General features: G+C 43.8%; 1 protein-coding gene across 2 annotated transcripts; it reads left to right on the forward strand.

The window, feature by feature from the left end:
• The first annotated feature begins 12,925 nt into the window (after positions 1 to 12,925).
• Positions 12,926 to 52,094, forward strand: LOC147637727 (arginyl-tRNA--protein transferase 2-like). Of its 2 annotated transcripts, none has more exons than XM_086799561.1 (7): positions 12,926 to 13,365; positions 14,718 to 14,857; positions 49,268 to 49,306; positions 49,425 to 49,575; positions 49,745 to 50,944; positions 51,103 to 51,397; positions 51,518 to 52,094. In XM_086799561.1, exons 2-7 carry the CDS (start codon positions 14,746 to 14,748, stop codon positions 51,530 to 51,532), a joined length of 1,812 nt encoding a protein of 603 aa, XP_086655687.1. In that variant the 5' UTR covers positions 12,926 to 13,365; positions 14,718 to 14,745; the 3' UTR covers positions 51,533 to 52,094. The 2 variants fall into 2 exon arrangements, with proteins under 2 accessions (XP_086655687.1, XP_086655686.1); XM_086799560.1 differs by having other exon boundaries at positions 51,535 to 52,094.
• The last annotated feature ends 19,995 nt before the right edge of the window (positions 52,095 to 72,089 follow it).

Genomic DNA, 72,089 nt, shown 5'->3' on the forward strand with positions numbered 1-72,089 from the left:
GGGAGCGTACACTACCATCTCTACAATTGGATGTGGCCACAAGGGTCATAAAAAGCTATTTGCCCACATCACAACCTATGACCCGCTGGACAAATTGGTTCCAAGAGGCTGCAACATCATTGCAAATAATATGATCTACCCAAGGAAAGGGGGAGCATGTACTCACGCTCGACATTCTAATGCTTCCTCCTTAACCTTCTCCCCTGACCATGTAATTGCCAAATTCAAGGGGATGTATATATATAGCTTCATACATAAACAAAACAAAGAAAACAAAATAAAAAAATAGTAAAAAGAGCAAGAGCACGTTAAGAGCAGAGATATCCGTATACAATCAAGAACTAGATTGTCCTGTCATAAACCTACTGATGCTATATCTGTGTTTGCAGATATGGCAGATGCCCGATCATCATACACTTCATCCACTCCTACCTTTGGTGAGAGGTATCATCTGTACCTTTCTCAGATATTCCACATGTGCTATCCTGTAATTGAAACTGAATGGGATCATATAGATGTACTAGCCAGAGAGGAAAATATTGAGGAATTAGAATGGCTAATTCGCCTATTGACCATGACCGACCCCTACTCCGTAGAGGACATATCCCCGATAGCCCAATGCTTTCCTTTTCCACAAGATGACTATCCTCGCATGGTTACATTTTTGATGAGTTTATGTGGATGGGAAAATGAAAAGGAAATATCTGACAATGATGAATGGACGGATGAAACTCATGGCACTACTGAGGTTGATTTTATTTATTTGGATGATGCGGATAGAGGCTTAGCCTTAGGGCTAGAGCCAGGACTCTACAACATCCTCTTACCGTATCCTCAGTAGTAGTGTGGTGACTGGTAGGTAGGTTAGCGTTTCCAAGTTTTTTCTAGTTTAGATTCCTTAAACAAGTCTTGAAATTTTCACACTGATGTGCCTCTCGAGGTATAGTGCTTGTTAGTTGATTGTACAGGTTAAAAAGTTTGAGGTGGGTTCGCTTCCAAGTCCAGAGACTGCCGCAACGTTCATCAAAATATATCTACATCAAATTGCAAGCTGTCTCGTCAAATCAAGGAGATCTCCAATTACAGGTGTAATTCTTCCATACCCACTCTCTTTCGTTTTTACTGTTCAATCAATTGCATAAACTATAATGCATGACCACATGGAAATTATCAATGTACTACTTAGTTTTTGAAGTTGCTTGCATGCTAGTGTAAATCATTAATGAGCTTAACTTTATTGGAAATATTCCTAGGCAGCATGACGTCTTTAGTTAACCTTGGAATACGATTGTCTTAGGTCTAGGGTCAAACCATCTTAATGTTTGAACACCTGGCTGTGTGTGTGTTGACCTCTAGGACATAGATTTTACCCCTTGTCGAAAAGATGTAAGAACACATTTTAGTTCAGGAGCGAAGATCAAAACAAACTTTTAAAAAAAAAAAAGCCTACAATAAATGGCAATACAAGTCTATGATGTGCTTTAATGTTGGCCTATCGCCTTATTGATACTTGGTAGGCGAGGAGTATTCTACTCTAGACCGATGCCTTGGTTGGTAGGGGGTAGCCTTGCCTAAAGTGAGCTAATAGATTCCTGGATAATGCCTTGTGTTAAACATGGTACCAGGATCAATGTTAGTTTTGCCTTAGGAAGGTCGCCATTGTGTATAAAAATTATCATGTGCAAAAAAAAAAAAAAAAAAAAAAAGGCAAAAGGCTCCTGTAACTCTGATGTTTCTTGTGTCCCTAGGCTCGTGGTAACTACTTGTTCTTAGAGTAGACATAGTATTGTCATCTGTTTATTTATTAAGCTTGGTTATTTTCCTTGACTTAGGCCAGTTATAAACCTTGATTAACCTTTGACACCTTGCTAACTCTTGAATTCCTTTCAATAATTTTAAACTCCTATTAATTTGCTACACTAGCTCACTCATGTACCCTTAAACTAAGTTCTAATAGCATCATCCATTGTGGTCTCACACGCTTGAATTTATACACTTTATATCTTTTGAATTCCAGCATACCTTCACTCTACTTCCCTGTTTTGCAGACGGTCTACCACAACAACCCTCTCGAGCTTACCATACCATAGCTTCCGAGGACGGAATCTACATCAGGAAGGGGGGCATGTTAACCCATGGCGGACATTGCGACATACTATATTTTACGTCATTAATTTAAATATTCTGAGTCATGGGCCGGGCTTGTCGGCACCATATGTTAAGGATGAAGGGATTGGGTGATCGCCGGTGAGAGGCGCACCTTGGATATCAGTAGGATAAGGGTTAGGGTCGGCCGGCCATGTATGGGCGCCCGAGTGTGAACGGCCAAGTCACCTATATGAGTCAAATGTAACCCTAAAATCCTCATTCTCATGTGTTGTGAATACAAGAGTGCTCTTGCCTTATCTCTTTGGTTTCCTTCTCCTGCGTTTGTGAGAGAGAGAGAGAGAGTGAGTGAGAGAGCGATCGAGCACTGTGTAGCGGCACGGCGGCGGCGGAGAGGCGGTAGAGCGGCGACGGCGGCTCCTCCTTCACGGCTGCGACGCGGGAATCCTTCAAGGCGGCAGTTAAGCGGTGAGTGACACACCTTTTGCATTCTGTTTTGAGCTTGCCTTCCTGGTTGTATGCTTGCAGCCATTCGTGGCTCGCATACGGTGTCCGGCAAGTCCCCAGCTACGACCTGTGCGGCAAAAGCGCACACATGCTGATCAAATTGATCCAAAGTGGTGGAATATTATACAAGTTTCCCCTCGTTCAAAACATATCTTTCAAGATCAAGATGTGGAGGGCGAATCTCTGGATGAGATGCAAGTACTACCTTAAATCGGCTCATTAAGAAAACATTTTGGATGGGGCCGACGAAGAGCATGAGGAACATTAATCAAAAGAAGATGATGAGTCACCTATCAATCATGACAATGCTTCATTGGATCATGATAGTGATATTGATATTGATATAGAACCCCATCCTTCCATTGAGCTTCCATTAGATCTAAACATTGATGAAGCAAAACATATGGATTTATTACAAGATGGGATAGATTCATGATCTTAACATTGTTTTGCTTCTCAAAAGTTTTCAACTATCCTTTTCTTTTCTCAAAACATGGCTCCAAGGGCTTTAATGGATGATTTTTTAAAACTATATCTCATTTTCAGTGTGCATGTGATGTATTTTCAGAATTTAGCATCCAATAACTCTATGGAATTTTATGCAGTGAAAATAGCAACGTAATTTCGCTGCTATAAATGTTGTGGAGCAGCGAAATTTTCCTGTGGAGTAGCCAACGGAATCCCCGACATCTCGACAAACAAAGCGTTGCTGAAACGCTGCTAGAAAACACTATTGTGCCCCCCGACGTGCTGTAGTGGTAATGTATAAACTTTGAAAGCTATAACATTCCAAATGAATATCTAGCTATGAGTTTCACACATATATAAGGCATCTAATAGCTTAAACATGATTAGTTATGTCGAATGGTTCTCCGGGATCCTACAAGATAAGCTTTACACTAGGTTCCACTGGTGTAGATATTGGTTTGTAACTTTCCATACTAAATCTTTTGAAGCAGTGCCTTGATGTACTTGGACTGCTTAATAACTATATCATCATCTTGTTGATAAACTTCATACCCAAGTAGTAGTATAAAAGACCAGGATCTTACATCTTAAAATTTAAATCGAGGTTAGCCTTGAAAGCTGTAATCAAATCCTTATTGGTTCCTTTCAATAGCCTCATGGTGTGCACTACTAAAGAAACCCTATGTATCACGTGCATTCAAGGGGTATTTAAAAAATCCCTTACCTATGAATTTTTCATGAAAATGATCCCTTTTTCTTTATGGACTTACGGGTGTTTTAAAAAATCGATTAAAAAAACCCCTTCTGTAAATGTATTCATGTAAATTTGAGGCTGTAACGGGCTATGGGAAAGTATAGAAAGAAAAAAAAATCATGAGATTGCTCATTAGCCATGTATATAAGTGAATTTCTCTCATAATACAACATACTCTCCCATTGTGCAATTGAGACTTGCTCTTGCTAATCTCCAGGGGAGACGAGGTAGAATTGCTTCTCAAGGAGTTGTAAAGCTTGGAGACCTCAAGGGTTATGAGCTTAGCCATTAGAAAGATCCTCACACGACAGTTGCGGTTCACCAGGTAATCTCTTTTTAGATGTGTTTCAAGGAGGGTTAGGGTGAGCCAAAACATTTTTGGTGCCATTTGCTAGGGAGCCATCCTTTGGCTTTTTCCATCGTTTTGCCTCTAATCTATGCTTAACCCATTACCCATTATCTAGATTAATGGTTTCCCATGAAAAAGATGTGGATTTGATGGTGGTGATTTGTGTGAGATTTGGTGTAGAATAGCTCTCTTTTTTGTTTTTGAAAAGAATGTTTTTGCTTAATTTTTAGATAATTTATTGTTTTTGTTGTTGTTTTTGTGGTTTTTCGTGTTCTTAAGGCTTGCACATAGTTTGTATTAGGCTTAGTTTGCATCCATTGCATTAAAAAATGCAATAGAATGCAATTCTTAGTGAATGTTAGCTCTCTTTAGTTTAAACATAGAACTAAGATCATTAATTTTAGTTTAATTGTATGTTTTTTGTTGAAATTGTTTGGATGAAAGTATTAGCAAGCACTAGAAGTAGCTTAATCCTCCAAAAAATTTCTTAAAACCATCAAAAACCCTTGAATTTAACTAATTTCTCTTAATGGATTTTTTGTCATTAAGGGTGATTAATCTTGTTCTTCAAGAGGCCAAAAATTTAGAAAATGTGTTAATTGGGGTCTAAATGGATCATATGAGTAGTCGAAATTGGGGTTTTTGAGTGTTTTGAGAGCACATAGATGCATCAAAACATCTAATCACATCAATTGGTGAAATTTAACTCTTTGCTTAATTTTGCCTTAAAAGAGGAGACTATAATTAAGAGTCTAATTAATCTCCTATTTTAGATTATTTTACACCATTGTTGATGCACAACGATTAGCATTCCCTTGCTCTATCCAATGATGTGCTCAACTGTGTGAATTAATTAGGGATTAATGGTTAATTAGAGTGCTTGATTAGTATAAAAGAGAGAAAGACTAATGAAAGGATTAATCTTATATTAATCCTTAATCACTTTTTTACATAACTCATTAAGGCTAATGAGCATTCAATTAGTAGATGCTTATGAGTTATGAAAATTGTCCATTTTGGGGGTCATTTATGAAGGGTGTTAGGGGTGTCATTAAAAGGTTGACTTTTTTATTCTCACTTTTTTTTGGGAAAATGCCCATACCCCTTTCATTTTAAATTTAAAAATATTCTCCAAAAAAATATATATATTTTCCACTAGACTCCAAAAAAAATCCGGCATGAAAAACCAGGCCATGAAAAACCAAGCCATGAACAGCCAGGGTGTGAAAGTTTGGGCCATGAAACTAGGCCCGTGAAACCAGGCCGTGAAAAAGTCCGCCGCCGCCATGAAGGTTTTACGCGGGGGTTTTCATGGCGTGAAAACCTAAGGTTTTACGCGGAAAAAAAAACTTGAATTTAATATTCTGTGGAGTCCGGTTCACAGCATGAAAAGGTAACGTTTTCACGGCGTGACAGCCTAAGGTTTCACGCAAGAAAAAAAACCGAATTTAATATTCCGTGGAGTCCGGTTCACGACGTGAAAAGGTAACATTTTCACGTTGTGAAAACCTAAGGTTTCACGCGAAAAAAAACCAAATTTAATATTCCATGGAGTACGGCTCACGGCTTGAAAAGGTAACGTTTTCACGACATGAAAACCTAAGGTTTCACGTGAAAAAAAAAATTTGAGTTTAATATTCCGTAGAGTCCGATTCACGACATGAAAAGGTAATGTTTTCACGACGTGAAAACCTAAGGTTTCACGTGAAAAAAAAATCAAAATAAATAAAATTCGTGAAGTCCCTTGATGTGAAAACGAGTCTGTCGACACCAAAAAAAAGACTCTAGAAAAAACACCCCTTTTTGGAGGGCTGTATCTCCTAAACCATATATCCAATGAAGGCGATGTAGGGCTCATCACCACAAAGCTGACATCGAGATCTTCGACTATGGACTTGTCGTATAAGGTCAAAATCAACCATTTTTTGCCTTCGACGAACAGCCTCAAAATTCGACCCGAAAATCGAGGCAGCATCCCCAAACCACAAAAAATCGCAAAAAACAGCGCAAAAATGACGAGATAAATCATATTTGGGCTACTTTTTTAAAATCTAAATGACAAAATCACGGACGACTCAGGAAAACAAAGTTGTAGTACTCCAAAAATACTAAAACTCCCTCATACATAGATTTTAAATATTCCTTTTCTAATACCCTAAAAAACGTGCTGTGAAACGAGGAAACAATTCTCAGCAAAATTTACGTCTAGAGACAATGATGGAAAATAGGGTTTAGGAGCTCCTCTTCCTTCTGGAAAGTTCCTAGCATATGTTTTTTTTGGAAAAATATCTCTAAGAGGTCGTTCACGTGCGTATAGCACCTAAGCTAATTAGGGAGAACAAACACCCGTTTGATCCTATGAAGAGTACGCGAAGCCTCTTGAGGCTGTAATAACGGGTTGTACGAAAGTATAGAAAAAAAAACAAATCGGGATTTCTCATTAAGAAGCATTTAGGCACTTTGACATTGCCACACAATAGAGGAAACGCCAGGGATCACACAAGGGCTGAACCCAATAGTGGCTGACATCTTCGAGGCATTAAGATCTATGCCACAAATTCACCTCCCAATGCCATTGGCCATGCCTATAACAAGCATGTCATTAGGTTTTACACCGCCTATGACTTCAATCCCACTGGGCTTCGGCCCCTTGCCTAACATTCCCGCAAGTCCTATAAGTACCAACCCTTTCCTAGATACCCACACCTTGGACATACTAACTAGTCTAAGAAGGGGGGTGGCCCAAGGACTCACTCAGTCTCTTCCAACAAGAGCACTCACATACGGCCTCAGTGACATACAAAAATACGACCGTTCAAATTTCTAAAATGATGGGCAAATACGACAAAACAATAGACCCTGTTCAATTCATTCAAATGTTTGAACAAAGATGTGAAGCCTTTGAAAATCCCAACTGCCCCACTAAGGTACATGCGTTGAACTTATGCTTAGAGGAAAAAGCTAGTCAATGGTTCATCGCATTGATGCCAGCGATCAAGGCCAACTGCAAAACCTTGAAATTAGCCTTTATACATGGCTTGTCCAGACAAGGTGATCGGTGGAGTGCAGTAACAAAACTCTATTCAATTGAGCGTCAACCAAATGAATCCATTAGAGATTTTATCCTTAGGATAAAACTCTTGTGAGTCATGGGAAAAATTAAATGATGCTCAATTGAAGAGATGTTTCATGATGGGTTTGAAGAACAACAGCTTACACAACTTGATCATTGTATCCAATCCGAAAACATTCCATCAATGTTGTAAAGAAGCAATATGTTTAGATGACAACATGCTAGAAGATGATCATGGTACGAGGTGTTCCTCATCTAAACCTAGTGAACCAATGGAAAAAGACAGATCAATCTCGGAATTGACATTCCTAAAATTTTATGCAGCCTTGCTTAAAACCTTACAGTAAACATCTCTAACAGAGGATGAAAACCTTCAAAACCATACATCCTTAATGTCTCTAAAAGTGAGGAACGAAATGCTGTTGAGTGCAATCACTATGACCATCCCAATCCTCATTGTGCATACAAGGCACATGTTCTTCTATATTGTATATATTGTAAAACCTTTGACCATGAAACCAAAAAATATCCTAATTCATTCATAATGTACTCAAAACCTCCATCTCCCATGCACCAAACTGAAACAGTCCAAAGGGTAGAAACTGCTTAGGAAGCACTTAATCGAACACTTCAGTGTTTCTATTGTCGTGGACCTCACAAGGTGGTAGACTACACAGTTTGGAATACTTCCATGCCCATAGTCCCTGACACCTTGTAACCAATATGTAAACGATGTGGCATTGATCACATGTTTCAAGATTGCCCAAGACAAGTTGCATTGAGTTGTCTCACAAAATACAACTCTTAACATCGTAAGTGTACAAAACGAGCAACTGGTCGCAGTGCCATTGAATGTGCTTACAACTTTGATGCAAAACATCGAGTTGTATGGAAAAGTTGATATTTTGCATCAACTAGATGCAAAACATCACTTTTTTCATAAAACTCGATGTTTTTCATCAAGTTGATGCAAAATATCAAGTTTTATGAAAAAGTTAATGTTTTACATCAAGTTGATATGCAAAACATCAACTTTTCCACAAAACTCGATGTTTTGCATCAAAGTTTTGTGGAATAGGTCATCTGAGCATGCCAACATAAACGGAATCAATAAAACAGGTCGTTTGAGAAAATCGACCTCCAATCCTCTAACTTTTTTCTCCGGAGCATCCAAAACTTTATGCAAAATATTAAGTTTTATGGTAGAGTTGATATTTTGCATCAACTTTGATACAAAACATCGAGTTGTGTGGAAAAGTTGATGTTTTACATCCTTATGCCGGACTACACATCATATGGATGCACTACAGGACTTTTGTACACAACAGCAAGGGCTCTCAATTAACCTTGGGAAAACCAAGGTGATGGTCTTTCACACTTCCTGCAAAGTGAGAAAGATACAGTGATGGCAGTAGAGTGGAGGTGACTAGTTCTTATGTCTACCTTGGGGTTACCTTCACCGGTACAGGGGGACGTTTCTCCATGCAGCAGGCCTCCCAGGATAGATTAACCAGAGGATATGCAGCACTACAGGGATTATCCTCGACACACTGGCGGCCTTTGATCCTCATGCTATCATGGATGATTCGCAGCAGCAAACCATCTGTCCCACATCATATCATTCGAGCGGAGTTTGCTGCATCCACCATGGTTATAGAGGCACTCTTTCAGATAGTTACCTATATAAGGAGCGTGAGAGATGGTCCGCACACGACTCCCTCGCCTAGCCCTGGAGTCTTCACAAGCGATTGCTACAAGAGGCACACACTCACCTTGGTATGGTTCTGTTATCCCATGGTTTACGGCACATGGGCTTCAGATTGACCAGCTCCCTCCTTACCAGTATGACCCAGACCCACCATACCTCAGGCTTTTCCATGTGGACCGTAACTGGGTGCTCTGATATGATTTTCTTCAGGCACACATTAGGGACACTTGGATTGCCCCGGTGCGGCCCTTGCCCATCAAGATGCAGTATCATCGGGATCATTTCCTTAGGCTCACTAAGGATGGGTTCATACAGAGACCAAGCTACATGGACATCTTTATGTCTCACACCCATAGTCACAAGGGACGGGGGACGGTAACGGGGGACAGGGACGGGACGGGGGACGGCCATAAGTAGGGAACGGGGACGGGGGAGGGAATGGCACTCAAAAAATACTTGTAGCCTTAATCTTATATAGATATTAGATAGGCAAGAGAGAGAGAGACAAGGGCCAAGCCTCAAAGCCTAAAGGCCAAGGCAAGAGAGAGGTAAGGGCCAAGGCCTCAAGCCTCAAAGGCCAAGGCGTCCGCAAAAGGGCCACCTAAACAGCCATAATCGGCTAGAAACAGGCAAAAAAACAGCCGTTTTGCAGGGCACAACGGCTCCCTGCCATCCCCCCACAATTTCGTTCCCCACAGCATTCCCTATCCTACAGCAGCAGCCATCCCCGTCCCCCGTCCCTTGTGAGGGACGCCTCCAGGGGGACGTCCGACCGTCCCCTACCATCCCCGTTTCTGACGTGTCCTGAGACGGTGTCCCAAGCTTCTATCCCTTCCGTCCCCTGTGACTATGCTCACACCATGAGGATTGCCATTGGCCAGCTTCGAGTTTCACCCCATACCCTAGAGATCAAGGCCAGAAGAGCAACCAGGATACAAAGGGAGGATTCGTAGATTACGCAGCAAAGAGGTGGAGTCCAAGGAGCATTATGTATGCCGATGCTCAATCTACTATGAGATCAGAGGGAGGCACCATTGCCTTTTTAGAGAGGGGTTCAATCCTATTAGCCATATCATGGATTATCCATACTAGAGATGCCTGGGCTTGTTCTTGCTGGAGCTACGACACACAGAGAGCCTCCTTAGAGCACAGACCTCACACGATCTAGTTCAACCCAGCTCAGGTTCACCAACTTCTTCCAGTCCCAGCATGTTGTACCTACTCCACCAGCAAATCCAGCACTTCATCAAACCAGGACAATATCCAGGAGCATAGGGGTCACTCTACCACGAGCCACAATGCTCCGAGTTGCAAGATGACCTCAGCCCCCTAGACCACAACCACCACCAGTCCATCAGGCCCAGATCGATGTGATCCTTACACATCACCGACACATGATGGAGGCCTCTTCTTCTCAGCCTCTCTTTGCTATTTCAGATCTTGCGGCCACCCTCTGATGATGGCTCTTCTCCATGGGCCCCTCCCCTCCATAGATTTGGGATAGAGTGCATTATGATCTTTCTTGTATACTTTATAGCATGCTCCCCCATTTGTTCTGTGCATTTAGCTTCAGTTACTAGGTTTCCAGTTTCAGTTACTAGGTTTCCAGTTTCAGTTTCAGTTTTCCACGACAATGATATTCCATGGATACTTGTAATCATCTTTTGTCTCATAGGCCCATCGGGCCTTTTGTAAGACATAAATATAATTCTCTCTCTCTCTCACACACACACACCCACCATGGCTATCCTCCATCTACCATAGTCATGGCTTGGTTTTTCTCATGCTATGCTGTGTTTTTTTCTCCATATGAAGCTTTGCATTTTTCTGAGTCTATGCTACATTTGAAGCTATGTGTTGCTCCATGTACCTCTTCATGAGACGCCTACTGTCCAAATAGCCCACAGCCATCTCTCGGCATTTAGGCAACATTCAGCCATTAATGCAAGGAGAGGTCCATCTGCTACACCTACAGCGTGTAGAGCAAAAAACGCAGCACCTCCAGCGGTCATGTAACAAGCAGACAGTTACAGATATGATTATACTTAAGATAACGAATATTCAGCCAATGAGGTGGTAGCTCAAGTGGTGAGATGTTTGTCTTGGGACCGGGAGGTCCTCGGTTGCGGTAGCTAGGAGCCACAAACAAGTAAGACTGAAAGAAAAGATTGTGGTAGCTAGGAGCCACCAACAAGTGTCAAGAAATACATGCTAAGAGTGAAAGAAAAAATTTGTTGGAAAAATTTCTTGCTATAATATGAGAAGTGTGTTTGACAAGCTTTTTAGGTTGAGACATCATCCACACTAATCACAAGATGTGGTAAACATGAGCATTATGAGGAAGCACTAAATGTTTGGGCATGTGCAACTCAAGGGTGTGTCCACCTGAATGTTGTGACATTTGTTAGTAACTTGAAAGCTTGTGGTAGCATGGAGGCGAGGAAAAAGGCCAAGAAATACACATGGAGATTAACTGAAAGGGGTGTTAAAAGTGATATTAGTAATACCATGTTCAACAAATATGCTACATGTGTCTTGCTTGCAAAAGCACAAAAATTTATAGACAACTTTTCTACTTTGAGATAGTGCCTCATTGATTAAAGGATACGAAAAACACTTGTGTGGTGAGGAAGCATTGAAGTGTTTTGAACAATTGTAACTTGAGATGTCTCCATGAATATTGCCATGTTTCTTGTTAGCTTGACAACTTGTGGCAGCATAGGAGCCACAAACATGGCTGTCCAATTAGAGAAGGCGGTAGCAATGGTCCAAAAAATGATGTTCAATCCTTTGAACAAATCATACAATAATTAGATTAAAAGGATGATGTAGCTTATCTCAACATTTATAGAAATTTATCATTTCAATATCAATGTCAATATATCAAAACCAGAATCAAATTAATTCATTTCATAAATATATTATCAAATATCAATACTAATATCATTTCAAAGTCAATTAGTTTAAGGATCAGTTACTTTTTGGCTTGAACGATTATTTCAAAGAGCAAAAAACAGGCCTCTATTAAAACACCCCAAAAAAAAGCCAATATCAAAATTAGTGTTTAAGCACCAACCTTCTAAATACACCAATATTCGCAAAAAAAAACTTGAAAACCTTAGTGAGACCTTAAGTTTCGCTGGCGATTCAAGTATGAATTTTTCATTTCCCTTCGCCCAATTTCTTGCTAAGGTAATGTCTCCCTTCGCTTTCATGTCCCTTTCTGTTGGTTTTAGGTTTCTACCTTTTTGTTGGCAGGATTCACGTTTTCAGCACAGTGGCCTAGGGTTAGATGCCCTCCGTTGCCATCGCAAATCAAAGTTCCAATCACAGCAAGCAAGTAAGCTTTTTTAGGATTTGGGTTTTCTTTAAAATAAATTGGCTCTCAGGTTTTACGGTTTCCTTCCCTCAATAAACCACAGTTTTATTTTTGTAAGCTTAAGTTAAAAAGGTGGAGGCTTTCAGATCAAGGTAGCATGCGAATGAAAGTACGCGTTCTTTTCCTATTGGCGGGTGCGGATGAAGATGCACTTGCACTTTCTTTTAATGTAGTGGCTTTTCACTACACATGGCTTCCTTTTTGGGCTGGTGTGCTCCTTACTTTCTCTTGTAGATCTTTTGGAATTTGAAGCAGTAGAAGGTTTTGGTCATCCAACAAGTTGTCTTTCACAGAGTGAAAATATAAGTGGAGGCTTTTAAATGAAGGTAGAATACGAATGAAGGTGCGCTTTCTTTTTCTGCTGGCGGTTGTATATGTAGTGGGCTTTCACTGCACGTGGCTTTCCTATGGGTTGGTGCACTTTTTCCTTTTTCTTGCAATAAGAGCACTATAGAAACAATGCTATTTGAGGTTATTGAGCCAAAAAAAGTTATGTAAGGTGATTGTGAAAGAGAGGTCGTGGCCATATTTACCAAGTGCATTTATTACATGTAAAAGTTCTGCAAGGTGGTTGTGATAGAGAGGTCATGGCCATATTCACATAATCATCCCATGAGGTCGTGGACATATTCACATAATCATTACATGAGGTCATGGCCAATTTGTCTACTAAAGCAAATAGCTCCTATTAAATGCAAGCTGCCCTTAATATTTGATATCATTATCATTATTATTGATAATTCCTATTAAAGATCTTAGAACTAATATATATTACTAATATTACCATTATATTAATATATTAGTAATATAGTACTATTAGTAATATTAATATTACTAATATTAATATTACTAATGGTACTATATTAATATATACCCTAATATTTTCTTTTTTATCCTTTACTTTCTCTTGATCCTCTAGGACACTCGCATCTCCATCGTTGCCGAGCCAAGTACACTCGCATCACTTTCACTGCTCTGGTGTGTTGGCTCTACGTTTGCGCAGATCAACAGCGAATACAAGGTACAGAGCTTCTACTCTCTGCGTTTTTTCTATGGCTGTACAGACTTACACAGTGGGATCTAGGCGAGTGCAAGTGGTAGGACCTCTTCAGCCTAGAGAGCCCTACCACCCCCTTTTTTCGTTACCTGGCGAGGATGGGTCACATGATCCAGATTCATGAGATAGATGGCACCCTGGCAGCGGTATACCACGGGGCCTTCCTAGGGCACCTCCTCTTGCTTCCTTGAAGATGTTTGGAAGCATTTGTGGGACAGCTATCAGCCGAGGAAGGTCACACTCTTCCTCTGGCAGCTAGCCCACCGCAGTCTCACTGTTGGCACTCGGTTGGCCATCGAAGGACGACCGGCACAGTGTGTGCGATGCAACCACCCTAGTTGCAGTGGCATTGCCTTTGGGACTGTCCCAAAGCACAAGAAGTCTGGCAGAGGATCCTTTGTCTATACATGACGGTGCGGTCCACCCACGTACTATCATCTAGGGGGCAATAGCCGGGGTTTTTGAGGCCGGCCCCGCTCTCCTATATGAGGAGGTAAGAGATGGGCAGGCCCTCTGACTCCCTCATTGTAGGATTGATACAGTTCATACCCCTGACAGGTCGGCAGAGGCTTGGTCTCCAGTCACTAGTCCGAGATGGGAGATCATCAGCAGCATAGGTGCTTGGCATATATGGCGGACCCGTTGCAATGAGGCCATCGAGGGTACTCACACTTCCAGCTGAGTCCATCCACTCCATTTGGACTGACGTCATTCATGCACTCCATGGTCAGTGGGGGAAGCTTTAGGGCGGGTCGGATCACAAGCGTAGATGGCGAGAGGCCTTCCTGCGGACATGGTGCATGGGTCCCTTTCTCACTGATCAGGCCGGCATGATTACTTGGCATTACAGGCTGCCGGTTTGGCGCCCCCCTTCTCCCCCACCCTTCCCCCTTGTATGAGGTAGTTACCCTGCGAGAGCGGCCAGCCATGGAGGGAACCTCCCCTCCCTACTTTTGTTTTTGCCTCTTATGATGGTTATGAGCATATATGTTTAGCCCTCAAGCTGCTTATTTTTAACTAATAGAAGGATCTCTTTCTTGGGAAAAAAAAACTTGCGATGTGTGGGTTTCAACACAAACAGGCTAACCACAATACCCAGGCCTGCTTTTGAAAAATATTTTCTTCATGTGGGGGCACAAAAATTGAGCTAGAGGCTGGCACCCCCTCAGGTGGTGGGGACCTGCCTGCAGCAGCATGTATTCCACTTGCCACTCGCTAGATGGGATTGTTTCAGAAGGTTCTTTGATCAGGCTTTATTTTTCAGACGGTTTTTTCTTTCAACTGCTAAGCATTTTTTCCTTATGCTGCCTTTTCAGGTAGTAGAACTCACGCACCAAGCAGGACATGGCAAAGAGAGACAAGGAGAGGGGAGAGCCTAGCGTAGTTGAGGACCAGGGTTTGTATGCAAGCTCCTGTGGCTACTGTAAATCAAATGCAAAGAGCAGTGTTTCATACGGTAATTGTCTCACAATAAAGCCATCAAACTCTTATTTTATTTGGCTTTTATTGCAGTAAACCAACTGCCCTGGGTGTCTGTTTCAAAATGCATGTCATGTGATGCGGATATGCTTTTGTGGCCTTATGATGGCAGGCTGTCAGACATGGTTATATTTTTCTGGCCTTTTAATGGTGGGCCATCAGAGGTTGTTGTCCAGGCATTGTTGTAATCTAGCCTTAGTTGCATTCGGTCCCGATTCTGTGATCCATCACCTACTTCTTAGACAGTTACAATTGCTTTCCTTCCATACCACTATTTTAGGGCAGACGTTGCAAGTCTATGTGTCCCATCAGGAGTGCGGCCCTGGCATCAGTCTGTGTGACCACTCCAGTAGGAGAAGGCCTAGACTTCTCTACTTAAGACCTGCTTGAGAACTGCATTTGATTATGAAATGCTCGTCTTTGTCTCTGTGTATTGGGGAGGGGGAGTTTCAATTTCGAAAGCCACCATCATCTACAAGGACCTCATACCAATGCAAATCGCACATAGAAGGGAATCTTGCAAACAAGTTTAGACAGCTAGGTTTAAACCAAATGGAGTGTCCTCTTCTTAGAGAAAAGAAGCATACATGCCACTGTTATTTCAGTGGTACAAAATGGCAGAAATCTTTTATCGGTTATGCCCTTTCCTTTTCTGCAAAGACTAAGGTGGCTCATCCAAAGCGACTCAAGGGCCACTTGGAGATGCTCTCTTGCTCATAGAAATTGCCTTATCAAAGGTCTCCCCAGCTTCCTCCCTTGTGGCCTCTAATTCCTTCTGGAGCCTTGCCTGCTTGTTTTGAATCTCTGATTTCGCCTCATCAAGATCTGGGCACAATGTAGCATTCTCCTTCTTGAACTGCTCAGGTTCCATTTTCAAGCCCTCTTTGATGGATTCCTCATCATTCTTCCCGTCTACATTCTGGCCATCATGTGGTTCAGCTTCCCGTTCAGCCCATTCCACGGAGCGGAGCGTGTCATGCGGGGAGAGAGAGACAGAAAGAAAGAAAGACATGTTAAGCGTCTACTAAAGACCCGATGGGCCTATGAGGCCAAAGTGATAATGATATATTATTGGGAGTATTTAAAAGATACAATGCTCCATGGGTTCAAAGAACCAGATGATGTCCATGTACAACTGAGATGAATACAGTACCAAACAAGAGACTCGAAGTAGACGTTTGAAGGAGAGCAATCCACTTGTGTAGTTTAGTCTCTACGGTCCTGTGCCTTCACTGGAATCTGCGGAGAGCGCCCCACTGGTGTTCCAGGACCACGCATAAACAGGCGCTCCCTTACTAACGCCTGGCTCTCCCGATCCCGGCACCCATGGACCGTGGTTCTCCAGAAGCTTGGACTACCCGGCATCGAACGGGTGTTAGCAGTAGAGAGTAACCTTTATCAGATTTACATCAAAGTCCTTTACTTAAATCTCAATCCACTTACCTGTAGCCCGCTAGTGGAAGACAATTACCTGATGCATCTAGGTGCAGCTACTAGAGATGGACACCAGGGCGTAGTAGCCTACTGGAAAGAGGGAAGAGTACGCAGTCGCCTGGAGGGTTGAGTGCAGCCGCTTGTGGAAGAGGGCATCTGCTTGTGTAGAGAGAGAACAGCCGCAAAAACAAAGGTTAAAAAGAATGCTATAAAGTAAACAAGTGCAATACACTTACCACCTGTTCACACGCAACAAAACTCGTCAGAAGACAGCAAACTTCACGACTCAGTGGCAGGCGTCTCCGCTCAGTAAGTGGCACGTCAAACAGGCAAACACAAGAATACAAGTCATGCGAAAACAGTTCTAAACATGCAAAACATGAATGCATGCGCAAATAGTATCATGGACATATCTCCCGTTCATGGAACAAGTACAAAACATCTGTCGGGCACAATGATGGCATGACAGAGAAACATAAATCCTGGTCTTCCTATGGAGTGACAGTCCCATAGGTAAGACACAGATCCAGGCACGAGACTCCCTATGGAGTGACAGTCCCATAGGCAAGACACGACACAAATACTGGCTCTTCCATGGTGTGACAATCCCATGGATAGAACACAGTCCAGGTCATACACGGGTGGCACCAGTCTGGCTCCCGTCCATACGACACTGCCCTGCTAACACACGGGTGGCACTAGTCTGGCTCCCGTCCATGTTATGCAAAAATATTGGCCCCTTCACATGAGACTCTGGCCTTGCCTCAAGTGAACGAGACACAAATCTGGAGATGGACCAAATGGTCGGCCAATTGGTGACACCGCCCCGGGCTTCTAAAGTGTTGTCCTCAACTGAAAAGCCTCAAGATATGCCTGCAACAACTGTGGATAGTCAACAAAATAATCCTCATTTACCCACTTTGCATCAATGGGCAAATAATTCTTGAACTTCATAAGGTATCTCATGGAAAGCTTTTCTGCAGGTAGCTTTCGGTCCTTGTGAAAGAAAATCTGTTCAGGCTGGAGGATCTCCTCAAGCTCATCAATCTCTGGCGGATCTTCTGTGACAGGCTCGTCAGGATGTGGCCCGACATATTTCCGGAAAAGACTCACATGAAATGCATTGTGAATCTTCCAATGACTAGGTAAAGCAAGCCTGTATGACACTTCATTGATCTTTTGAATCACCTTGAAGGGTCCATGATAGCGAGGAGAAAGGTTAGGATATGATCCTTCTCGTCCTGGCCTCTTCCGAAGCCTAGTCTTCTCAAATTTCAGCAAAACCCAATCACCTTCTTTGACTTGCATGTCCCTTCTATGCTTGTTAGCAGCCATTTTATGCTTATCTTGTGATCTTGTAATGGCTGTCCGTACCTGAGCAAAAGCTACATCCAAGTCACGAACATATTCATGAGCTGCAAAAATCTCATCCTTTGTACGAAGGATGGGTGGCAATACCACTCTGCCATAAATAATCTCAAACGGGGCTTTTCCCGTGGAGGCATGATCGTATTGTTGTAGGAAACTCAACAAGTGGAAGATACTTCTCCCATGCAGTCTTTTGATCTGCCACATAACATTTCAACAAATCCAACACGGTTGAATTTCCAGCTTCACTTTGGCCATCCGTTTGGGGATGATAAGCTGATGAAAACTCAAGTTTAGTGCCCATGTTATCAAATAAAGCCCTCCAAAAGAGGCTCGTAGTCCTGGGATCTCTATCCCCAACAATGGATTTAGGCATACCATGGTGTTTGAAAATATTAGCAAGAAAAAGCTTTACCATATGATCAACTTTAATGGTTTTCTTGACGGGAAAGAAATGAGCTTGCTTGCTAAGACTGTCCACAATGGTCCAAATAGCATCATTCCCATGCTGGGCCTGGGATCTAGGTTTGGCAAGTAATACATGCACGTACATATGCCTCAATGTCTTTACGCATGCTTGGCCAAAAGAAATCTCTCTCAATCATGCGTGTAGTGGGCATGATACCTCTATGACTAGCATAAGGTGGAGCGTGATATTCCTCCATAACCTTTGGACGCAAATCCTTCACCACACATAGGCAGTTATCCTTCATAAGATAACCCTCGTTGATAATATAAGAGGCATGTGCCATCAAATCAATCCATATATGGCAAGAATCAGCATCCAAATGATACAAATGTCGCATAGCAGATAAGTCCCCATGAGAGGCCACTGAAACTGCAGCCACATAAGGTCTCCTGGATAATGCATCTGCCACCACATTTCTTTTCCGGAGTATGCACAATCTGAAAATGAAACATGGAAAGAAAGTTTGCCATTCTCATCTGCTTCTCTGAAAGCTCTGTTTGAGATAGAAAGTATCTCAAGCTTTGACGATCTGTCTTGACTACAAATTCAGTCCCAAGAAGATAATGTTTCCATATCTTTAAGGCATGAATTACAGCCAAGAGCTCTTTCTCATAGATATCCATATGAAGCTTAGCATCATGCAAACGATGGCTCTCATATGCAACTGCATGCCTTTCTTGATTTAGGACAACCCCTAGAGAATCGCCACAAGCATCAGATTCTACTACGAATGACCTTTGCAAGTCAGGAATAATTAATACGGGTCCACATATGATAGCATGCTTGAGCTGCAAGAAGGCATCTTGTTCTTTTGGAGTCCATTTGAAAGTGGTTTTCTTCTTTGTGAGATCATGTAGAGGGGTGGCTATCATAGCAAAATGCCTTATGAAACGCCTCTAATATGAACATATTCTCAGAAAACTACGTACTTGATGTACGTTTTGCAATTCTGGCCAATTCCGAATGGTTTCTATCTTTGCAGGATCCATTGTAACTCCATCCTTGGATACAATGTGACCCAAATAATGTATCTCGGAAAGGAAAAACTCACTTTTCTTGGCATTAATGAAAAGTTTATGCTTCCGCAACTCTTCGAGCACTGTGACCAAATGAGTTCTATGTTCTTGCTCATTCTTGGAGAAAACCAAGATGCCATCAAAGAATACACTTGTGAATTTGCGATGGGGTCGGAATATCCTATCCATCATACGATTAAACGTGGTAGGAGCATTGGTGAGACCAAAAGGCATCCTGAATGCGGTTTTATGGACATCTTGTGGCACCACTCGTATTTGGTGATAACCACTCTTCAAATCAAGACGGCTGAAACAAGCCGAACCATCAAGCTTATCCAAAATGTCATCAATATGCGGAATTGGGAATCTATTCTTGATGGTAAGCTTATTTAAAGCTCTATAGTCCACACACATGCGGAATGACCCGTCTTTCTTTTGAACAAGAAGCACAGGAGAGCAATAAGGTGAGGAACTAGGCTGAACCAAACCTCTCTCTAAAAGCTCATTTACCTGCTTCATGATCTCTTCTTGTGCGGCACTCACACGGTATGCGGGTTTGTTAGGTGGAGAACTACCTGGCACAAGATCTATGCGATGATCCTCGGGCCTTTGGGGAGGTAATTCACCTGGCAATGCATCAGCAAAACAATCGTTGAATGCATGAAGAAAATTCAGCCTATCGTAGATACTGTATCGGGTTCTTGCTGGAGATTTGTGTTTGGAGTATTGTCCTTCAGCGGAGAATGCTGCAAATTTGTTCACCAAGCCGGTTTCTCAGGCTTCCTTGGCTCCTCATCTTTGGCTTCTCGAAGTTTGTTCAGCATCTGGTGCTAAGAGGGGGTGTTAGCACATTCATCCCCTGTTTCTGCCCATTTCTGGTGTCCTTTTGGTCCCTTTTGCATGGCCCTTGATTGTGGGCTGGCCACCCCTATTTTACATATTTTTCTGGGATTTTTCCCAGTCGGCCAGCTACTGATGTCGAGTTGGCCAGCATTCCCCACCTATTTAAATAGGTGGGCTGGTCTCTCATTCTTGTATCTTGCCTAGTATATCTTTTGCTCCCTCACTTATGAGACTGCTTGTGTCTCTTGCTTGGGACAATTGTCTTTGTTTTTTTTCGCTCTCTTGCACTATTATCTTCTCTACATTGTGCAATCATCAAGAACCAAGGTGCCAAATATTCATTATCAAACTCCTCTGTCCTCACCTCTGCCCGCGCTGTTGCCCCTACTGCCTCCTCTGCCTTCGCCTTTGGCCCCCCGCCTCGTTTCTGCCCCGTCTTCTCCTTTGTCCTCGCCTCTGCCCCCACCGCCTCCTCTGCCCTCGCCTCTGCCCCCACCGCCTCCTCTGTCCATGCTACTACCCGTGCCTCCTCCTCTGCCTTCTCTTCAGTCCCCCGCCGCCTCCTGCTCCTTGCCCGCGCTGCCCTCTGCTGTGAGGATTATGTTGTTAATCCTTCATATTGTGTACTAATTACTACTTAAGTAATTAACTTAGAACAAGAACCTTCAAGAGAACACTTGAGATAAGATTGAATTGACTTGTTGTCATTAAACTGAGTACAATAGGTCTCTTATATAAGAGATGAAGAGACACATTTGAAGAGGCATGTCCTTTGACGAAAGGACATGACCTTAGACGAAAGGGTACATCTTTAGGCTAAGGGATGTGTCTATTCGATGTAGAGGCACAACCATTCATCAAGGGATACAACCATTCGTTGAAGGGATGTGGCTATTCGATGAAGAGGTACATCCTTTGGCGAAGAGTCGCAACCAGTCGAGGGTACGGGTTCCCTTTGGCTGGTTACTCTTTGCATCTGCAACAGGAATCAGCAATGAAGAGAGAATCTGATACATAAATACGTCACAATCGTGACATTCCCTCCCATTTAAAATAAAACCCATGTGTCAAATGATAGACATCCGTTTGTCAAAGAACTCCTGAAGAAGGTTAGGGTACTTTTGCATTTCTTCATTTGTTTGCCAAGTGGAATCAGACTCATCCAAGTCCATCCACTTCACAAGAAATTCTGTAGTCAACTTTCTTCTTGTTTCCTTTTGTCGTACGTCAAGTATTACTTCTGGAACAAGAATATGGTCATCTTCAATTTCTGGTACATATGAAGATAAGTCTGGAATAGGTGAATCTCCTTGAACATACTGTTTGAGCCAAGAAATGTGAAAAGTCGGATGAATCTTTCCCCATGAAGGTGGAAGTTCCAACTTGTAACTGACAACTGAATTTTTCTTAAGAATCTTGAAAGGCCCATAGAAGCGAGGTCGCAACTTTGGAAAAACTGACTTCACTGTTTTGTAGCGATGAGGTGCCACATATAACAAAACCAAATGTCCTCCTTGAAATTCTGCATGTCGACGATGCTTGTTGGCCTGTTTTTGATATTTTTGTTGCACATGGACCAATTTATCTCGAACTTGTACAAGCACATCTTGCATCTCCTGAACCAACTGATCTGCCAACGCCACTTTGTGTTGTAAAACAAAGTTTGTAGGCACAATAGGAGTATGCCCATATGCTGCTTGAAATGGAGTTAATCCAATTGCTGAATGATGGGAATTATTATAAGCAAATTTCACGAGTGGTAAATAATCTTCCCATGATGCCAGATGGAATTGAATGTAATGTCGAATCATTTCTTCCAAAATCTGATTGACTCTTTCAGTCTGTCCATCTGTTTGAGGATGATAGGCTGAACTGAATAACAAATTTGTGCCAAGAGATTTGAACAAAGACGTTCAAAAATGTCGAGTGAACTTTGGATCTCTATCAGAGATGATGGTCTTTGGCAAACCATGCAATTTGAAGACATGTTGCACGAACAATGACGTCACATCTGGGGCTGAAGCAGCTTTCTTGCAAGGAATGAAATGCGCCATTTTGAAAAATCGATCAACCACCACAAGAATTTGAGCATTGCCTTTGGATGAACGAGGCAAGGTGGTGATAAAATCCATACTGATACTTTCCCATCTCTCATTGGGAAGTGGCAACGGTTGAAGTAACCCTTGAGGAAGTTGTCGAGAGGCTTTCATTGTTTGACATGAATGACAAGCTTTGACAAATTTGATAACATCTTGTTGCATCTGAGGCCAGAAATATGTAGCAGACAAAAGCCGATATGTCTTGTTGATACCAGGGTGAGCAGCATAAGGGACTTCATGATGTTCTTGAATAAGAATCTTCCGCAATGAAGTATTGTGAGGCACACAAAGGCGGTCAGAAAAGAACAGCAACTCATCCATGATAATGTAGGCTGCAAACATGTTCATTTCTGCAGGACTGGGATTAGAAGATTTGAGAGCACGGAATGCATCTCCAAAATCTCTATCCGTCAAATATTCATTTTTGAAACAAGCAGGGATTTCCATTTGCACATTTGTGATGGCAAAATTAATGGCTCGAGGCATGCGGCTTAAAGCATCTGTAACCACATTCTGAAGACCAAGAACATACTGAATAATCATGTGGAAATTCGCCAAGAATTCAACCCATCTGCCTTGTCGAGAGTTCATAACAGGCTGAGTGAAAATGTACGTCAGAGATTGATGATCTGTGCGTACAACTGAATCTGCTCCAAGAAGATAATGTCTCCATGTTCGATAAGCATGCACGATTGCCAAAAACTCCTTATCATACACAGGATACCTGCTTTGAATGGCTGAAAACTTTCTGCTATCAAAAGCAATGACACGATCTTTCTGCACCAAAACTCCACCAGAACCACGATCTGAGGCATCTGTCATTACATTAAAGGGCTGGGTGGGATCTGCAATGGCCAAGACCGGGGTTGTCGTTAGGGCATGCTTGAGATCATTGAAGGATTGCTCAGCTTCCGAAGACCATTGAAGTTTGTCCAGCTTTGTCAATTCTGTCAAAGGGGCAGCAATTTCCGAAAATCTATGCACCTTGTTGTGATAAAAGTTAGCAAGTCCCAAGAAAGATCGAACATCTGAAATGGTGAGAGGCAAAGGCCAATCCACAATTGCCTGAATCTTCTTAGGATCTACTGCAATCCCATTAGCAGAAATGATGTGACCAAGATATTCCACATGGTTTTTGAAAAATTCGCTCTTCTTTTTGTTGATGTACAGCACATTGTTGCGTAGTACTTCAAAGACTATCTGTAAATGCTCTTTGTGATCGACCATAGATCGGCTAAAAACCAGAATATCATCAAGATAAACGATCACGAACTTGTCCAAGTACGGCCCAAAAATTTCATTCATCAGGGTCATGAAAGTGGCCGGGGCATTGGTTAACCCAAAAGGTATGACCAAGAATTCATAATGGCCGTATTTTGTCCGAAAGGCTGTCTTGTATTCATCACCATTACGGATACGAATTTGATGATAGCCGGACTTCAAATTAATCTTGGAAAACACCTTAGCACCAAGCAGTTGGTCGAGCAACTCATCGATGCGAGGCAAAGGAAATTTGTTCTTGATTGTCAGCTTGTTGAGAGCACGGTAATCAATGCAAAGCCGCATTGATCCATCCTTCTTTTTGACAAGCAAAACCGGGGCTCCGAAGAGACTTGCTGGGACGGATGTGACCTTTGGCGAGCAACTCCTGTAATTGCTTTTGTATCTCCTGAGATTCAGAGTAAGAAACACGGTATGGAGCTCGGGTTGGAGGAGGTTGACCTGGGATAAGATCAATCGGGTGATCCATAGGACGACGAGGAGGCAATGTCGTCGGAAGATCATTCGGAAACAAATCCTGAAAAGGCCTGAAGAAGGGTTGCTCCAAGTAAGCAGTTGTTGATGGCGAGGCTTGAGATTGCTCACTGGTTTTTGCTTCAATCTCCCGTAACATGACCAGGGATGTTGTACAGTCACGTTTGCGGACAAGGCGTTTGACTTGCAGGGCAGAAACAACGGTGATGGGTTTGGCACTGAAAAGGCCATGAAGTTCCAGCTCTCGACCATCATGATATAATTGGATTGAATGGGAACGAAAGCTGATCACCGGATCATATCGATACAGCCAAGATTGTCCCAATATCATGTCATAATGTGACAACGGCATCACTGAAAAATTAAGGTGATCTTGGTAATCTTGAATCTGGAACTGGAGCTGTTGCACCTTTTGGTTACAATTAAGGAAGGAACCATCAGCAAGCTCCACTTGAAAAGCATCCACAAAATGTCGGGTCTGTAGGCGAAGCTTGTGAACCAAAGAGGTGCCCACAAAATTAGTGGAACAGCCACTGTCCACCAGCACATTGATGGGATGGTCGCCAATGAAGCCAAGAAGACTAAGGACCTGCTTGGAAAGATTCACCGGAACAGGGTTGGTACTTTGGCCATTAAGCATCAGGGTACTGATGAACTCAGAAACACGAACAAAACAAGCCAGCTGTTTGTTCTTGTCTTTCACAGGAGGCGGGTCATGATCAGCATGGTGGCAACTGTCCACCTGAGAATTGCGCCGAGTGTTGGAGGGTTTAGGACGCTGAGGACATTCATACCACCGATGATCGCCAGAACAAATTGTGCAGAGGCTTGGGCGACTAGGTTCGGATGAAGTGGCAGTTGATGAAGAGGTTTGCTGTCTTGAAGAGGTTTCTCACTTGAAGTTGCGCCGATCATTGTTGCGACGGTCCTGTCGAGACCGATCTCGGTTTCTGCTGCTGCCAGAGGATTCGGTCTGAGAGGATCCTGCATTTGATGCGGTCGGAAAAGTGCGGCCGGAAGGACTGTTGTCCAGAATATGGTCACCGAGAGTTGGGTTGTCCAGAATTAGGACGTTGGGGTTGGCTAGTCCCATTGGGTTGATTCCGCTGAGAGGAACGGGCGCCGGAGGAAAAGTTCCTGGGAGGACGCCGGTAATCACTAATGCGCTCGACATACGAGATTGCTTCATCCAGGGTGGCAGGATTATACTTATGGACTTCGTCTTGGATTGTGGGTTCAAGCCCGTCAATGAAGCTGTGAAGCTGGTCAGAGGGGCTGAGTGTCTCTATCTCCAGAGCCAGTTTTTGAAACTCTGAGATGTACGCGGCCACGGAGCCAGTTTAACTCAGGCGGCAGAGAGAAGACCTGGCATGAAAGTTCGCATTTGCAGGCTCAAAAGCCTTGCGAAGAGCACGCCGGAATTTATCCCACGTTGGAGTAAACTTGCCATCTGCAATCCTGCGTCGCCACCAAAGAAAGGCGGTATCTTTCAAGAGGGTATTGGCCAATGCCACCTTTTTGTTTTCGGGCAATTCAGTATTTGAGAAATAAATCTCCATCTTGCAGAGCCAGTGATCGATTAACCGCTTATCGCGGCGGCCATTGTAGGGCTCAGGTAACTTGATGTCCATCTTTCGTGTTTGTGCTGTGGTCATTAATTTATATAAAAGTTTAAGTTCAACATTGTCTACCTCGGCAGTCGGATCGGGAGGAGTTAAGGGATCGTCCTGCTGGCCCACCGAGGATGATGATGATGATTGTGGAGAACGCGAACGATGCGCTCGCTGTGACTTCATGGATCCCTCGCGCTGATGTTGGTGCCGTTGCTGCATGGCTTCCGTTTGTGATCTCATTGATGTCATACCGTCGAAAAAAGCCTTTTGCAAGTCCTCCATCTGAGGATCGGCGGGTGGCACGTTGTCGTGCGAAGTCGACATTTGGAGAACTCAGATCGAGTACTGTGGTGAAGCAGGAAAGGTCCACCCGAAATGTAGAATGGAAGGAACAACTGCTGGAGAGGCAGTAACAGGATCCTCGTACACGAAGTCGGGGTCTTCCACTTCTTTGGGATCGTCCTCGGAAGTTACTGCGTCGGCTTCCGCCAAAGAACTGGGCACCGGAGATAATGGAGTATAGTCGGGGACGAAGATCTCGCAGTAAAAATTGTTAGAAGTCATCTCCTGTCTATATTCATACACCAGGGCCTCTGTTGTGGGTGTGCCCGCCCTGTATATCATTTTTCCACACTCCCCGCATTTTTCCATATTTTTTCCCATTTTTCCTAGTGGTGGGAGGGCTGCCAGAGGGTGCCTAGAGCAATACAGTGCTGGCCGACTGTATGTTCATCAGTCGTCGGCCCACTGGGCTGCTGGCCGACTAGATTTCACCAATCGTGGGCATTCATGTGCTGGCCGACTGCATTTATGCAGTCGTGGGACTTTTTCCAGCAGTCGTGGGCACTTTATCTGCTGGCCGACTACCCTCTCTAGGATGTATATATAGCCCCTTTGCCCCCACCACTTTCTCATTCAGTTTTTTCCGGGATCTTGTATAGAGAAGAGTTTACACACCTATCTCTCTGTGTTTCTTGTGCTGATTATTTTCTGCAGTCTACTTGCTCTTGTCTACCCAAGTTTGGTTATCATTTCCGCTGCATATTCTGACATGGTATCAGAGCCCTAGGCTCTAGACAGATCTTGGGCGTTTTCTGAGCAAGAGGGGGAGCAACAGGTTGCTGATTGGTGGACTGTTTCGGGCTGAACGGGAAGAGAAGGTGCAAGAGGAAGGCGGGCAAAGGTGCTGGACAGCCACTTGCAGGTTTTCAGATTTTTTTTCCCACCCACCCACCCTTTCAGGTTACTCTCCACGATGGCAGATTTACTAGAGATGGCTGAGAAGCACGTGAAGATTCCAACTCTCCCCACGTTCCCAGTGGATCGTCAGTTGGACGGGTCCAATTACGGCATCTGGAAGGTCATGATGGAGTCGGTTCTGGAGTCATATGACCTTGCTGATTTTATTATCATAGGGGTGCCACGGCCGGAAGCTGAGGAAGGGGAGTTATTATCGACGAGGAAGGACCGAGAGGCACAGGCACACATGTGGGATCGTGTCAACGCCAGGGTCCGGTCGTTTATTTTCCTCAATTGCACACCACCACAGGTAATCAACCATGTGAAGCACATGACGCTGGCGAGAGGCATATGGGAGCACTTGGCTTCTTTGTATAACAGGGTGTCACCCATGAAACGGATATCCTTGGAAGTGCAGATGCGGGTTATGAACCCTGCAAAGTCTTCGACGATGCGGGAACACATTAACAAGCTGCAGGCCCTTCAGCAGGAAGTCCTTCAAGCTGGGAAAGAGATATCATCCGAAGATATGGCCATCACTTTACTTTCCCACTTGCCTGGTCAGTATTCTGCTTTCTATTCCTCGTTGATCACGAGTGGCAGGCTCAGCACCATTACTTGGGAGGAGCTTGTGCCAATGGTCTTGGACCAGGAGGAACGTTTCACGAACCCTCCTCACGGCGGAGGTTCGGAGGCCTTAACTGGCCAACGGTCGAAAGGCCGTAATACCAACAAGGGCAAAGGGAAGGCTTCACCGGAGAAGTCTTCTGAGAAGAAGCCAGATCCAGAACGAGAGAAGCTGAAGGCCGAAAGATCTTGTAATGATTGTGGCGAGAAAGGCCACTACTGGAGGAAGTGCCCTAAGCGGACAGGGAAGAGTGCTGATTCCTCAGCCTCAGCTGCGAAGACTCCGGCATTTGTGCACTTAGAGATGGTGGACTCTGATGCTTCATCATCTTCGAGCAAGGAGGCAGTTGGCTTCACCGCGAAGGATACCCGGGAATGGATTCTCGACAGTGGTGCTTCCAGGCACATGACTCCATCCCGTGACTTCTTTCTGGATCTGAAACGGCAGTCAGGTCGTATCTTTATTGGCGATTACTCCACTATTCCGATACATAGTGAGGGCCGGATGGAGATTATTCCCGACGGCAAGGGGGGCAAGCATGCTTCCCGTGTTCTTTATGTCCCTGCTCTGGGTTTTCATCTTTTGTCAGTGCATGAGGTATGCAAGACTGGCTTTCGGGTGGAATTTGAGGAGCATTCAGTTGCTCTAAGGGACCGTGAGACAGGTAAAGTTGTTTGGGAAGGCCATGTGGAGAATGGCATCTACAGGCTCTCTGCACTCTCCTCATTGACAGGCTCTCAGGTCGGAGATTTGTGGCACTTTCGTTTTGGCCACTTAAATGTGGATGCTTTGAGGCGCGCCTTCCGGGACCAGATGGTGGTTGGCTTGCGAGATGTTGGTAATAGGCAAGGACGTTGCAGTTCTTGCATACGTGGTAAGCAGCACAGGGAATCCTTTCCGAAGCAGGCTTCCAGGTGGGCTTCGAAACCATTGGAGTTGATTCACACTGACTTGTGTGGACCACAGCAGATACCATCCTCCTTGGGAGGATCTCTCTACTTCATGCTGCTTCTTGATGATTGTACCAGATTCACGTGGGTCTACTTTCTTTCCCAGAAGGACTAGGCTTTTGCTCGGTTCAAGGATTGGCATGTGATGGTGGAGAAAGAGTTTGGATTCCAGGTTAAGACTCTCAGGGCTTACAAAGGAGGTGAATTCTCCTCGACTGTATTTTTCAGGTTTTGTGCAGATCATGGCATCAAAAGGGAATTGGCCAATACCGGATCGCCTTCGGAGAATGGAGTTGTTGAACGTAAGAACAGGACTGTGGTGGAGATGGCGAGGACCATGCTGGAGCATCGTGATCTTCCTCGTCCACTTTAGGGTGAGGCTGTGGCAACGGCTGTCCATACCATTAACCGCTCTTCGACGACTTCTGTATCCCATATGACTCCATTTGAGGCATATTTTGGCAGGAAAGCCGATGTCTCGCACTTCCGTGTCTTTGGGAGTGACGCGTATGTACATATTCCGAAGAAGCAGAGAGGGAAGCTTGACTCCAAGTCCCGCAAGCTGGTATTTGTGGGGTATAACTCTCTTTCCAAGGGATACAGGTTGTATGATCCAGAGAGGAAGGAGATTGTTGTCAGCCAGGATGTGGTCTTTGACGAGCATGTTCCAGCATCCACTGTCGAGGAGCCGCCACTTCTTGGAGATCCAGGGGAGTCTGATGATGATTCCCAGACTATTACTCCAGTTGATCCACCTCAGTCATCCCAGGAGGTTGAGCCCGCAGCTGGAGTTGAGCCCCCGCGACCACAGGAGGCTCCACGATCTGTTCGAGTACCTAGGTGGTTGTTAGACACCCTTCGGGAGTCAGGTGTCACGGAGCTACCCTCCGAGTGGACCACAGAGGACGGCCCTCGAAGATCACATCGAGTCCGAGATAAAAGCAACACTGCGGAGCTTCTTCAGGTGAACTATGCCTTGATGTCTCGTATCATGCGGGACAAAGAGCCCACTTCCGTAAAGGAAGCCCTTTCACAGGATACTTGGAGGAAAGCCATGCAGGTGGAACTTGATGCCATTGAGAAGAACAACACTTGGGAGTTGGTACTGAGGCGGTCGAAGCGGTCAGTCATTGGTGTCAAATGGGTCTTTAAGACCAAATACGCGTCTGATGGGTCGGTGGACAAACACAAAGCCAGGCTTGTGGCTAAAGGTTGTGCTCAGCGGCCAGGCATCGACTACGAGGATACCTTTGCACCGACAGCGCGGATGACCACGATTCGGACTGTTCTTGTCCTTGCTTCTTCTCAGAGGTGGCCCGTGTATCAGATGGATGTAAAATCTGCGTTCCTTAATGGTGACCTGCAGGAGGAGGTGTACGTTGAGCAGCCTCCCGGCTTTATTGTTCCAGGATCGGAAGGGATGGTTTACAGGTTACGTAAGGCCTTGTATGGTCTTAAGCAGGCTCCCAGGGCTTGGAATCAGAAGATTGATTCCTTCTTTATTCGGACTGGATTTCAGAGATCGGTTGCAGATCCGAACCTGTATCTCTTTCGGGAACGCGGCATGGTCACACTCATCATCCTTTATGTGGATGATCTCATTCTCACTGGCGGTCATGTGGAGCACATTGGAGTGACGAAGGCTGCCTTGTCAAAGGAGTTTGAGATGACCGACTTAGGCTTACTCCACTTCTTCTTGGGATTGGAGATCTGGCAGACCCAGAGGGGGTTTTTCGTCTCTCAGCAGCGGTATGTTCATGAGTTGCTTGAGGCCTTTGGGATGGAGAACTGCAAGCCTATAACTTCGCCGATGGACCCGAACACAAAGTTAACCGTTACAGATCCTTGTGAGCCAGTTGATGCCTCGCAGTACCGGAAGTTGGTTGGTTCATTGATCTGGTTGCTGAACACCAGATTGGACTTGAGCTTCTCCGTGGGGCTGTTGAGCTCTTTTATGCAGACGCCATTGAAGTCTCATTGGGACGCAGGATTGCGTATCTTGCGGTATCTGCAGAGTACGAAGGATCTGAGACTCTTTTACACAGGAGGGAATGGAGTCAAGCTCCAAGGATGGAGTGACTCAGATTGGGGAGGAGATCCAGACACGAGGAGATCTACTTCAGGATACAGTTTTACCCTCGGCTCAGGAGCAGTTTCTTGGAGCAGCAAGGGGCAGCCAACTATTGCCCTTTCTTCGACAGAGGCAGAGTATCGGGCTGCTTGTGGTGCTGCTTGTGAGGTTGTATGGCTGCGGAGGCTGCTAGGCGAGATTGGGTTTCCACAGAGGGAGCCCACAGTCATCCAGTGTGATAACCAGAGTTGTATAGCTATTGCTCGGAACCCGGTTTTCCATGCCCGGACCAAGCATATAGAGATACTGTATCACTTTGTACGTGAGAAGATCTTGGCTGGTGACATCTTGCTACTTTATTGTTCGACGGAGGACAATGCGGCGGACCTCTTCACGAAGTCTCTACCTCAGGCTATGCTCAGGCGGCACTCCAGCTCCCTTGGGTTGGTTTCACAGCCAGGAGCTGAGAGGGGGTGTTAGAAGTCATCTCCTGTCTATATTCATACACCAGGGCCTCTGTTGTGGGTGTGCCCGCCCTGTATATCATTTTTCCACACTCCCCGTATTTTTCCCTATTTTTTTCCATTTTTCCTAGTGGTGGGAGGGCTGCCAGAGGGTGCCAAGAGCAATACAGTGCTGGCCGACTGCATGTTCATCAGTTGTGGGCTGCTGGCCGACTGGATTTCATCAGTGGTGGGCATTCATGTGCTGGTTGATTGCATTTATGCAATCGTTGGACTTTTTCCAGCAATTGTGGGCACTTTATCTACTGGCTGTCTGCCCTCTCTGGGATGTATATATAGCCCCTTTGCCCCCACCACTTTCTCATTCAGTTTTTTCCGGGATCTTGTGTATAGAGAAGAGTTTACACACCTATCTCTCTGTGTTTCTTGTGCTGTTTATTTTTTGCAGTCTACTTGCTCTTGTCTACCCAAGTTTGGTTATCATTTCCGTTGCAAATTATACAAAAATGTCACAGGAGGGCGTGTGGAGGAGATATCGCGTAAGCCATCCACACTGCACTCTGGAAGAAAGTGTGCCAACTGCGGGTACCGTGACAGAAAATACTCGAAATGAGTAAGATGTAGTGGCTCGCAGGTGAGGAAAATAGTCCGAATCGCCCAAGTGTCGGGTTCGGTCACATGCGGGCTGCTGACATGTATGCGGTACACCTGAGAGGCCGGGGATGCCGGGATAGGAGAGGCCGGAAGACTTGGAATCCACCCAGCATCGGCGGGAAGTGGCACTAATTCCGGAGTGAGGGCACGAGGAGGGCTGTGTTCGGGAAGAACAGCCTCGGGGATCTCGTCGATGTAACTCAGGTAAGAGATGTGCATGTTGGGTTCCTCCGGAAAGTTGTCCATGAAGCATGCACGTAGAGGGCAAGAGCACACAGAGTATGTGGTGTGGGCAAAGCCAGGAAAACCCACGAACAGCCCGGAAGAAAGGCGCCTAATCGCTGGGGAGGAGGAGGCGAGCAAGAACAAGGCGGCATCCTGACAGCCGAGGGGGGGGGGCAAGTGGTGGTTTCCGAATCGCCCAAGGTGGCAGTTCACACCAGCGAATTCCAAATGGACGCCCAGCGCACGCCCAGTGGAAGCCCGGTGGGTTATGCACACCTGTTGGGTTTGTTTGGTTTTTTTTTTTGTTAAAGATCCACGTGGCAACAGTATGTATGATTAATTTTTTTTTTTGGTTGTTTTCTTGGTGGTGTAAAGGTGATGGGCACGTCGCCGAGTGGATCGATGCGCCGCTTCGAAGAGCCCCGCCGACTGGATTGCGCCGCGTTGAAGGGCTCCGGCAGCGACTAAGCGAAGAGAAGGTGCTCATCGGCGGTGAGGGCTCCGGGCCGACAACTGGCAGCGAACGAAGCGAAGAGGGGGGGGGGCTCCATATTCAGCAACGAAGGGGCAATTCCCGCCATTTGTGAACGCTTATCACCACCAGTTAGCAGGGAGGGAGAGTAGTCCGGAAATACAGCAGGGGTCCCTCTCTGCTATACACACTATGCGTGTGTATGGGTGTGAGACCTTGTGTTCTTGTTTACATTACTTTGAGCAAGGATTCACGCCAAGTCCACCATCGCTCTGCTTCTTCCATACAACACCGAGAGGAGAGGTGGATGAGGGAGTACCGCGGAGAGGGTGAGGGCTTCACAACCCACGGGTAGGAAAAAATTTGCTCTGATACCACTGTGAGGATTATGTTGTTAATCCTTCATATTGTGTACTAATTACTAAAGTAATTAACTTAGAACAAGAACCTTCAAGAGAACACTTGAGATAAGATTGAATTGACTTGTTGTTATTAAACTGAGTACAATAGGTCTCTTATATAAGAGATGAAGAGACACATTTGAAGAGGCATGTCCTTTGACGAAAGGACATGACCTTAGACGAAAGGGTACATCAGCAATGAAGAGAGAATTTGATACATAAATACGTCACAATCGTGACATCTGCTTTTCCTTTCAGCAGCGGTTTCTACTTGGATTCGAGTCGACCACCCACCGTTGATTGGTCTTATGGCTTCCGCCCCACAACCAATTCTTCCTCACCCCCACAGGCCAAGAGAATCATCAATTTTTCACAAGACCAGCTCATTTCTCTCAAACACGACATTGACATTGTGGTCCATACCACCCTTGTTGCGACAGTTTCTGGCTCCCACCCCTCACTCGCAAGCCCGTGAATGGCTTCTGGCAACTCACTGCTCTCCCTTCGGAGCTGATTGTGCACTTCCAGGATACACGTCTGCTTGGTTGAGGTGTCTTCCAAGTGGACTTTCTTTCTCCGGAAGCTGCTTCTCAGGTGTTGGCTGGCAACCCCTTTCCTCTAGGCCCTAGAAAGATTTTCTTCTTTCAGTACCACATGGGCTTTGATCCATGGGGTGGAGGATCAACGGCTTACCCGGTCTCATTGCGGTTCCCTCCTCTTCCTCGGTCTTATTGGAAGCTTTTAAGCTTCCATAGGGGCATCTTTTGGCCAGGTTTTAGAGGTACCCAACCCTTTTGCAGCTCTTGCCTCAAAAGATATGAATCCTTCTTTGGAGGATGAGGCTCTGCAAGCACAAGATTTGGATCCCTCACAAGAGGATGTAGCATTATAGTCTATAGATACAGGATGATTGCACCCTCGAGGATGACGCAGCAATCGCATTATCATGGTACTCTCCAGTTTTGAGGACCAACCCTCACTTTTCCCTAGAGTGGGAACGAGAGTTAAGGTTTTCATTGTCAGATTTTTCCTTCCTTCCTATGCGAGACGTACCTCCATCTCTAAAGGGGGTCCTTCGTTGACCACGAGATCTAGTCATTCCTACTTTGAGTCCTTATGAGGATTGTCTCATGGAACATTCACGGTCTTGGGGGTTTTTTTCCACGTCAGTGGAAACAGATTGTCAAGACTCAGCTTCATAGTGCAATTACAGGTGGACCTATGGATGTATTGCTCTTGCAAGAGCATAAATTGGATGCTAGCCAGCGTGGATCAGGCAAGCTTCTTTCAGGACACACCTTTTGGTCGCCAGCCATTAGTAACAAAGGTGGTGTTTGTATTTCTGTTTCGGGTGTGGTTTTGCCTTGCGTCATTGGACATGGTGTCATTTGACCTGCGAGAGCGGAGTGGATCCTTCTTATGCATGTTTAATCATGAAGGGTAAAAGGAACCCTTTATGTGTGGGGGTGGGTGCATGGCCACGTACCCACACCCCACCTTGGAACTGGCCGCCTCCATGCAAACTAGAGGGGCCGGCCAGCTGTGGTCGTGTGCTCTCTCTCCAACACCTACAAAGAAGCGACCATCTCGCCAGCTAGGGGAGGACTGTGCAGGCGACCATCCTATCATCGTTCTCTCCACTTTGCAGGCGACTACTGGCGGCTGCGTCCTTCCTTTGCAGGAGGCTGCGCTTCTCTCCACGGGCGGCTGCTCTCTCTCCACAAGAGACTGCCCACTCTACAGGCGGCTGCGCCACCCCATAGGCGGCTGCAGCCTGGCTACTTCTGCCCTCCCAGGCGGCTGCGCCTCCCTCAGGCGGTTGCGCCCTCTTCTATAAGCGGCTGCGTGGGGCTGCGCTCCCCTCTACAGGCGGCTGCGTGGGGTTGCGCCTCCCTTCCATAGGTGGCTACAGGCGGCTCTGCGCCTCCCCTCTTCAGGCGGCTACGCTTTCTACACAGGCGGCTCTGTGCCTCCCCTCTTCAGGCGGCTACGCTTTCTACACAGGCGACTGCTCCTGCTCCTCCTCGACAGGCGGCTGCGCCCTATTTCAGCAGGTGGCTGCGCTCCTCTCCACAGGCGCTTGTTCTCTCTCTACACAGGCGGCTGCACTCAAACCTCCAAGCGGCTGCACTCAAACCTCCAGGCGGCTGCGTACTCTTCCCTCTTTCCAGTAGGCTGCTACGCCTTGGTGTCCATCTCTAGTAGTTGCACCTAGATGCATCGGGTAATTGTCTTCCACTAGCGGGCTACAGGTAAGTGGATTGAGATTTAAGTAAAGGACTTTGATGTAAATCTGATAAAGGTTACTCTCTAATGCTAACACCCGTTCGGTGCCGGGTAGTCCAAGCTTCTGGAGAACCACGGTCCATGGGTGCCGAGATCGGGAGAGCCAGGCGTTAGTACGGGAGCGCCTGTTTGTGCGAGGTCCTGGAACACCAGTGGGGCGCTCTCCGCGGATTCCAGTGAAGGCATAGGACCGTAGAGACTAAACTACACAAGTGGATTGCTCTTCTTCGAACGTCTACTTCGAGTCTCTTGTTTGGTACTGTATTCATCTCAGTTGTACATGGACATCATCTGGTTCTTTGAACCCATGGAGCATTGTATCTTTTAAATACTCCCAATAATATATCATATATTGAGGGGGAGGTCGGCCCGTTCCGGCCCCAGTGCTGGTGTCCATTGATCAACATTTCATTTCATTTCGATTTTCACTAGTTATTAAGTTGTTCATTCAATTTGTGATATTTAAGTGGTGCTATTACGCGTGTGGGTGTCCAACGGAGTCTATTCCCATTTGACGGGATCGGTTTCATTGGTATTAGAGCACGGTTATTTCCCTCTTCTTAGTGGGGAAATGAACCTGTGTATTGGACACCCCACTTCTAGCACTTTTAACACAATGGACAGCCAAGGCAACCCTTTGGAAGTGCCTAATTCGAGGGGCCCATCAAGTGCCTCGCGTGGTTCTGATGCTTTACAAGGAAGGCACAAGCTCCTTGAGAGGGTAAATGATAGTGATTCAAGGGGACAACTGTCTCGAGGAAAGACAGTCATGCAAGAAGAAGAACCTGATGCAATGAGGGCTGAATTGGAGCATATGAGAAAGCTTTTGCAGGCAAAAGAGCAAGAGCTGAAATTTTTGCATGAAGATCCCCATGTGCAAAGTGCCACTGAAGCAAGGAAAGCCGATGCAATGGTAGACGTGACTTTTGAGTCCATGGCACGGGAAGTGGGCAAGAAGCCAAGGGAGTTGGCACTTTCCTACCTCCTCCGCAAAAGTAACATCAAAGAGGGGGAAGATGGAGAGCTTGAATTCAAAAATCCATCTTGCTTGAAGCATGGAGATCCCGCATCTCAAAGGTTGAGGTCATATATGCATCTTCTCCACAAGACACAAAGGCTGACAGGTATATGTATGCTAGTGCTCATGGAGGGCATGATGGTCACATGCATTCAAGACATGTATCCCAAGGAAGGGGTGACAGGTCTGCCACTAGAAGTGCTTTGCCTACTGAGTTGTCTCATGGAGAGACATTGCCTTATGCAGCAGGAAGGTCACATGCATCTGATTCTCAAGTTCGTGGAGCACATGCCACCGTGCTTCATGAAACTTCCATGATGGCCCATGGAGCCCATGTAGATAGGTGGGCCCCGTTGGATAAAGGGAAAAGAAAAAGAGAGGACCATGAGCCTCATGCCAGAAAGCTCAAGGAATTTAAAGCAGGTGACAAGTCCGTTAAGTTTGATGTTTTTCATGGAGAGCATGATGCTTCCAAAGTGTTAGCATTTGTGGCACAGTTTGACATTGCGTTTAGCGATGAGGACTTCACTGAGAAGTCTAAAGTATGCCATGCTAGCATGTTCTTGAAGGGGACCGCTGCTCATTGGTGGATCACTGAAAAGATCACCAAAGACCCCATTTGCACCTGGAAAGTGTTTAAGGACAGATTTTATGCTCAGTTCTTGCCACCAAATGCGGAGCATGTTAGAAGTCATCTCCTGTCTATTTGTATACACCAGGGCCTCTGTTGTGGGTGTGCCCGCACGTATATCATTTTTCCACACTCCCCGTATTTTTTCCCTATTTTTTCCCATTTTTCCTAGTGGTGGGAGGGCTGCCAGATGATGCCAGGAGCACCCTATTGCTGGCTGACTGGATCTACATCAGTCGTGGGCTTCAGGGCTGCTGGCCGACTTGTTTTGATCAGGCGTGGGCATCAGATTGCTGGACGACTGCATTTATGCAGTCGTGGGATTTTCTCCAGTCGTGGGCACTATTTGCTGCTGGCCGACTGCCCTCTAGGAGTTGTATATATAGCCCCTCAGCCCCCACCACTTTCTCATTCAGTTTTTCCGGGATCTTGTGTATAGAGAAGAGTTTACACACCTATCTCTCTGTGTTTCTTGTGCTGATTATTTTCTGCAGTCTACTTGCTCTTGTCTACCCAAGTTTGGTTATCATTTCCGCTGCATATTCTGACATGGTATCAGAGCCCTAGGCTCTAGGAGATCTTGGGCGTTTTACTGAGCAAGAGGGGGAGCAACAGGTTGCTGATTGGTGGACTGTTTCGGGCTGAACGGGAAGAGAAGGTGCAAGAGGAAGGCGGGCAAAGGTGCTGGACAGCCACTTGCAGATTTTCAGATTTTTTTCCCACCCACCCACCCTTTCAGGTTACTCTCCGCGGTGGCAGATTTATTAGAGATGGCCGAGAAGCACGTGAAGATTCTGACTCTCCCCACGTTCCCAGTGGATCGTCAGTTGGACGGGTCCAATTACGGCATCTGGAAGGTCATGATGGAGTCGGTTCTGGAGTCATATGACCTTGCTGATTTTATTATCATAGGGGTGCCACGGCCGGAAGCTGAGGAAGGGGAGTTATTATCGACGAGGAAGGACCGAGAGGCACAGGCACACATGTGGGATCGTGTCAACGCCAGGGTCCGGTCGTTTATTTTCCTCAATTGCACACCACCACAGGTAATCAACCATGTGAAGCACATGACGCTGGCGAGAGGCATATGGGAGCACTTGGCTTCTTTGTATAACAGGGTGTCACCCATGAAACGGATATCCTTGGAAGTGCAGATGCGGGTTATGAACCCTGCAAAGTCTTCGACGATGCGGGAACACATTAACAAGCTGCAGGCCCTTCAGCAGGAAGTCCTTCAAGCTGGGAAAGAGATATCATCCGAAGATATGGCCATCACTTTACTTTCCCACTTGCCTGGTCAGTATTCTGCTTTCTATTCCTCGTTGATCACGAGTGGCAGGCTCAGCACCATTACTTGGGAGGAGCTTGTGCCAATGGTCTTGGACCAGGAGGAACGTTTCACGAACCCTCCTCACGGCGGAGGTTCGGAGGCCTTAACTGGCCAACGGTCGAAAGGCCGTAATACCAACAAGGGCAAAGGGAAGGCTTCACCGGAGAAGTCTTCTGAGAAGAAGCCAGATCCAGAACGAGAGAAGCTGAAGGCCGAAAGATCTTGTAATGATTGTGGCGAGAAAGGCCACTACTGGAGGAAGTGCCCTAAGCGGACAGGGAAGAGTGCTGATTCCTCAGCCTCAGCTGCGAAGACTCCGGCATTTGTGCACTTAGAGATGGTGGACTCTGATGCTTCATCATCTTCGAGCAAGGAGGCAGTTGGCTTCACCGCGAAGGATACCCGGGAATGGATTCTCGACAGTGGTGCTTCCAGGCACATGACTTCATCCCGTGACTTCTTTCTGGATCTGAAACGGCAGTCAGGTCGTATCTTTATTGGCGATAACTCCACTATTCCGATACATAGTGAGGGCCGGATGGAGATTATTCCCGACGGCAAGGGGGCAAGCATGCTTCCCGTGTTCTTTATGTCCCTGCTCTGGGTTTTCATCTTTTGTCAGTGCATGAGGTATGCAAGACTGGCTTTCGGGTGGAATTTGAGGAGCATTCAGTTGCTCTAAGGGACCGTGAGACAGGTAAAGTTGTTTGGGAAGGCCATGTGGAGAATGGCATCTACAGGCTCTCTGCACTCTCCTCAGTGAGACAGGCTCTCAGGTCGGAGATTTGTGGCACTTCCGTTTTGGCCACTTAAATGTGGATGCTTTGCGGCGCGCCTTCCGGGACCAGATGGTGGTTGGCTTGCGAGATGTTGGTAATAGGCAAGGACGTTGCAGTTCTTGCATACGTGGTAAGCAGCACAGGGAATCCTTTCCGAAGCAGGCTTCCAGGTGGGCTTCGAAACCATTGGAGTTGATTCACACTGACTTGTGTGGACCACAGCAGATACCATCCTTGGGAGGATCTCTCTACTTCATGCTGCTTCTTGATGATTGCACGAGATTCATGTGGGTCTACTTTCTTTCCCAGAAGGACCAGGCTTTTGCTCGGTTCAAGGATTGGCACGTGATGGTGGAGAAAGAGTCTGGATTTCAGGTCAAGACTCTCAGGGCTGACAAAGGAGGTGAATTCTCCTCGACTGTATTTTTCCGGTTTTGTGCAGATCATGGCATCAAGAGGGATTTGGCCAATACCGGATCGCCTTCGGAGAATGGAGTTGTTGAACGTAAGAACAGGACTGTGGTGGAGATGGCGAGGACCATGCTGGAGCATCGTGAGGCTGTGGCAACGGCTGTCCATACCATTAACCGCTCTCCAACGACTTCTGTACCCCATATGACTCCATTTCAGGCATATTTTGGCAGGAAACCCGATGTCTCGCACTTCCGTGTCTTTGGGAGTGACGCGTATGTACATATTCCGAAGAAGCAGAGGGGGAAGCTTGACTCCAAGTCCCGCAAGCTGGTATTTGTGAGGTATAACTCTCTTTCCAAGGGATACAGGTTGTATGATCCAGAGAGGAACGAGATTGTTGTCAGCCGGGATGTGTTCTTTGACGAGCATGTTCCAGCATCCACTGTCGATGAGCCGCCACTTCTTGGAGATCCAGAGGAGTCCAATGATGATTCCCAGTCTACTACTCCAGTTGATCCACCTCAGTCATCACAGGAGGTTGAGCCCCTAGCTGGAGTTGAGCCCCCGCGACCACAGGAGGCTCCACGATCTGTTCGAGTACCTAGGTGGTTGTTAGACACCCTTCGGGAGTCAGGTGTCACGGAGCTACCCTCCGAGTGGACCACAGAGGACGGCCCTCGAAGATCACATCGAGTCCGAGATAAAAGCAACACGGCGGAGCTTCTTCAGGTGAACTATGCTTTGATGTCTCGTATCATGCGGGATAAAGAGCCCACTTCCGTAAAGGAAGCCCTTTCACAGGATACTTGGAGGAAAGCCATGCAGGTGGAACTTGATGCCATCGAGAAGAACAACACTTGGGAGTTGGTACCGAAGCCGTTGAAGCGGTCAGTCAAATGGGTCTTTAAGACCAAGTACGCGTCTGATGGGTCGGTGGACAATTGGTGTCAAATGGGTCTTTAAGACCAAGTACGCGTCTGATGGGTCGGTGGACAAACACAAAGCCAGGCTTGTGGCTAAAGGTTATGCTCAGCGGCCAGGCATCGACTACGAGGATACCTTTGCACCGACCGCACGGATGACCACGATTCGGACTGTTCTTGCCCTTGCTTCTTCTCAGAGGTGGCCCGTGTACCAGATGGATGTAAAATTTGCGTTCCTTAATGGTGACCTGCAGGAGGAGGTGTAAGTTGAGCAGCCTCCCGGCTTTATTGTTCCAGGATCGGAAGGGATGGTTTACAGGTTACGTAAGGCCTTGTATGGTCTTAAGCAAGCTCCCAGGGCTTGGAATCAGAAGATTGATTCCTTCTTTATTCGGACTGGATTTCAGAGATCGGTTGCAGATCCGAACCTGTATCTCTTTCGGGAACGCGGCATGGTCACACTCATCATTCTTTATGTGGATGATCTCATTCTCACCGGCGGTCATGTGGAGCACATTGGAGTGACGAAGGCTGCCTTGTCAAAGGAGTTTGAGATGACCGACTTAGGCTTACTCCACTTCTTCTTGGGATTGGAGATCTGGCAGACCCAGAGGGGGTTTTTCGTCTCTCAGCAGTGGTATGTTCATGAGTTGCTTGAGGCCTTTGGGATGGAGAACTGCAAGCCTATAACTTCGCCGATGGACCCGAACACAAAGTTAACCGTTACAGATCCTTGTGAGCCAGTTGATGCCTCGCAGTACCGGAAGTTGGTTGGTTCATTGATCTGGTTGCGGAACACCAGATTGGACTTGAGCTTCTCCGTGGGGCTGTTGAGCTCTTTTATGCAGACGCCATTGAAGTCTCATTGGGACGCAGGATTGCGTATCTTGCGATATCTGCAGAGTACGAAGGATCTGAGACTCTTTTACACAGGAGGGAATGGAGTCAAGCTCCAAGGATGGAGTGACTCAGATTGGGGAGGAGATCCAGACACGAGGAGATCTACTTCAGGATACAGTTTTACCCTCGGCTCAGGAGCAGTTTCTTGGAGCAGCAAGAGGCAGCCAACTATTGCCCTTTCTTCGACAGAGGCAGAGTATCGGGCTGCTTGTGGTGCTGCTTGTGAGGTTGTATGGCTGCGGAGGCTGCTAGGCGAGATTGGGTTTCCACAGAGGGAGCCCACAGTCATCCAGTGTGATAACCAGAGTTGTATAGCTATTGCTCGGAACCCGGTTTTCCATGCTCGGACCAAGCATATAGAGATACTGTATCACTTTGTACGTGAGAAGATCTTGGCGGGTGACATCTTGCTACTTTATTGTTCGACGGAGGACAATGCGGCGGAGCTCTTCACGAAGTTTCTACCTCAGGCTACGCTCAGGCGGCACTCCAGCTCCCTTGGGTTGGTTTCACAGCCAGGAGCTGAGAGGGGGTGTTAGAAGTCATCTCCTGTCTATTTGTATACACCAGGGCCTCTGTTGTGGGTGTGCCCGCCCGTATATCATTTTTCCACACTCCCCGTATTTTTTCCCTATTTTTTCCCATTTTCCCTAGTGGTGGGAGGGCTGCGAGATGATGCGAGGAGCACCCTATTGCTGGCCGACTGGATCTACATCAGTCGTGGGCTTCAGGGCTGCTGGCCGACTTGTTTTGATCAGGCGTGGGCATCATATTGCTGACCGACTGCATTTATGCAATCGTGGGATTTTCTCTAGTCGTGGGCACTATCTGCTGCTGCCGGACTGCCCTCTAGGAGTTGTATATATAGCCCCTCAGCCCCCACCACTTTCTCATTCAGTTTTTCCGGGATCTTGTGTATAGAGAAGAGTTTACACACCTATCTCTTTGTGTTTCTTGTGCTGATTATTTTCTGCAGTCTACCTGCTCTTGTCTACCCAAGTTTGGTTATCATTTCCGTTGCATATTCTGACAGAGCAAACTCTCACCCAGAAGTGGATAGACTTGAGCAAAGAGATAATGAAAGTGTGCAACAGTATGTCAACAAGTTTTGGAAAGTGTTGCTTGAGGTAACTCCTTTTATGCAAATCACTGAGGATGAAAGAAAGAGGAAGTTTCGCTCCGGATTGCAACCAGCTTATCGTTCGGGCAATGAATTGCACCCAAAACATACTTTGCAACAGCTTACAGCCTCTGCTCTTGCTACGGAGCAATTGGTGCTCAAAATTAAGCAAGATCAAGGCGGTTCAAAGGGCAAAGACAAGGCTGTCCCAAATCTGCAAAAAGGTGGACAGCCACCTAAAAAGAACTTCCGGGAGATCCAGAAGGGAGGTAAAGCTGAAAATACCTCATCTAAAGATCAAGGGCCAAAGAAGAACAAATTTGGCTTGACCCCCGAGCAAAGGGAGCAATATGCCAAGGAGGGAAAATATTTTTCTTGTGGCAGCAAAGAGCACATGTTTCGACAATGCCCTGACCGCAAACCAAAGCATGAGGATAAGCAAACCAAGGCTAATGTTCATGCAGTTCCCGATATGCAGGGAAACACAAAACATAATGCAAAAGAGCGGATGGTATGCAAAGCTTGGGGTCAAATCAAGGATCAGCCCGCCTTATTCATGTTTGATAATTGTGCAACCGATAACTTCATCTCTATACAAATGACAGCTGCCTTGGGTATTGAGGTTGAGAACATGGGACCTCAGATTGAAGCAGAAGCTGCCTTTGTTGGTAAAGAGGTGCAGGTTACCCCATTGATAGGGAAGTTGCGTATACATATCCAGGGCTACCTTGATAATGAGCATTTCTTAGTTGCACCACTAAATGGATGTGATGTATTGCTGGGCAAGCCATGGCATCATAGGCTTGAGCCCCGCAAAGAGTACAAGACCAACATGATTTCTTTTATGCATAGAGGCCGCATGCATTTCATTGATGCTGGCAAAGAAGGGACTCCATCCCACTTGTACCTCACATCCAGATTAATAAAGCAATGAAAAAGAGTCTTTCTGCGTACTTGGTTTTTGTTCGTGATAGCATTGTACCAAGTCATCAAAATGTGCATGCTATGACTTCAATGTGTGTCGTATGAGCATGAAACACAGGGTTCTTGGCGATGGCGATGCAACTCTGATTGTCACACCAAAGAAGATTAGATCCTGTAGGAGGACAGCCAAGCTTCTCCAATAATCTCTGCAACCAAATCGCCTCACATGCAGCATAACAAACCGCACGGTACTCCGCCTCTATAGAGGAAAGCGCCATAGTAGGCTGCTTTTTACTGCTCCATGAAATGGCTCCAGAGTCCAAACCCGAGTGTAAAAACACAACCAGTGGTCGAACGTGAGTATCTGGATCTCCAGCCCAATATGAATCAGACCATCCAACAAGAGTGCATCCTTGGCCATAGAAGATGCCAAAGTCCGGAGTGCCACGCAAGTACCGAAGAACTCTGAGAGCACACCGCCAATGCTGCTGACGGGGTTTGGATGAGAAAGAACTCAATAAACTAACTGCGAAACATATGTCCAATTGGGAGTAGGTCAACCAAACCAAACAATCGAAGAGAACTCGATACTGTCCTTGATCAATCCCTGGAGAAGCATCAAGTAGAGAAAGCTTCTCACTAGTATCCATAGGAGAAGATACTGGTCTGCATCCAGTCATCTGAAATCTGTCAAGAATCTCCGGTGTGTACTTTTGCTGAGAGAAGAAAATGCCCTTCGAGGTCTGCCAAATCTCAAAGTCGAGAAAATAATGCAAAAGGCTAAGATCCGTCATCTCAAACTCTGTCTCCAAAGCATCCATGACAGAACGGATCCTCACATAATAAGAACCTGTAAAGATGAGGTCATCAACATAGACCACAATGATAACAATCAACCCCCTCTCAAGGAGGATATAAAGGTTTGAATCTGCACGAGAACGGCGCAGGTCGAGCTTCTGAATGATACAACAAATCTCGGCGGCTGATCAACATAAACCTCCTGTGTAAGCTCTCCATTTAGGAAAGCCGACTTGACGTCCATCTGGAAAACGGGCCATCTAAAATGTCCTGCAAGAGAAAGAACGGTGCGAATGGTAGTCATCCAGGCCGTCGGAGCGAAGGTCTCATCGAAGTCGACTCCAAGGCGCTGAGCGTAACCCTTGGCAACCAACCTTGCCTTGTGCTTGTCCAAGCTGCCATCAGCTCGGAACTTTGATTTGAAGATCCAGTGCACACCAATCACCTTACGCTGTAGTGGCCTAGGCACCAAAATCCAAGTGCCATTCCGTTCGATAGCATCCAGCTCTACCTGCATAGCATGACGCCAAGGCTCATGTGAAAGAGCCTCGTCCACAGAAGTGGGATCAGAAGGACCATTAATGATAGAGGACATAAGAGCATAATTAACAAACATGTTGCTCTCATGAATTTGTTTCCCTGTAACTTTGGAAGAATGACGGAGAGAACCAAGCGGAGGAGCAGAAGGAAGCTCACGTAACCCAGAATCACGAACTGTCTGATAGTATCATCCAGGCGCAGATCTGCTCGAACTCGCTGGAGGAGGAGCAGAGTCATCATCATTTGACTGAGAATCCATAGCTGGAGGTGTAACAGAGGAGGAGGAGGAGGCGGCGGCGGCGGTGGAGACGGAGGTGGAGGAAGAAGAAGCTCACCACCCCCCTCTGAAGATGTAGGAGTCTCGTCGAACACCACATCATGTCTCATTACAACTTTGCCGGCCCGAGGATCATAAAGACGATATGCCTTGGACACAGTGCTATATCCGAGAAAAGTCATGCGTGGAGACTTCGAACATACGCCGAACAACCAAATATCTGGTAATGAACAACGGAGGGCTTCTTAGCATGGAAAGCCTCATATGGAGTTTTATCTGGAAGAGCAGCAGTAGGAGACCTGTTCTGAATGTAGACAGCAGTGGAAGCCGCCTCAGCCCAGAAACGTTGAGGTAATGAAGAATGCTCAAGCATAGCACAGGCCATCTCCATAATGGTCCTATTCTTCCTCTCTGCAACTCCATTCTGTGATGGAGTATATGCTGTAGTAAGTTGTCTCGAATGCCATGGGTCTTGCAATATTGCTGAAACTCCTGGGATGTAAACTCACCCCCTCCGTCGGTCCTGAGAGCCTTGACCGAGCAATCGGTCTCTTTTTCCACCTCAACTCTCCAATCACAATAGTACTGAAAAGCCTCATCCTTGGTCTTCAGAAAGAATACCCAAGTATATCTGGAAAAGTAATCCACCATCACGAGCATGTACAACGCCTTACTCAAAGACGCGGTACTCATAGGACCACATAAGTCAACAAGAGCAAGTGATGTCGAAGATCTGTGTGTCGCCTCCTTCGGAGGAAAGGCGGCTCAGTGTTGCTTCCCTTGTAAACAAGAGGAACAAGTAGAAGATGGAGCCTTGATGGTCGGTAAACCCTCAACCAACCCATCCTTTGAAGCTTGCTGTAGAAGCTGATAGCTCAAATGGCCAAACAGATTATGCCAAAGAGCAGCAGAAGCACCAGAAAAAAGCAAAGCGGTCAACTTGTACAGACCACTATCTTGGACTCCCTGAGCCAAGATGCTACCAGTCACCTTATCACGAATGGTAATCTCATAACGAGAGAAGATCACCTCCGCACCCTGAGATGTAAGAGCACTCACTGACAAAAGGTTAAAAGCCAAATTTGGAATGTACAGAACGTCAGAGAAGTATGACTTGTCCTCGGAAGAGCGGAAGATGGGGATGGTGCCATGTCGCCTGACCTAGCAGTGAAGTCCTTGAACCAATCTCGATGGGCTGTCATGTGAGCGGTAGCACGGCTATCCACAATCCACGACCGTGATGACTGAGAAGTCACAAGAGCAAGTATACGACGAGTACCTGCTAATAGAAGAGTGCCGTCATTCTTCTTGGTCTGAGACACGGCTGTAGAGGAAGAGTTCTTTGCTGCTTCATCCCGCTTCTTCTTGTGACATTGGGGCGATTCAGACCCTTCTTGCCACAATAATGACATTCAATGTCCTTGTTTTTAGAAGATTTGTTGTTGTCTTTATCCTTGTTGGTATCCTTGGAGTTCTTGTCAGAACCCCCTTTCCCTTTCTTTTGTTGATTCTTCCCTTTATCTCGCGCTGCCAAAGCTCCATCAGGGCCACCAGAGGTGCCAGTCCGCTCCTCAAAGCGAGACTCAATCTGCATAACGGAGGAACAGGACGAGGAGAAGACACAAGAGACTGAAAATATGCATCAAACTCTCTGGAAGCTTGGAGAGAAGCCGAATAGCCATGTCCTTTGTAGAGATGTCCTTGCCACAAATAGCAAGCTCGTCCCGGAGATCTTTCATCTTCGAGATGAAAGCAGATAAAGATGGAAAGGCGGAAACTGATAAGTTCATAAGTTGCTTTTCCAACGCCAAAATCTGACCCGGAGACTTAATCTCGTAGAGATCCGCAAAAGCCTTCCAAACTTCATGTGCAGCATCGGCTGTACACACATGAGAGAGAACAGAATCCTGACAGTTCAACATCAGAAAGGAGAAAACACGACGATCATTTGTCTGCCAAATATCAATCTGTGCCTGAGTCACACCACCGGAAGCAAGGGTGGGAGGGGTGGCATTGGCCGGTGTAATAAGCCAATCCCAGAGATCCACGCCACGCAAGGCCGATTTCACCTTCACCTTCCATAAGGTGTAGTTGGAACCATCCAACTTTGTAGACTCAGAGAACATATGAAGAGTAGTCGGAGTAGCCATCACAAAAGCTTGGGCTCAATCTCAGAAGAAGAAGTGTCCTCCACAGGTGCCAAGGGTGCCACCAAAGCCCGAACCACCACAATCCCCCTCTGCACAAGGGAATGTCAACCGGAGAGGAAAACACAGCCAAAGAGGGGCTGCTGTCCTGAAAAAACAAGCCGCCTAGATCCAAACTCCAAGTAGGAATGAAACGTTGATGAAAAAGTTACCTTCTGGCTGCAAGCGATGAAGGCAAACTGAAGGAGAACCAACCAGAAGAAGCTGTCCAGAAAACACAGCAAGAAGAAGGCTGCAAATCTGAGAAAAACGGAGAGGTTAAGGGGCTGTAAATACAGCTAAATCTGGGGCAGCAGATGGGATTGCTGAACCGGGAGCGATGATACCATGAAAGAGTGTACAGAGCGGAAGTAAAAGAGCACTAGAGTGTGTTGAACAGAGAGTGCAAGAGAGACAGAGATATGGAGCAACTATTCTGAATATACTAAAGCAATACAGTCCCAAGCAAGAGACACAAGCAGTCTCATAAGTGAGGGAGCAAAAGATAGACTAGGCAAGATACAAGAATGAGAGGCCAGCCCACCTATTTATAGGTGGGGAATGCTGGCCGACTGGAGCTACATATGCTAGCCGACTGGACATCAGTAGCTGGCCGACTGGGAAAAAACCATACGGGCTGGGAAAAATCCCAGAAAAATATGTAAAATAGGGGTGGCCAGCCCACAATCAAGGGCCATGCAAAAGGGACCAAAAGGACACCAGAAATGGGCAGAAACTGGGGATGAATGTGCTAACACTCTTGTGGGCCAATGTCATGACCCATGGGCTGCCCTCGGTGGCCCAAGTGTGGGGCAGCATGGGTAAACCCATGCACTTTATGCAGCTCGGTTTTAGGTAGATTTTGGGGTGCCTCAATACATGGCACCCCATTTGACTGGGCCCACAGCCAGTAGCTGGCCCCGCCCGCGGGTGTAGGCGCCTATGTATAAACACCGGGCTATATACATGCGCAAACATGGGTTGGTCACGGTTGTGCCATAGTGGAGTTGGTAAGGCATGTGCTTGGGATGAGGGAGGTACTGGGTTCGAATCCCACCTCCCACATGTCTATACATGTGATGTCTAGACATGTGTCTGTATATATGTTCGTAACATTTTGCACGGACCAATGTTTGGACATGGCACTAGGACTTCAAAAAATTTCTAAGTCCCAAAGCCTGATGACCGGCTACCGGGGTAAACACGGTGCCACGTATTGAGGCACCATGAAATCTACCTAGAGCCATGCAGCTCTACATGCAGCTACATTCTCCCTAGTGCCCTTACATCTAGCTACAACCTGTCATCATTCCAGAGGGTGACTCACAATACGGACTGGCATTGCTCCATGTTCGGGATTTGCACACCTGACCAAGACCATGTACGGGAAGTAGGGATCTCGGTGATGACTGGGTGGGGGGGTGGGGTAGCTCTTCTTCCATCCAATGTATTAGGATGTCCATAGAGATTGTAGCAGGTTGTCCACCCTATGTCTCTTCCGCCATTTAGTGTATTAGGATGTCCATAGACATTGTAGCAGGTCTCCACACCCCATAGCTCTTCCTCTATATGATTTATTAGGATGTTCATATAGAAATTGTAGTAGGTTCTCCACACCCCATAGCTCTTCCTCTATACGATTTATTAGGATGTTCATAGAAATTGTAGTAGGTTCTTATGATTCCATTCCTTTGTTCAGAATGGGTGCTTGTGTTTCTGCTACCTTTTCCTTTCCTTTGGAGCATGCATTTATCTATTTTACTCCAGCCTTTGTTTTGGAGTTAGTGTCGTTTCTGTAGCAAGAAGGTTCGTGTGGCTTTCTTTTCCATATCTTTACAGCAGACAAGGGGCGAGGAGTGGTGGTGGCGGCTGAGGAACGGCGGAAAGGTGGCAAAGGAGCAGAAGCGGCAGAGGGGGGGGGGGGGGGGGGGGGAGCAGGGCCCGGCTGGATGGGTGAAGCGGCTGATTGGATGGGAGAAACAGCAGAAGGCAGGAGTTGAAGGAGGTGGCAGGATGCACGAGGTGGTGCAGCTAGAAGGGGTGGAGGGCAGCACGAAAGAGATGGCAAAGGAAAAGAGGGAGAAGGGCGAAGGCGCGGTACAGTCAGAGGAGGGGTTGAAGGAGCGGGAGGCAGGTGCGCAACTGCGGGGCAGGGGAAAAGTTGGGGGGGGGGCATGGGGCTGGGGCTCCTGCTCGCCTGGAAGGATATACTCAATATAACATATCATTTGAGGGCCAGATCCTGGTCTCAGGCTGATTGCATGTATTCTCAAATGCATATTGTGCTGTCTCCCTGCTGCCGCCTCCACACCACACACTAGTTTCATCTAAGGATTCTTTTATACTACAGTGTTTATTGCTTCCACTGTCTGATTTACTAATGACTTTAGGAGCGGGAAAATGCCAATGAGACCAAAAGGGTACAATGTGTGGAGTTTATGCTAGAGCATCCCTGAGAGGTGTTTGTAACATGTAACGAAGAATGTTTTTATTTTTGATAGGAATGTGCTAGTATGAGCTTCTAGATGGAAAGACATGATATCTGCGTGATTGTTGGCAGGACTATGGGCTCACTCTTTGTCAGTGTACGATTATCAAGGTGGTACTTTTCAGGGCAGTATAACTCAGAATTTCATTTTGGTTCGGAATAACGCATGGTTGATGTTTTTGAAGTAAATTGTAGCCACACTAAGCTTCTCTATACGATTCTTCTTCAGATCTTCTAGATCGCGGTTGGAGAAGATCTGGTGTGTTCTTGTACAGGCCTGAGATGGAGAAAACCTGCTGCCCAGCATACACAATAAGGCTCAAAGTGGATTCATTCTGCATATCGAAGGAACAAAGTCGTGTAATGCGCCGGATGCAGAGGTTTGTGTGCATGGGTTGGGGATTGGGGGGGAGGGGTAAGAGTGAACCTGAGAACATGGAATGCACTTTGTGTGAAGTTTGTACGTGAGTATGGAAGTGGAGGTGATAGCAGAGAAAATTTTTCTGCATGTTTTCCCCTCATAATTTGAAGATTCTCACTGTACTGCAGGTATCTAGATGGAACTTACAATGGTCCTACTTCTGAGATGGAAGGAGATATGGAGGTGCTTGGCAGACAGATAAACACAGGGATTGAGGGTGATGATGTTTCCATGTCAAATAGACCTCGAGAAATCAATCACACTGATATGGATTGTGAAGGAATGTGTGCAACATCTTGGTCAAAAGGGAAACCTGTGGATACAGATGACACGGCAAGAGATCTCTGTAATGCAGTTGAAGTTGCAATCAAATCTTGCTCTTTGTCTGGCGAATATCCTGCTGATTTAGAGGTTCCAAAAGTAGCTTTGCAAAGAGTTAATCCATCCATGAGAAAACGGATAAAGACTTCATCTGGGGAAGTCCTTTATACTTGTAATGTTTCCTTCCTATGTGCTGCTGCACTATCAAAGTACAAAGGTCTCAACGTACATACCAAAACTTTCCAACAAGGTTACAGAGGCCAGGGTAGTGGTATCAGAGAGACAATTCCAGTTATGCTGGCTGAATTATTTGCTTCCAAGTTGCAGAACAAGGTTGGGATGCATGGCTTTGAAGTTGAAGCCTGCAAGGGTCACCTCAACTTTGTTCTCACAAATCATGATTCTTGGAAGACAGTAGATGCTTGTCCCAGCAAGAGCGTGGATGGTGATGTTGATCTATTGAACAGCAATTCAATCAAAAGGGTACCTGCTTTATCTCCTCGATCTGGGTGCATACAACCAAAACGTGTTCTTGAAGTCCGCATGAGGAGGTCAGCCTTTGATCCAGAAGAGTTTGCTTTGTACAAAAGGTATCAGATAGCTGTTCACCATGACAAGCCAGAGGATGTCAAAGAGAGCTCATATGTGAGGTTTCTAGTCAATTCTCCACTGACATTTGTACCACCCTCCAAAGCTGGAACTACGTTCTGTGGTTTTGGATCCTTCCATCAACAGTACTTGATCGATGGGCGCCTTGTCGCTGTTGGTGTGGTGGACATTCTACCATCTTGTCTGTCAAGTAAGTACTTGTTTTGGGATCCAGACCTGGCTTTCTTGTCCCTTGGAAAATACTCTGCTTTGCAAGAGATTGAGTGGGTGAAAAAGGCGCACACATTTTGTCCAAGTTTGGAATATTACTACCTCGGGTACTACATACATTCGTGTCCCAAAATGCGCTATAAAGGGGCTTATCGTCCATCAGAGCTTCTGTGTCCTGTGAGGTTCCAGTAAGTCTCACCTAAACTAAAGCTGATGGCCTAAGAATAATGATTTCATGTTACAGATGAGATAGTGTAACCTGGATACAATAAAACACATTCCTGTGTGTGTGCATGTGCATTGTAAGGGATGGTGAAAGCAGGCTTACCTAGTTGAATTGATGCAGGTGGGTACCGTTTGATGTGGCCCAGCCTCTTCTCAACAAACAACCGTTTGTCTGCCTCTCAGATTGCTTAGATGTTACTACAATGCAGAGATTTTCTAAAGAGATCTCCATGGAAGATGATTTGTCTGCTGCTATGGAAGATAATGGAGCTAATGATGAGCTCATAGATATGGAGGTGAGTCAAAAATTGGTTGACGTATCATCACAGAATGGCGGGGCAGCTAGTAGCAGTAAAGAATCGGAAGACGTAAGCAACATCTTGCTGAAGCTAGGCAATCGGTACCTGCAATTTAAGGTATTCTTCTGAAAGGACTGCATCAAATCTCAGGCTACAGGGGATAACCCTTTGCTTTTGTGTCAATCCTCACAGTTTTCAATCTCAATCAGACATCTCTAAGGCTTTCTAACTGAACAGGATTTCTTGTTTTGAAGCATTTGCAAGCATGGACGGCAGTGCCACAAAAGTACATAGATGCACTGGTATACGATCTGCGTAAGTACTCTCAAGTTGTGGGTCCCACTCTGGCGACAAAGATGGCATATGCATTAGGTTGATAGAGGGTACCGACAGACTGAGTTGCAGGTAATCACTGAGTTCGCACATTGCAGTAAAGAGTTGAATTTATGGGCTAATAATTGGGCTTAGCACTTGGAATTCTTGACTAGATAATGGCTGTAAGAACTTATGCTGGTAGTCCAGTTGGGGTGTGTATATTGTAAAGCTTTTCGAGTGGTACAAAAGCGAAGTTTCTTGGCCTTTGATTATAGGATGTCTGATTTGGTTGGGCATATTGTAAAGCTTTTCAGTGGTACAAAAGCTGATTTTCTTGGCCCTTACAGGGCTGTATAATTTAGTGGGTAATGCTTACACAGGCAATATACTGCAGTCCTCTGAATGGATTTGACAAGTTCGCTGTGGACCTCTATGTAAACCCAGGTTGCCTTTGTTTTGGAATTTTAAACATGTGGGTTGTTATTAATTCACTTTGACTTGCAGCCTTGTTCATTATTCTCTAAACCTAACTGGTCATGGTGGTCTGCATTTGCCAGTAAGTTCTATCTTCTATGTTATACATACTCTGAAGCTATGTTATCAGCTGCAATGATGCATCATGTTGCATTGGTGAACTGAGCTAGGATAACGTGGATGTGGGATAGGGGGGTTGCTACAGATTGGATCTATGCGTTGTGGTTGTCGTTTTCCTAATGTTCTCTCTGGTAGGCAATCAGCTGAAATAATGCATTATTTTGCATTGGCTGGAAAACTAAGCTAGGCTAATGTGATGGAAGAATTGTTACATTCATCTAGAAAGTCCAGTAGCAGGGTTTTTTGGGCATTTTGCTACCTTTTTGCTCGCTTTTTTTAAAATCATTGATTGAGTTATATAGTCTGCACGTGTTTGTGAAAGAACCACTATGTTAGCTACTCAAATGAGTTGAAGACTGAGGATCTTTAATTGGAAGGTTCTTGACAAAGCAATAGCTTGAAACGAGTTTGAAGATGAAATTGTTCTAGCCATGAATTTTAACACTAGTTTGGTATTAGGACATACGTGAATGTCTTGTCTTGGTAAGTTGCTGTTAACACATTCTTTTATTAATATTAGTCACCCACTAATATTCTGCAACAAAGAGTAAAGACGGCAGCAAAGAGTAAAGATGAACACACTAAATGGATGTACAATCAAGTTACGAAGCAATGATGTCTAAATCTACAATTTGGATGGACACCCATAATGGGTTACTTAGGGTGATTCTCGATCCATAAGCATGCGGTAGTAAGCTAGAATGAATCCCTTGTGAATGTACTTCACTCATGTATTATGAGATTAAGTATTGTATAAATAACATACCCTTTATGAGCGTTGGTCATCCACAATTGAAGTGTGAAAACACTTCCAGTCTTGGATATAAGTTAGTTTCTCTTATGATACAACACTCTTATTGTGCAATTGAGTCTTGCACTTGCTTCTCTTCTCTATGTTTATGCTTGTATAGTTACCATAGATGTGAGAGTGTGTGGCTATCTAGTAGACTATAATTGAGCATGTGTAACAACGGATTGAGAGTTGTACGACAATGTAGAGCTTTGTGAAAGAAGAGATTTGCATCCATCGCGGACATTGGTAAGCTTCCACGTTGTGTTGAGTCTTGTTCTTGCTTTCTCATGTAAATGTGTTTCTAGAAGAGACGAGAATATGGATCACAACTCATTAATTGTTGTCACCACTAATATTCTATATCAAAGAGCAAAGATGGGCACACCAAAAGGATATACGATTAAGCTATGAAGCAACGGTGTCCAAATCTACTTCTTGGATGAGTGTCATAATAGTTCGACGAAATACTTATGGCGATTCTTGTTCCAAGAGCATGTAGTAGCAAGTTAAGATGAATTTCATATGAGATTAAGTATTGTATTTTGTCGAACTATTATGACACTCATCCAAGATGTAGATTTCATACATTATGAGATTAAGTATTGTATAAGTAATAGGCCACTTATGAGCCTTGGATGGCCGGTCGACCACAATTTAAGTATGTGAACACTTATGGCTTTGGATATAAGCCAGTTTCTCTCATTATACAATATTCTCTTTCATTCTTTTTTTAAAAACCTTCTCTACTCTATCCTTATGTTTGTGTAGTTATCATAGGTGTGAGAGAGAGAAGTGTGTGGCAATCCAATGGATTACAACCGAGTCGGTGTGACAAAAAATAGGTTACGACACATTCGTAAGCTTCCATGACATATTGAGTCTTGTTCTTGTTTTCTCTTATGAATGTGTTTCTAGGAGAAATAGAAACAAGTCTTAACCCATTTCTCAAGGATTAACAATATTCATTGCTAATATTATATATCAAAGAGAAAAGACAGACACACAAAAAGAATGTACAATCAAGCGATAAGGCAACATGATCCAAGTCTACAACTTGGACATGTGTTGTGATTGTCAGACGACATGGTAGCAAGCTAGGATGAATTTCTTGTGAATGTACTTCTTGCATATATTATGAGATTAAATATTGTATAAGGAATAGATCGCTAGCGAGTTTTGGATGCTCGAGCGACCACACTTTAAGTGTGAACACTTATGGCATTGGATATAAGTCAGTTTCTCTCATAATATAATACACTCTTCCATTGTACAATTGAGTCTTTCTCTTTCTTCTCTACTCTATTCTCTATTCTCATGCTTATGTAGCTCATAGGTGTGAGAGAGGTTATGGCTATCCCCAGTGGACTATAACTAACTCATTGTGGCAACGGATCGAGAGGAGTACGATGATGTAGAGCTCTCCGAAAGAATAGAGGGTTGTATCCATTGTAGCATGTAGCATATTGGCAGCTCCCACTACATGTTGAGTCTTGTTCGTGTTTTCCCTTGTGAATGTGTTTCTACGAGAGAGCGCAACAAGCCATGACATTTTTGGTGTTCCTTTTATGAAGGAGCACCATTGTGCTTCTATAGTTTTGCTTCTTGATTTGTTTTTTGGATCATTCCATAGCACAGTTTTGTGAGTGACGCGTTCACTTCCTGCATACGATTGAAAAGGTGTGAAGAAGAAGAAGAAGAGAAAAAGAAAAGAAAAAGTTTAATACTTTTTTCTTATTTCTCGTAGATATGATAATGCGAATCTCTTTCTTTCTTTTATTTTATTTGTTCTTAGATTCATTTAAAATGCACAGTTACATTACATACAATAGTTGCAAATCTAAGATTTTTATATTTTTGTAGAAAATGTTTGGGATAAACCTAGATCTTAGGTCAACTTTCTGTTTGATTTATATTGTTTTTCTTGCAATACAGTAGATAGGTAGGTTAGCATGAAATTAAGAAAGATTAATCAAGCAAAAAATCATCAGAAGCTTATCATCAGGACACGAAAAACCATGAACCAATAAGGATTTGATTACAGCTTTCAAGGCTAACCTTGACTTAAATTTTGAGATGTTAGATCCTGGTCTTTTACACTACTCCTAGGGTATGAAGTTTATCAACAAGATGATGATATAGTTATTAAGCAGTCCAAGTACATCAAGGCACTGCTAAAAAGATTTAGTATGGAAAGTTACAAACCAATCTCTACACCAGTGGAACCTAGTGTAAAGCTTATCTTGTAGGATCCCGAAGAACCATTCGATATAACCAATTATGTTAAAGCTCAATAGCGTTTTCTAGCAGCGTTTCAGCAACGCTTTTTTTTCAAGATGTCGGGGATTCCGTTCGCTGCTCCGCAGTGCTTCTAGAGCAGCAAAATTTCGCTGCTCCACAACGTTTATAGCAGCAAAATTTCGCTGCTATACTATGATTTCGCTATTAAATAGAGAAGATAGCAGCAAAATTATGCTCCTATTTTCACTGCACATGAAATTCCAGAGAGTTATTGGATGCTCAATTCTGAAAATACATGTCACATGCACACAAAAAATGATATATATTTTAAAAAAATCATCCATTAAAACCCTTGGAGCCATGTTTTGAGAAAAAAAAAAGATAGTTGAAAACTTTTGAGAAGCAAAACAATGTTAAGATCATGAATCTATCCTATCTTGTAATAAATCCATATGTATTGCTTCATCAATGTCTATATCTAATGGAAGCTCAATGAAAAGATGGGGTTCTTTATCAATATAATTATCATTATCATTATCATGATCCAATGAAGCATTGTCATGATTGATATAGGTGACTCATTATCGTCTGTTGATTAATGTTCCTCATGCTCTTCATCGGCCCTGTCCAAAATGTTTTCTTCATCGTCTTCTTCTAATGAGCCGATTTGAGGTAGTACTTGCACCTCATTTAGAGATTCGGCCTCCACATCTTGATCTTGAAAGATATGTTTTAAACGAGGGGAAACTTGTATAATATTCCACCACTTTGAATCAATTCGATCAGCGTGAAGCACAACCTAATATAACAAAGCAAAGGGGTTACACTTTTATTATACTATATCAAGATTTAATTTGGGATTGGTTGGGTTACTAACTTGTTAATAGTGTTGAGGTAGTACGAAGGTATCTTTCTCATTGTCCCAAAACTTGGTGGAATCAATTTGGAATAACCCATTTGGATGTTTCTTCACTCATGAATGCTTGAGAACCTCTATATATCACCTTGAACCATTTGACATCAAAGATGAATAGACTAAATGCTCTAAATCCAACCTCAAGAGTATCCTGAATAGTTCCACAATACTCAAGATTGTCCTCTATGACATTGGTATCATGTCTACTAGCTCGACTTTCTTGCTCAAAAGTTGCCATCACACCACAATCAAATGTGTTTCTTTTAGAATCCACACACTCCGTGCGAAAGTGTCTTCCCTTTGACCATATTGCATTATATAGTTTGTACTAACATTAAACAAAAGCATGAGATTTAGTATATATAGTGCATTAAACAAGGTATATACGTGAGATAGAGATGAAGAATATACTTACTTAAGGGTCATGCCCTTCTCTTGTGATCATCTCTCCCTTTTGCGATGCCATCCATATTGCCATAGGAAGCCATTCTATATTGATCACATTTGGTAGAGGTTCCAAGTTAGGCGGGAATGGCAAGCGTATATTTTCTCTTCCGAAAGCTCTTTTCTTATCCTTTCGTCTATTGATTGCATCCTTGTATCTCCCAATCCCTTTCTCCATGATGGGACTAATTAGAATGTAGAATTAATTCACCTTGCGCAGCATAATGCTTCATCTAATCTTCGTTGCCTTTCTTTTTCCTAAGGCACATTAGTGATTAGTCGGCCATCCTCCTCATTGCTCTATAATCATGGCATGGAAGGATCTCTGCTGGATAGATGTTTTGAGATATACATAAAAGACTCTTGCATCAACCATCCCTTTGCCATGCTTTCCTCTGGCCTTGCTTTTTGTCTCACAAAGTTCTTCAAGGTTTTCCTGAACCTTTTAAAACATCCATCGAACATGAACAATGCCACTTCATCAACCAAATGCACCACAAGATGCAATTGGCTAGTGAGAATTGTTCTAGGAAAGTTATTCCTCGATCATACACACTGCCTCAATAGCATTGAGACGAGCCATCTCAATGGATGTAGGATCTATCTCCTTTAAGGATATGTACCTACATACATAGCAATTATGTTTACTATTTACCAATACATAACTTGTGAGTGCATGAGACATTGAGTTTTGTGAAAAAGTTGATGTTTTGCATCAACTCGATGTAAAACATCAACTATTTCATAAAACTTGATGTTTTGCATCAACTTTGATGAAAAACATTGAGTTTTATGAGAAAGTTGATGTTTTACATCAACTCGATGCAAAAGTTGATGTTTTGCATCTAATTGATGTTAAACATCAACTTTTCCACACAACTCGATGTTTTATATCAAAGTTGATGCAAAACATCAACTCTACCATAAAACTTGATATTTTGCATGAAGTTTCGGATGCTCCGGAGAAGAAAGTTAGAGGATTAGAGGTGGATATTCTCAAACGACCTGTTTTAGCGATTCCGTTCGTTTGGCAGTCCAAACTGTGTACTCTGCCACCTTATAAGGTCCACGACAATAGAAACACTAAAGTGTTCGATTAAGTGCTTCCTCCTCATGAGCAATTTCTACCCTTTGGACTGTTTCAGTTTGGTGCACGGGAGATGGAGGTTTTGTGTACATTAGGATGAATTAGGACATTTTTTTGGTATCATGGTCAAAGGTTTTACAATATATGCAGTATAGAAGAACATGTGCCTTGTATGCACAATGAGGATTGGGATGGTCGTAGTAGTGATTGCACTCAACATAAGGTTGATCTGTCTTTTGCCATTGGTTCACTGGGCTTAGATGAGGAACACCTCGTACCATGATCATCTTCTAGCATGTTGTCATCTAAACATATTGCTTCTTTGTAACATTGATCGAATGTTTTCGGATTGGATACAATGATCAAGTTTTGTAAATTGTTATTCTTCAAACCCATCATGAAACATCTCTTCAATTGAACATCATTTAATTTTTCCCATGACTCACAATGCGAGTCCAAGAGTTTTATCCTAAGGATAAAATCTCTAATGGATTCATTTGATTGACGCTCAATTGAATAGAGTTTTGTTACTGCACTCCACCGATCACCTTGTCTGGACAAGCCATGTATAAAGGCTGATTTCAAAGTTTTGTTACTGCATTCCACCGATCACCTTGTCTGGAAAAGCCATGTATAAAGGCTGATTTCAAGATTTTAAAGTTGGCCTTGATCGCTGGCATCAATGATGCAATGAACCATCCACTAGCTTTTTCCTCTAAGTATAAGTTCAATGCATGTATCTTAGTGGGGCAGTTGGGATTTTCAAAGGCTTCACATCTCTGTTCAAACATTTGAATGAATTGAACAGGGTCTATTGTTCCGTCGGATTTGCCCATCTTTTTAGAAATTTGAACGATCGTATTTTTGTATAAGTCACTAAGGCCGTATGTGAGTGCTCTTGTTGGAAGAGACTCAGTGAATCCTTGGGCCACCCCCCTTCTTAGACTAGTTAGTATGTCCAAAGTGTGGGTATCCAGGAAAGGGTTGGTACTTATAGGACTTGTGGGAATGTTAAGCAATGGACCAAAGCCCAGATGGATCAAAGTCATAGGGGGTATAAAACCTAATGACATGCTTAATATAAGCATGGCCACCAATGGCATTGGGAGGTGAATTTGTGGCATAGATCTCAATGCCTCGAAGATGTCAGCCAATGGGTTCAAGCCTTGTGTGATCCCTGGCGATCCCTCTATTGTGTGGCAATGTCAGAGTGCCTAAATGCTTCTTAATGAGCAATGTCAGTTTTTTTTTCTTTCTATACTTTCCTACAACCCGTTTTACAGCCTCAAGAGGCTTGGCTTACTCTTTGTAGGATCAAATAGGTGTGTGTTCTCCCTAATTAGCTTAGAAGCTATACGTACTTGAACGATCTCTTAGAGATATTTTTCCAAAAAAAGCATATGCTAGGAACTTTCTAGATGGAAGAGGAGCTCCTAAACCCTATTTTCCATCATTGTCTCAAGATGCAAATTTTGCTGAAAATTGTTTTCGCGTTTTGCAGCACGTTTTTTAGGGTATTCCAAAAGGAATTTTTAAAATCTATGTATGAGGGAGTTTTAGTATTTTTGGAATACTACAACTTTGTTTTCTTGAGTTTAGGGTATTCCAAAAGGAATTTTTAAAATCTATGTATGAGGGAGTTTTAATATTTATGGAATACTACAACTTTGTTTTCTTGAGTCGTCCGTGATTTTGTCGTTTAGATTCTAAAAAAGTAGCCCAAATATGATTTATCTCGTCATTTTTGCGTTGTTTTTTGCGATTTTTCGTGGTTTGGGTATGTTGCCTCGATTTTTGGGTTGAATTTCGAGACTGTTGGTTGAAGGCAAAAAATGGATGATTTTGACTTCAGACGACCGGTCCAAAGTCAAAGATCTCGATGTCAGCTTTTCGATGAGCCCTACATCGCCTTCATTGGATATACGGTTTAGGAGTTACGGCCCTCCAAAAAGGAGTGTTTTCCAGAGTCTTTTTTTTGGTGTCGACACAGACTTCTTTTCACATCAAGGGACTTCACGAATTTTATTTATTTTGATTTTTTTCACGTGAAACCTTAGGTTTTCACGTCGTGAAAACATTACCTTTTCACGTCGTAAATCGGACTCTATGGAATATTAAATTTGATTTTTTTCGCGTGAAACCGAAGGTTTTCAAGCCGTGGAAATGTTACCTTTTCACGCCGTGAACTGTACAAGGAATATTAAATTTGGTTTTTTTTTCGTGTGAAACCTTAGGTTTTCACAATGTGAAAACGTTACCTTTTCACGTCGTGAACCGGACTCCACAGAATATTAAATTCGGTTTTCTTTTTCTAGCGTGAAACCTTAGGCTGTCACGCCGTGAAAACATTACCTATTCACACCGTGAACCGGACTCCATAGAATATTAAATTCAAGTTTTTTTTTCACGTGAAATCTTAGGTTTTCACTCCATGAAAACCCCTGCGTGAAACCTTCATGGGACGGACCTTTTCATTGCTTGGTTTTTCACACCCGGAACTTTCACGGCCCAAACTTTCACACCTTGGCTTTTCATGGCCTGGTTTTTCACGCCGGATTTTTCTTTTGGAGTCTAGTGGGAAATACATTTTTTTTGGGGAATATTTTTGAATTTAAAATGAAAGGAGTATGGGCATTTTTTCCAAAAAGTAAGTGGGAATCAAAAAGTCAACCTTTTAATGACACCCCTAACACCCTTCATAAATGACCCCCAAAATGGACAATTTTGACAACTCATAAGCATCTACTAATTGAATGCTCATTAGCTTTAATGAGTTATATAAAAAATTGATTAAGAATTAATCCAAGATTAATCCTTTCACTAATCTTTCTCTCTTTTATACTAATCAAGCACTCTAATTAACCATTAATCCCTAATTAATTCACACAGTTGAGCACATCATTGGATAGAGCAAGGGAATGCTCATCTTTGTGCATCAAGAATGGTGTAAAATAATTTAAAATAGGAGATTAATTAGACTCTTAATTATAGTCTCCTCTTTTAAGGCAAAATTAAGCAAAGAGAGTCAAATTTCTCCAATTGATGTGATTAGATGTTTTGATGCATCTATGTGCTCTCAAAACACTCAAAAACCCTAATTTCAACTACTCATATGATCCATTTAGAACCCAATTAACACATTTTCTAAATTTTTGGCCTCTTGAATAAGATTAATCACCCTTAATGACAAAAACCAATCCATTAAGAGAAATTAGTCAAATTCAAGGGGTTTTTGATGGTTTTAAGAAATTTTTTGGAAGATTAAGCTACTTCTAGTGCTTGTTGCTAACTTTCGTCCAAACAATTTCAACAAAAAACATACAATTAAACTAAAATTAACGATCTTAGTTCTATGTTTGAACTAAAGAGAGCTAACATTCACTAAGAATTGCATTCTATTGCATTGTTTAATGATGCAATGGATGCAAACTAAGCCTAATAATACAAAGTATGTGCAAGTCCTAAGAACACGAAAAACCACAAAAACAACCAAAACAATAAATTATCTAAAAATTAAGTAAAAAACATTCTTTTCAAAAACAAAAAAGAGAGCTATTCTACACAAAATCTCACACAAATCAGCACCATCAAATCCACATCTTTTTCATGGGAAACCATTGATCTAGATAATGGGTAATGGGTTATGCGTAGATTAGAGGCAAAACGATGGAAAAAGCCAAGGGATGGCTCCCCGGCAAATGGTGCCAAAAATGTTATGGCTCACCCTAACCCTCCTTGAAACACATCCAAAAAGAGATTATCTGGTGAACCGCAATTGTCGTGAGGATCTTTCCAATGGCTAAGCTCGTAACCCTTAAGGGTCTCCAAGCTCTACAACTCCTTGAGAAGCAATTCCACCTCGTCTCCTCGCGAGCGTTGTCACACCGCCATGTTGCACTTCGTGTCCTCGTCCCTCCTCTCACCTCACTTCACTCACACACTCACTAGCATGCATAACGGAGAGAGATTAGCAAGAGCAAGTCTCAATTGCACAATGGGAGAGTATGTTGTATTATGAGAGAAATCCACTTATATACACGGCCATAAGTGTTCACACTCACTTAAACTGTTGTCCGCCGAGCACTTTAGGCGGCTCATAAGAGGCCTAATGCTATTACAATGACTACTCTCATAATATATCCAGTAGGTATATCACTTATGACTTCATCCTAACTTGCTACCACACGCTCTTGAAGTGGGAATCACCATAAATACTCTGTCACACCATTACGGGCGCCCGTTCAAGCTATAGCTTTGGACACTATTGCTTCATATCTTGAATGTATGACCCTTTGGTGTATCTACCGTGACTCCTTGATGTAAGATAATAGTGGTAGCTCTTGTTAATCCTAGAATTGGATTAACAAGAATTTAGTAAACATGCCCTTGTGTCAATTCCTTGGACATGTTTGATCGTTTATTACTTACCAGTATCTATTAATTCTTAGCAGATTTGCCTACTGATCCAAGTTTGTTACAAGGGGGAATGCTCAAGAAGCCGATGCACCAACTTCTGACCAGAAGATGTAGTAAATTTTGAAAGATCAACAATCAATGAGTCTAGCCTTATTCCTAGATCAACAATCAATGAGTCTAGCCTTATGCCTGTAGGGATAGAAAATTGGGAGAAAATTGTTTGCTGCTTTGTAGAGTAAAACTAGATCTGGTGCTAAAACCATATGTTTAGTGAGTTTTCATTTCTTAGTTCTCTACATAATGTAGATGAACTTGAGTCTTTTAAAGAGGATCAAGAAGATCCAAATCGGGTTAAACCGATGCAGGATGAAATTCAAGCATTAAGAAAAATGATACTTGGGATTTAGTAGATCTACCTCTTGGTAAGAGAGAAATTGGTACTAAGTGAGTTTAGAAAGTTAAGAGAAAGGCTAATGCATCTAAGGACATGTTCAAGGTAATAATTGTTTGCAAAAGGCTATGACCAACATAAATTGTGATGAACTTTTTCTCCCACTTCTCATATAACCACTACTAGATTTATTACTACTTTGGCAGCCCACCATGGATGGAAAGTGTACCAATTGGACATCAAAACAACATTCTTGAATGGTGAGTGACATAAAGAAGTTTATGTGAGTCAACCAGCTGGTTTTTCCTAACCCAGTCATCAACAAGAACAAAAGATATGAAAGCTTACGAAAGCATTACATGGTTTGAAACAAGCCTTTAAGTCTTGGTACTACCTGAAGATTCAAGAACTTTATATGTCAAAAAGGACAAGTACGACTTTCTTATTGTCATTGAGTCTCTATGTTGATGACATGCTATTGACTCGTGGGGTTTACCTAAAAATACGTAAGTATAGCACGTGAGTTCAAATGAAGGGATTTTTTAATTTAAATTTTTTAAGGTAAATTTACATGAATACATTTATAGAAAGGGTTTTTTTAATCGATTTAAAAAAAAAACCTGTAAGTCCATAAAGAAAAGGGGTCATTTTATTCATGAAGGATTCTTTAAATACCCCTTGAATGCACGTGGTACATAGGGTTTCTTTAGTAGTGCACACCCTGAGGCTATTGAAAGGAACCAATAAGGATTTAATTACAGCTTTCAAGGCTAACCTCTACTTAAATTTTGAGATGTAAGATCCTGGTCTTTTATACTACTACTTGGGTAGTATGAAGTTTATCAACAAGATGATGTTATAGTTATTAAGCAGTCCAAGTACATTAAGGCACTGCTCAAAAGATTCAATATGGAAAGTTACAAACCAATCTCCACACCAGTGGAACCTAGTGTAAAGCTTATCTTGTAGGATCCCAGAGAACCATTTGACATAACCAATTATGTTTAAGCTATTAGATGCCTTATATATGTGTGAAACTCATAGCTAGATATTCATTTGGTATGTTACAGCTTTCAAAGTTTATACATTACCACTACAACACATCGAGGGCATAACAGCGTTTTCTAGCAACATTTGAGCAACGCTTTTTTTGTCGAGATGTCGGGGATTCCATTGGCTGCTCCTCCGCAGCGAAATTTTGCTACTCCTCCACAACGTTTATATAGCAGGGAAATTATGCTGCTATACTGTGATTTCGCTGCTAAATAGAGAAGATCGCAGCAAAAATTATGTTGCTATTTTCACTGCATGAAATTCCAGAGAGTTGTTGGATGCTAAATTCTGATAATACGTGTCACATGCACACAGAAAATGATATATAGTTTTAAAAAATCATCCATTAAAACCCTTGGATCCATGTTTTGAGAAAAAAAAAGGATAGTTGAAAACTTTTGAGAAGCAAAACAATGTTAAGATCATGAATCTATCCCATCTTGTATTGATAAATCCATATGTATTGCTTCATCAATGTCTATATCTAATGGAAGCTCCATGGAAAGATGGGGTTCTATATCAATATCATTATCAATATCAATATCAATATTACAATCATGATCCAATGAAGCATTGTCATGATTGATAGGTGACTCATCATCTTCTTCTCATTATTGTTCCTCATGCTCTTCATCGGCCCCGTCCAAAATGTTTTCTTCATCGTCTTCTTCTAATAAGCCGAGTTGAGATAGTACTTGCACCTCCCAGAGACTCGGCCTCCACATCTTGATTTTTGAAAGATATGTTTTTAACCAGGGGAAACTTGTATAATATTCCACCACTTTGGATCAATTCGATCAGCATGAAACATAACCTAATATCACAAAGCAAAGGGGTTACACTTTTATTATACTACATCAAGATTTAATTTGGGATTGGTTGGGTTACTCACTTGTTGATAGTGTTGAGGTAGTACGAAGGTATCTTTCTCATCCTTCCAAAGCTTGGTGGAATCAATTTGGAATAACCCATTTGGATGTTTCTTCAACGATTGCTTGAGCACCCCTATATATCACCTTGAACCATTTGACATCAAAGATGAATAGACCAAATTCCCTAAATCCAACCTCAAGAATATCTTGAATAGTTCCACAATACTCAAGATTGTCCTCTATGACATTGGTATCATGTCTACTAGCTCGACTTTCTTGCTCAAAAGTTGCCATCACACCATAATTAACTGTGTTTCTTTTAGAATCCACACACTTCGTGCGAAAGTGCCTTCCCTCTGACCATATTGCATTATATAGTTTGTACTAACATTAAATAAAAGCATGAGATTTAGTATATATAGTGCATTAAACAAGATATATACATGAGATATAGATGAAGAATGTACTTACTTGAGGGCCATATCCTCTTGCATACTCATGCCCTTCTCTTGTGATCATCTCTCCATTTTGCAATGCCATTGATATTGCCATACGAAGTCGGTGATCCTCCTCATTACTCCATAATCATGGCATGGAAGGATCTATGCTGGATAGATGTTTTGAGATATACACAAGAGACTCTTGCATCAACCATCTCTTTGCCATGCTTGCTTTTGGCCTTGCTTTTTGTCTCACAAAGTTCTTCAAGGTTTCATGAACCTTTCAAGGAAAAACATCCATCGGACATGAACAATGCCACTTCATCAACCAAATGCACCATAAGATGCAATTGGCTAGTGAGAATTGTTCTAGGAAAGTTATTGTTGATCATACACACTGCCTCAATAGCATTGAGACAAGCCATCTCAATGGATATAGGATCTATCTCCTTTAAGGATATGTACCTATATACATAGCAGTTATGTGTACTATTTACTAATACATAACTTGTGAGTGCATGAGACATCGAGTTTTGTGAAAAAGTTGATGTTTTGCATCAACTCGATGTAAAACATCAACTGTTTCATAAAACTTGATGTTTTGCATCAACTTTGATGAAAAACATCGAGTTTTATGAAAAAGTTGATTTTTTGCATGATGCAAAACATCAACTTTAAAGCTAAAAGTTGATGTTTGCATCGAGTTGATGTAAAACATCAACTTTTCCACACAACTCCATGTTTTGTATCAAAGTTGATGCAAAACATCAACTCTACCATAAAACTTGATATTTTGCATGAAGTTTTGGTGGATGCTCCGGAGAAGAAAGTTACAGGATTGGAGGTCGATTTTCTCAAACGACGTGTTTTAGCGATCTCGTTCGTGTTGGCATTCTCAGACAACCTATTGCACAAAACTTTGATGCAAAACATTGAGTTTTGTGGAAAAGTTGATGTTTTGCACATCAACTCGATGTAAAACATCAACTTTTTTATAAAACTTGATATTTTGCATCAACTTTAATGCATTAACTTTAATGAAAAACATCAAGTTTTATGAGAAAGTTGATGTTTTGCATCTAGTTGATGCAAAATATCAACTTTTCCACACAACTCGATGTTTTGTATCAAAGTTGTAAGCACATTCAATGGCACTGTGGCCAGTTGCTCGTTTTGTACACTTACGATGTTAAGAGTTGTATTTTGTAAGATAAGTTGCATTGAAGCAACTTGTCTTGGGAAATCTTGGAACATGTGATCAATGTCACATCGTTTACACATTGTTTACATTGGTTACAAGGTGTCAAGGACTATGGGCACATGGAAGTATTCCAAACTGTGTAGTCTGCCACCTTGTGAGGTCCAGCTCTTGTTAAGCCTAGAATTGGATTAACAGGAATTCAGTAAACATGCCCTTGTGCCAATTCCTTGGATATGTTTGATCGTTTATTACTTGTACCAGTATCTATTAATTCTTAGCATATTTGCCTACTATTGATTCAAGTTTTTTACAAGGGGAAATGCTCAAGAAACCGATGCACCAACTTCTCACTAACTAGAAGATGTAGTAAATTTTGAAAGATCAACAATCAATGAGTCTAGCCTTATGCCTAAATGGGTTAGAAACACCTTGTAGGGATAGAAAATTGGGAGCAAATCGTTTGCTGCTTTGTAGAGTAAAACTAGATGTGGTCTGTTTAGTGAGTTTTCATTTCTTAGTTCTCTACATAATGTAGATGAACTTGAGTCTTTTAAAGAGGATCAAGAAGATCCAAATTGGGTTGAATCCATGCCGGATGAAATTCAAGCCATTAAGAAAAATGGTACTTGGGATTTAGTAGATCTACCTCTTGGTAAGAGAGAAATTGGTACTAAGTGAGTTTAGAAAGTTAAGAGAAAGGCTAATGAATCTAAGGACATGTTCAAGGTAATAATTGTGATGAAACTTTTTCTCCTACTTCTCGTATGACAACTACTAGATTTATTACTACTTTGGTAGCCCACCATGGATGGAAAGTGTACCAATTGGACATCAAAACAACATTCTTGAATGGTGACTTACATAAAGAAGAGTCAACCAGCTGGATTTGCCTAACAACCAAGTCAAGAACAAAAGATCTGAAACCTTAAGAAACCATTACATGGTTTGAAACAAGCCTCTAAGTCTTGGTACCTTAAGATTCAAGAACTTTATATGTCAAAAAGGACAAGTACGACTTTCTTATTGTCATTCTTTATGTTGATGACATGCTATTGACTCGTGGGGTTTACCTAAAAATATGTAAGTATAGCACGTGAGTTCAAATGAAGGGATTTTTTAATTTAAAATTTTAAGGTAAATTTACATGAATACATTTACAGAAGGGGTTTTTTTAATCGATTTTTAAAAAAACCTGTAAGTCCATAAAGAAAAAGGGGTCATTTTATTCATGAAAAATTCATAGGTAAGGAATTCTTTAAATACCCCTTGAATGCACGTGATACATAGGGTTTCTTTAGTAGTGCACACCCTGAGGCTATTGAAAGGAACCAATAAGGATTTAATTATAGCTTTCAAGGCTAACCTCTACATAAATTTTAAGATGTAAGATCCTGGTCTTTTATACTACTACCTGGGTATGAAGTTTATCAACAAGATGATGATATAGTTGGTAAGCAATCCAAGTACATCAAGGCACTGCTCAAAAGATTCAGCATGGAAAGTTACAAACCAATCGCTACACCAGTGGAACCTAGTCTAAAGCTTATCTTGTAGGATCCCGGAGAACCATTAAACATAACCAATTATGTTTAAGCTATTAGATGCCTTATATATATGTGTGAAACTCATAGCTAGATATTCATTTGGTATGTTATAGCTTTCAAAGTTTATACATTACCACTACAACACGTCGGGGGCATAATAGTGTTTTCTAGTAGCGTTTGAGCAATGCTTTTTTTGTCGAGATGTCGGGGATTCTGTTGGCAGCAAAATTTTGTTTCTCCCCACAGCGTTTATAACAGTAAAATTACGCTGCTATACTGTGATTTCACTGCTAAATAGAGAAGATAGCAGTGAAATTATGCTGCTATTTTCACTGCATGAAATTCCAGAGAGTTATTGGATGCTAAATTCTGAAAATACATGTCACATGCACACAGAAAATGATATTTTAAAAAATCATCCATTAAAACCCTTGGAGCCATGTTTTGAGAAAAAAAAGGATAGTTGAAAACTTTTCAGAGGCAAAACAATGTTAAGATCATGAATCTATCCCATCTTGTAATAAATCCATATGTATTGCTTCATCAATGTCTATATCTAATGGAAGCTCAATGGAAAGATGGGGTTCTATATCAATATCAATATCACTATCACTATCATGATCCAATGAAGCATTGTCATGATTGATAGGTGACTCATCATCTTCTTCGGATTACTGTTCCTCATGCTCTTCATCGGCCCTGTCGTCCAAAATATTTTCTTCATCGTCTTCTTCTAATGAGCCGAGTTGAGGTAGTACTTGCACCTCATCCAGAGATTCGGCCACTTTGGATAAATTCGATCAGCGTGAAACACAACCTCATATCACAAAGCAAAGGGGTTACACTTTTATTACACTACATCAAGATTTAGTTTGGGATTGGTTGGGTTACTAACCTATTGAGAGTGTTGAGGAAGTAAAGGTATCTTTCTCATCCTTCCAAAGCTTGGTGGAATCAATTTGGAATAACCCATTTGGATGTTTCTTCATGATTGCTTGAGCACCCCTATATATCACCTTGAACCATTTGACATCAAAGATGAATAGACTAAATGCTCTAAATCCAACCTCAAGAATATCCTGAATAGTTCCACAATTACTTATACCAGTATCTATTAATTCTTAACAGATTTGCCTACTGATCCAAGTTTGTTACACGTAGGAATGCTCAAGAAATCGATGCACCAACTTCTCACTAACTAGAAGATGTAGTAAATTCTGAAAGATCAACAATCAATGAGTCTAACCTTATCCCTAAATGGGTTAGAAACACCTTGTAGGGATAGAAAATTGGGAGCAAATTGTTTGCTGCTTTGTAGAGTAAAACTAGATCCGGTGCTAAAACCATTTGTTTAGTGGCAGAGTACGGGCTCCAAGAGGTGACTGAGAAATCATACACAGCCCTATCGGGGTGAAGCAGGGCTGCCCCTCATCTCCTACTCTATTTGGTCTATACATTGGCGAGATATCGAATTACATATATAGACAGGGAGGACCAGGAGCACATTTAGTACAAGTCCTGATACTGATCCTCTTGTATCCGGATGATATTGTTCTTATTTTTGATTCACTAGAGGGGCTGCAGAGGCATTTGGATGCATTATGGGCCTTTTGCGAGGATCGGGACCTCACTTTGTGAACCTTTGGAAAGACCAAGGTCATGATCTTTAACACCTCCCCACAATGGATAGGTAGATTTGCAGTATAGTTTACATAAAGTGGAGAGCCTGTGGAGTATGTTACCTCATATGTATACCTTGGGATCACTTTTGCTCTGCCTCAGTTCTCGATGTAGAAGGCGGCCGAAGCTAGATTGATGAGGGGATATGCAGCCCTTGGCTCGCTAGAGAGGCAATGCTCACAGATACAGTTTTGGGAGCCGAGGACAAAGGTTTGGCTATTTGATACTCTAGTTACACCTGCACTACTGTATGGTGCTCCCATATGGGGTCCTATCTTATACCACAGGAGGAGACAAAGGAGAGAGCTAGCCGAGACAGATATAGAGGAGGTATATGATGGGTGGAAGGCGATGCAGAGGCCCCTGATGATCTCGCGCATGATTACGAGTAAGCAATCAGTGCCACATGAGATTGCGTGGGTAGAGATGGGGGTTGCACCGATAGTGATAGAGGCCCTTTCCAAGCAGTGACATTATGGCACAGGCTATGGGAGCTTCCACTAGATAGATACCCCCGGCTAGCCTTGGAGTCCTCGAGACAACTGACACTCGAGGGAGATACATAGTGCTGGTATGCATAGGTAGGCACTTGGTTTGGCATGCATGGCATGTAGATGGAGGCATTTCCCCCGTTCCAGTACAGCATAGAGACCCCATCTTTTACTCTCAGCGCACAGAGTAGAACATGGTTATCGGGAAGGACATTGTTAGAGTGATGAAGACGGCCTTCTATAGAGATCACCTCCTATGCTTGACAAAGGATGGCTTCATCAACCACCCATGCTACATGGACACACACCTATCTTTTGGGGTGAGATGTGTGATCGACCAGATTCACACCTCGTCCCACCAGCTGAGAGTGGAGACTGCCAGATATGGGCTTAGGGCAGCCGCACCAAAGGAGAGGATATGTCAGCTCTGTCACACACAGCCCGAGATAGAGGATCATTACATATGTCGATGCCCTGTATACTATGAGATTCGGGGGAGGTTCCACTACCTCTTCGGAGGTGGGTTCGGACCACTTTCCAGCATCATGGACCTCTCGGATCAGAGATGCCTGGGACTTTTTCTTCTAGAGCTCCGCAAACACAAGGTGTCCTTAGTGAGATCCAAATCAGTTGTGCTTGCTCGAGGACCAGCACAAAGAGCTCTCATCGACTTCTTCCAGACCAGCGCTACAAGGGCCGATCTACCCACCAAACCCGGACCACATGCTAGTGTAGGAGCTTGGCTAAGAGGTGTGACACTGGATAGAGCCACTGAGTTATGCAAAGCTCGACGCCTCAGACCCCATGGCCTTGGCCCATGGCCACGCCACCACGAGAGGATCCGGGCCATCATCTCCCATCATCGTAGGACCTTCTCGTGCCGGCTTAGTTTTACCACCTCGAGCATCGTGTCACAATGGCCCATGAGGGATGTATTAGGGTGATATGAGAGCTCTGTGCTCATGTACCTAGATTAGATTTTATAGTTCTAGATTTTTGTTATCTTTCTTTATTACTATTTTGTACCCAGGATGATGTACCTCATGGATATGATGTAACCTTTTGGTCTCATAGGTCATTTTGACCTTTTGAAGACATAAATAAAACTTTCTTTCTTCTTTCTTTCTTTCTCTATTTTTTGCACCTCTACTTCAGTTTTGTGCGTTATATTGATCGTGAAAGATTGCTGAATTCTGAGCATTGAAGTTACCAATTCGACCATGAAGCTTCCACATGTAACATTGGTATCAGAGGATCAAGCTCAGCAAGGCTAAACATTGATTCGGTCCTAGATGAAGGTGCACAGGTCAAAGGCACAAGGAAGTGTACAAGTACGAGGCCTAAGGTAAGGAGCACAAGACAAAGAAGAATTCCCAGGAGGTTGGTTGGTTGGTGAGTCAAGTGCCGCCAGGAAAGGCTTTCAGGCAACGGTTCCAGGGGAGGTTGATCCTCCAAGGGGTGGAGTGAGAGTGCCAGACTCATTTCTCTGGAAAGAAGACTAGAGACAATGTCTAGGGACAGGGCAAGAATGGAATGGGGACTGGATGGAATAGATGCATAGATCTTCATCGGAGATCGGACCGGGTTTTCAATGAAACGGTTGCTAGAGTAGGAGGGATGATAGGGGGACTTTGGGAATAGAATGGGATGATGGCAGTCATCCAAGAATACAGACTGGAATCGCGTCATCAAGTTTAGCAGAGGGGGATGTCATGTGCAAGACTTGCATTGGCTAATCCCAAGCTAATCTTGAAGAGGCAACAAGATAAATATAGATCAGAACAAGAGTTTTGGAGCATGAGTTCCTACTGTGGCATGGGATTTGACTGATGGTGGACATAGAGGACTGTCGGCCAGCATATACAAATGTATATCCAATCGACTGCAGAAGCAAGGTGAATAAGGTTTGTCCAGGAGCTGGCCGACTAGCAGTTGGCCAGTTCAATATGTCTTTTCCAGCCTATAAAAGGCAATAAAGCTCATCATTTTCAGCATTCAGTCCTTGCTTGGGTTTGGGTCATAGCTTAGGCTTTTAGACTAGGGTTTATACCTTTTCAAAGAGGCAACCCATGGCTGCAAGAATAGTTGTACCTTTTTGTACTTTATGAATATACTGAATACTCGCTCTCTCGCTCTCTCTCTCTCTCTCTCTCTCTCTCTCTCTCTCTCTCTCTCTCTCTCTCTCTCTCTCTTCTCTCTCTTTGTATGCGTTTTGCATTAGCATGTTTCCAGATGGTGTTTAGGGTTGAAAGAAGACTCCTGGAGCTTCTGCATGTAACACCCAAGTACTAGATCACCAGGACCCGACCTCGGTTGAGACTGGTGTAGGAGAGT

The sequence above is a fragment of the Cibotium barometz genome, chromosome 6, assembly GCF_041138505.1.
Source record: "Cibotium barometz isolate CiBa-2024 chromosome 6, ASM4113850v1, whole genome shotgun sequence".
In the NCBI taxonomy this organism is placed as follows: domain Eukaryota; kingdom Viridiplantae; phylum Streptophyta; class Polypodiopsida; order Cyatheales; family Cibotiaceae; genus Cibotium; species Cibotium barometz.

What these genes read in the sequence shown, in the direction of transcription:
- LOC147637727 (XM_086799560.1), top strand. Translation starts at nt 14,746, where the DNA reads ATGGCAAAGAGAGACAAGGAGAGGGGAGAGCCTAGCGTAGTTGAGGAC. An exon ending in GTCAGTGTACGATTATCAAG is followed by an intron (nt 49,307 to 49,424) that starts GTGGTACTTTTC and finishes ATTCTTCTTCAG; the next exon opens with ATCTTCTAGATCGCGGTTGG. An exon ending in ATCGGTACCTGCAATTTAAG is followed by an intron (nt 51,398 to 51,534) that starts GTATTCTTCTGA and finishes CTTGTTTTGAAG; the next exon opens with CATTTGCAAGCATGGACGGC.